The following is a 72,089-nucleotide window of genomic DNA, read 5'->3' as shown; positions in this document are numbered from 1 at the left end:
TTGGAGATGAAAAAATTCAGAATTCTAGTTACCCTGATCCTCCCACAGCACCAGTCAGGGTAAGTAGAGTAATAAGCTGAAAAATGAAGTCTCACCCAAACTTTTGCCAATAGATTCTCTTCATCAAATTAGGCTTTACGACTCTTTTCAGTAAAGAATCAGCTGAAGCTATTATTAGCCCTCAGAAGAGTAAGTATAATAGCCATTGCATTTACTTTCGCCTTCAGTAAATCTGATTTACTTCTCAGATTTTCTACCAAAACCAGATATAACTAATGTTTTGATTATTATATGAAGGTTCATAGATCTTTCTGCATTGTATATTTGAATGCTTATTTTTATAGCTTACATAAATTTAATGTGATTTTATATGCGGTGAAAAATTATCTCTGCCATACTCTCACTTTTCTTTTTAAAGAGAAAAAAATGTGTATCTATGGTAAAATCACCCAATATGAAAATTTAGCTCACAATATTGACAAAACTAGTTATCCTTACACTTTTAAAAAATATGAACATCTTTGAAAGATGCAAAATATTTCCTTGAACTTTGCCTCTCAAAACATTTCATTATTAATGACTGCAATAATTAAAATGTTTTGGAATCAGGGTTACTGCCCAGAGGGTACAGGAAAGAGTTTGTTATCATGTGAAGTTCTAGATGTCACTGGGTAGAGGATAATGGATTAGGAATACTGAAAAGAAAATCCTTTCCTTTGATTAAAAGTATCTAATGTAGCTATTTTGGTGTGTCTCTACAGTTCCTAGGAATGTCAAAGTTCTTAAAAATAAAATCCTTGTCATCTCTCCTTTCCAATGATAGTTACAATAAACCTTCAGGTTTTACTATAATAACTGGTTATAAAGTAAGAGACTATCCTGTCCTAACCTTATAACTAATTGAATCTCACTAGGAAATTGAAAAGCGCATGTAAGAATTAAAGATTTTAAAATTAAAAAAAAAATTAAAGCTAAAAAAAATAAATAAAAATAAAGTAGATCCACACCTGAAGTGGATTAGGAGTAGCAAAAAAAAGAAAAAAAAAGCAAAGCAAATTGCTTTCTATTCATTTTGATGAGATGTCCAAATCCTGGAATCACTAGTTTAAACTTAAAAAATATTTGAGTATGTTAGTCAAGCATTGGTGTGATAGCTGAGGAAGAACTATTGAACAACTACTATATCGAATCAAGAATTCAAAAGTTCTTAAACTCTGGTTTTAAAATATCATGCAAATAAGCATTGAAGAAATAGAAATTTCAGAGGGAAGAAAAATCTTAATCTGTGAAAGACAAGGATGAAAGCTTTAAATGTAGACTGAACAAATGAATATTCCATGGTGTAATTGCATGAGTTAAGACCTAAAAACACCAAAACCTGTATCAAATGCAAGCGTCAATAATCCTGAAAAACAGGCACATGATCCTTTGTGGTAATTTCAGAGTGGATACAATTACATAGTCACACAGTGAGTTGAAATAAAAAATGATAAATAGTTTATAGATGATAACTTGGTAAACATGTATAAAAGTTCCAAATTAATATCTGGATTATTATGAAATCATGCAATAAATGTCTATAAAAAGATGCCTTTTGCAGACATTTTATCAATTATAGAAAACAAAGATACATAAAAGTTTGCTGGAAACTGATTTAAAATTGTTGTGCGTTCACAAAGCTATTTCAATAAAGATTAAGATTTTTAAATAATAAGAATTTATCAAAAATAAAAACAGATTTAAAGACTATAGTTATACAAATACAGTGACTTGAAATTAAATAGATGTAAATTATGTACTTATCTTCTAGAGGTGTAAAAATATTATTTATTTTAAGGTGAATAGCTTGTGAAAATTGTGTATTAATCTATACAAATTTGACCTTCAGCTTAAGTGTCTCACTACCAGATTCAACCCGAAAGCAAAAAAGAAGGATACCACTATTCAACTACTTGACAGCTAAAACAATGAAGAGACGCAAGACAGCAAAAGAGACACAGATGTATAGAACAGTCTTTTGGACTCTGTGGGAGAGGACGAGGTTGGATGATTTGGGAGAATCCCATTGAAACATGTATAATATCATATATGAAATGAATCGCCAGTCCAGGTTCAATGCATGATACTGGATGCTTGGGGCTGGTGCACTGAGACGACCCAGAGGGATGGTACGGGGAGGGAGGAGGAAGGGGAGTTCAGGATGGGGAACACAGGATGGGGAACCTGTGGCAGATTCATGTTGATGTATGGCAAAACCAATACAATATTGTAAAGTAATTAACCTCCAATTAAAATAAATAAATTTATATTTAAATAAATAAATAAAAAGAATTTGGCCAGCATGGAAGGTAATAACATAAACAAAAAGGGTGATAATTTCATGGTATGCATAATTTTATTCACTACTAAAACTACTGTTTCAAATGTAAAAAAGAAAATATTCCTCTATTTTAAATACAAGGATATATAAAATTGAAAGAATCAAAATCAGTGACAAAACAGTTTCAAGATAAAATCCAAATAGGACAGAACATAGGTTTGAATGTATTATATAAGCAAATAAATAAGTATGTTTATACAACAATGTATCTTATCATTGACTATAAGTCTAGAATTGTGTTAGTTTGGGTAGTTAAGCAAGAAAAAAGGACAACAGTCCCTGATTAATTTAACAGACTTAATTTCTTTGAGGAAACATTAAGACAGAAGTAGCAATTACTTGTTATGGGAGCACAAATAAGGTCCAATTAATAGTTTTATGGGCAATAGTTTTAGAAGACTTTTCAGACAAGATGGGCACATTCAGGGGGTATAGTCATAGACTAGAAGACTTTTCAGTAGAAATTATACTGAAAGTGAAAGTCACAAATGAATAGTTGAGGCCAGGTTGTTTGGGAGACTGGGAAGTAGTATCAGTGTAGAAGGAAAGAGATATGAAGAGAGACTTTTTTCAAACATATAATCATTGTGAAGCACTTACTTGCAATACCTATCTCATGGTAAAAGTGAAAGTGAATTCGCTCAGTCATGTCTGACTCTTTGCGACCCGTGGACTGTAGCCCATCAAGCTCCTCCATCCATGGGATTCTCCAGGCAAGAATACTGGAGTGGGTTGCCATTTTCTTCTCCAGGGGATCTTCCCGACCCAGGGATCGAGCCCAGGTCTCCCACATTGCAGGCAGATGCTTTAACCTCTGCACCACCAAGGGTGTACACAGAGATATCTCATGGTAATTTCTTGCTAAATAGAATCTCTTCTCTTGATTATAAGGAATAAGGAATAGAAAGAAGATATGAGTTATCTCATATGTTACAGAGCAAAATCCCACATTGGATTTGTGAGTTTTATATCACATCAATCAATTATCTGTAGGAGTCCAGAAAATAACAGCTGATATTTATGAAGCACAGCCCATGCATCAGATTTTATTATAAATGTATTACTTCTTCTGGCCATTTTTAATATATATGGTAGAGATTATTATCATTCCCAACTGAAGGCCTGAGAATTCAAGACACTTCCCAAGTTCATAACAACAAAGGTTGGAAAGCCAGGTGTTGAATGATGAAAATCTCGCCTCAGATCTGCTCTTATCGCCAGACAGCTGCCACTACCATGAAGACTTATGGAGAAAATAAGACAGGTGCATGGAGAGTACATTTAGTATTAAATTTGATTTTGAGCTTAGTGACTGTGATAACAAGGTGTTAGAGCATTACCATACTTAACAGACTGAAGGCGTAAGAGAAATATGTGTGGTTTCTTCCCAGTTATATATCATTGGACCAAACACTTCTTCACATGTAGCAAATAAATTGTGCATTAAAATTTTCTCTAAATTGTGTATCCAGGGGACACTGATTGTAAATTGCACACTAGCAGAGAAACATAAGGAGAGTCAGAGCAGTCATCCAACAATGTGGAAGTTGCATGTTAAAACACAAAATAAAGCATAACCAGATCTTCTAGAAAAGACATGAAGCAAATGATTATATTTAAATATTCATCTTCAAATTAGAAAGGAACATTAGCTGTAAGAAAAACCATAAGTGTGTTAAATCACAACCATGGTAGATCAAATCTAATTACATGAGAAAATTCTGTCTTGTATATAGATTAAAAATGTGAAATCAAATATGAAAATGGGATTATAGAATAATTTTTAACAATAAAATAAACAATTGAGTAACCTAGCCACCAGAGTATTGGCAATATCAATTACAACTTTAGAGAAGAAACTGCCAATGAATTAATTTCTAGTAATCATTCTTTATTGCTGTCTGACTTTAATATTACTTTATTCAAATAAACATCAGATAAAATATTTTTAAATTTTATATGAATAGAATAGAATTCAGTTGTCAGTGATGAAAAATCACACAATCACAACCTTCATTGTGTTGACACTGATGGATGACCCTCAACTTCAAATTCTAATTATCGTGTTTCTATTTCTCACATACATGTTGAGTATAACTGGGAATCTGACCATCATTTTCCTCACTTCAGTGGATCCACACCTGGGCTCAGATGGTAAAGTATCTGCCTGCAATGCAGGAGACCTGCGTTTGATCCCTGGGTCAGGAAGAGCTCTTGGAGAAGGAAATGGCAACCCACTCCAGTACTCTTGCAAAGAAAACTCCATGGTTGGAGGAGCCTGGCAGGCTCCAGTCAACGGGGTTGCAAAGAGTCAGACATGACTGAGCGACTTCACTTTCACCTTAAAACACCCCTTTATTAGAAATTTCATTTACAACTGCTTGTATCCCTAGATATTTGTACAACATAGCAACAGGTGACAAGACAATTACATATACTATTTGTATTATTCAAACATTTTATACTGATGTCTTTGGAGTAACAGAGTTTCCTTCTGGCCACCATGTCCTATGACCATTATGCGGCCATCTGCAAAACCCTTCATTATGTGACCAACATGAACAGGAGAGTCTGCCAGAGGCTTGTCCTCTGCTGTTGGATGTCTGGCTTGTTGATCATACTACCACACTTGATCTGTTCCTAAATTTAAAATTCTGTGACTCATGTAATTGATTATTTTTTCTGTGATGCATCTCTTATCTTGAAGATTTAATTCTTAGACACATGGCTCATAGAGCAGTTGATTATTGTCTCTGCTGTGCTGACCTTCATTCTGACCCTTGTATGTGTTGTTCTATCCTGCATTTACATCATCAAAACCATTCTAAGACTCCTTTCTGCTCAGCAAAGCAAAAGAGCTTTTTTCAACCTGTTTTTCTCATATGATTGTGGTTTCCATCACCTATGGAACCTGTATCTTCATCTACATCAAACCTTCAGCAAAAGAATCAGTGGCTATTAACAAGGGTGTGACAGTGCTAATGACATCTATTGCTTCCATGTTGAACCCATTCATTTACACTCTGAGAAACAAAACAAGTGAAACAAGCCTTCAGCGATTCTTTCAAAAAACTTGCACTGGTGTCCAAGAAGTAAAAGAGTGTTATGTCCAGTAATAAAATATCAAATCAAGCATAAGCCATTAAGTCCCCAAATCTATCTATCTCTTTTTGATCTGATCTCTATTCAGGTCAGTTTTCTCAAACTTTTCTTACACCCAGAAAGAACACTATCTACTAATGAGTTCTCTCCTTTAATCCCTCTGCAAACAAGTCTTCCTAGGGGAAAAAACTCAATCAGAAGACATGACAATAATTATCTAATAAAAATAAGCTTGATTCTACTCTAATTCAGCAAACACAATTGAAGGGAAGAAAAACTTTAATGCAAATCAAATATGTAAATTATATTTTATTGGACTTTCAAAAACTTAAAGTGCTCTTCCTATCTTCCAATATAAATGTTGCTGAAATTTTTAACTGATTAAAATTTTTTGAGTGCTTATCTCTTGACAGTTCATCACCCAGACTTCTTTTAAATTGGTAATATTCCTAAACATGTTTACCTCACCAATCATCCTATAGTACTAAAAAAGTTTTAAATCACATTTAGCAGGGAGTAACATATTGAAAAGCAGAGACATTACTTTGCCAACAAAGGTCCATCTAGTCAAGGCTATGGTTTTTCCAGTAATCATGTACAGATGTGAGAGTTGGACTGTGAAGAAAGCTGAATGCCAAAGAATTGATGCTTTTGAACTGTGGTGTTGGAGAAGACTCTTGAGAGTGCCTTGGACTGCAAGGAGATCCAACCAGTCCATTCTGAAGGAGATCAGTCCTGGAATTTCTTTGGAAGGAATGATGCTAAAGCTGAAGCTCCAGCACTTTGGCCACCTCATGCAAAGAGTTGACTCATTGGACAAGACTCTGATGCTGGGAGGGATTGGGGGCAGGAGGAGAAGGGGACGACAGAGGATGAGATGGCTGGATGGCATCACTGACTCGATGGGCGTGTCTTAGTGAACTCCGGGAGTTGGTGATAAGCAGGGAGGCCTGTTGTGCTGCGATTCATGGGGTCGCAAAGAGTCGGACAAAACTGAGCGACTGAACTGAACTGAACATGATTCCATTGAAAAGTAAAGAAAATTAAAATCAATACATGTCCAAATAAGTACCATTTTAAATGGCAGCAGAATATGATATCTAGGATCCTGCAGTTTATTCAAAAATAAATGAACACACACAACGTAAATAATTAAAATTTTTTAAATTCACAGATTATACAGAGTAAATAGTATCTCAAATAAATGTAAAGAAAAACTCTTTTCTAAGTACATATGCAATTATTTTAAGTACAATGTCTAAATATTAATTGCAGTTGAGGAATTAAAGAATCTGTTACTATTTTCAAAATTGCTCAATTGCCAAAATAAAATATGACATTCAAACTCTAAATGTACACACATTAAACAATAATTTTTTGTGTATCATTGCAACAAAAATTTTTAAGAAAAATCAAGGAAACCGAACCAGCAATATACATGGAAGTCTAAGATAATTAAAAAGTAATCTGAATGAAAGTTAAAAAATAATAGTTAATTTTTTCATGTAATCAATAGCTTATAGATTAGAAGATGGCAAAATGTCAATTTTTCTCAGAGTTCATAAAACTACTATTTAACCTTTCATATTAAGTTTTCTGCAACCCTTCTAAGAAGAAGGCCTCGTGGCCATCCTTTGGACTTTCTCTTGTTATCTCTATGATTTTGCATTTGCTGTTGCTTCTGTAAAAAATGAATGTTCTTTCCCTCATCCTTCCGTTATACTTCTAGTTTTCATATAGGTCTCAATTTGTATTTCATTTCCACTTAAAGGGCATTTCTTCTCCTCCACCCCAATCAAAATCACACAAACATATAAACCAGGTCTGAAGAAATTATCTATTCAAACTGCTGCTTTGAACTAAGCTTTCTCTTCTGTAACAATGTCACTAAAACTTTTTTTTATAATGCATATTTAAAATCTGCCACAATGACAAAAACTGTATACAAAATGCATGTATATAAAAGCAGTAAACAAATTATACTGAAAACATTACCTTCAAATATATTAAATGAAAAAAATCTCACAATTCTTGAAAAAGAATTATTTATTAAGGAAAATCCCAAACTCTTACATGAAAAAAATAATTATAAAGAGTCAAATGGATGGGATTACAGATTAAAGTGACAGTCCAGGAAGATCCTGAGTTTCCTTCATCTCATGGACATATCAAAACTACAGCTGTTTCATATATGATATTATAGAAACATGTATAATATCATATATGAAATGAATTGCCAGTCCAGATTCAATGCATGATACTGGATGCTTGGGGCCGGTGCACTGAGATGACCCAGAGGGATGGTACAGGGAGGGAGGAGTGGGGGTGTTCAGGATGGGGAACACGTGTATGCCTGTGGCAGATTCATGTTGATGTATAGCGAAACCAATACAATATTGTAAAGTAATTAACCTCCAATTAAAATAAATAAATTTATATTAAAAAAACTACGGCTGTATACAGAACAATTGCCCCTGAGAATGACTAAGACTAGCAGAACAGGTTTTCTACAACAAAGAATATTTTTGAAAGGCCACATCAAGATTGGTGAGAAAGACAGAAATGCAGTCCAGTCAGATCCCACACCCATGACATGGGGACCCACAAGCAGGATGGATACCACAACTACTGTGGTACTCACTAAGGAGCAAGGGGTCTGAAGCTCCCCTTATCGAACTCCCCAGCTCTGGGGACCTGCACCAGGAAAAAGAACTTTGAAACTTCCAGCTTTGAAAACTAACAGGGTTTATGTTAGGGAGAGCCTGAGGGCTGTGGAAAACTGAGATTCCACTCTTGAAGGGTCTTGCACAAACTCACTCTAAGTCCTAGTGCAGAGACAGTGGCTTAACAAGAACTTGGGTGACAGGACAAAGAGATCAATTGACTAACTTTAGGGCAGGTACCTGATGAGCAGGGATCTGCAGGAAATTTCTCCAGTATGGAAGTGCTGGCAGACATCATTGCTTTACTCCTCACCACACAGCTAGCCCATCACTGGCAGGTGCCATTTCTGTCATTCTCCATCAGTCCAGCTAACATAAGCATACCTTTCTTCTGTAGCCAGTATGTTGACTAATTTTAATCATGAAGTGGTTTCAATTTGTCAAAAGCATTTTCCGCATCTAATGACATGGTCATGTTGTCTGTATCCTTCATTCTGCTTGTTGTCGTTGTTCGGTCTTTCAGTCATGTCAAATACTTTGTGATCCCATGGACTGCAGCAAGCTGGCTTCCCTGTCCTTCACCATCTCCTGAAGTTTGCTCAAACTCATGATAACTGAGTCAGTGATACCATCCAATCATCTCATCCTCTGTTGCCCCTTCTCCTCCTGCCTTCAATCTTGCCAGCATCAGCGTCTTTTCCAATGAATTGGCTCTTCACATCAGGTGGCCAAAGCACTGGAGCTTCAGGATCAGCATCAGTCCTTCCAAGGAATATTCAGGATTGATTTCCTTTAGGATTGACTGGTTTGACCTCCTTGCTGTCCAAGGGACTCACAGGAGTCTTCTCCAGCATCACAGTTCAAAAGTATCCAATCTTCACTGTTTGGCCTTCCTTATGGTCCAACTTTCACATCTGTACATGACTATGGGAAAAATCATAGCTTTGAATATATGGACATTTGTCAGCAATTGATCCCTCTGCTTTTTAATACACTGTCTAGGTTTCTCATACCTTTTCTTCCAAGAATCACGTGTCTTTTAACTTCATGGTTTCAGTCACCATCTGCAGTGACTTTGAAGCCCAAGAAAATAAAATCTGTCACTGTTTCCATTTTTCCCCATCTATTTTCCATAAGGTGATGGGACCAGATGCCATGATCTTAATTTTTTGAATGTTGAGTTTTTTCACTCTCCTCTTTCACCTTCATCAAAAGGCTCTTAAGTTCTTCTTCACTTTCTGCCATTGTGGTGGTATCACCTGCATATCTGAAGTTATTTATATTTCTCCCAGCAATCTTGATTTCAATTTGAGCTCCATCCAACCCTGCATTTCACATGATATACTCTGCATGTGCGGGCTTCCCTGGTGGCTCAGTGGTAAAGAATCCACCTACAATGCAGGAGCCGCAGGAAACATGGGTTCAGTCGTGGGTCAGAAAAATCCCCTGAAGGAAAGCATGGCAGCCCACTCCAGTATTTTTGCCTGGAGAATTTCATAGACAGAGAAGCCTGGTGGGCTACAGTCCATGGGGTTGCAAAGAGTCAGATACGATGCACGCACTCTGCATATAAGTTAAATAAGCAAGGTGACAATATAGAGCGTTGATGCACTTCTTTCCCAATTTGGAACCTGTCCTTTGTTCCACGTCCAGTTCTAAATGTTGCTTCTTGACCTGAATGCAGGTTTCTCAGGAGGCAGATAAGGTGCTCTGGTATTCTCATCTCTTAAAGAATTTTCTGGTTTGTTGTGATCCACACAGTAATTGGAGAAGGAAATGGCAACCCACTGCAGTACTCTTGCTTGGAGAATTCCATGGATGGAGGAGTCTGGTGGCCTACAGTCCATGAAGTCGCAAAGAGTCGGACACAACTGAGCAACTTCACTCTCTTTCCATAGTTCCTTTTGAAGAAGGAAATGGCAACCCACTCCAGTGTTCTTGCCTGGAGAATCCCATGGACAGAGGGGCCTGGTGGGTTACAGTCTATGGGATTGCAAAGAGTCAGACGCAACTAAGCAACTAACAAGCACACACACACACACAGAGTTCACGGCTTTAGCATAGTCGATGAAGAAGTATATAGCTTTTTTAATTCCTTTGCTTCCTCTGTGATCCAACTGATGTTGGCAATTTGATCTCTGGTTCCTCTGCCTTTTCTAAATCCACCTTGTAACATCTGGAAGTTCTCAATTCACATACTGTTGAAGCCTAGCTTGAAAGATTTGAGCATTACCTTGCTAGCATGTGAAATGTGTGCAATTGTGCACTAGTTTGAACATTCTTTGGCATTGCCCTTCTTTGGTATCAGAATGACCACTGACCTTTTCCAGTCCTGTGGCCACTGCTGAGTTTTCCAAATTTGCTGGCATTTTGAATTCAGCACTTTCACACCATCATCTTTTAGGATTGAAATAGCTCAACTTAAATTCTATCATCTCCATTAGCTTTGTCCATGGTAATTCTTCCTAAGGCCCACTTAACTTCCCACTCCAATATGTCTGGCTCTAGTTGGGTGATCACATCGTCGTGGTTATCTGGGTCTTTAAGACCTTTTTTGCACAGTTCTTCTGTATATGCTTGCCACCTCTTCTTAATATCTTCTGCTTCTGTTAAGTCCATACCATTTCTTTTATTGTGCTCATCTTTGCAAGAAATGTTCCCTTTGTATCTTCAGTTTTCTTGAAGAGATCTCTAGTCTTTCTCACTCTATTATTTTCCCCTCTTTCTTTGCACAGTTCACTGAAGAACGCTTTCCTATCTCTCCCTGATATTCTTTGGAACTGTGCATTCAGTTGGGTATATCTTTCCCTTTCACTCACTTCACTTTCTCCTCTTTTCTCAACTATTTGTAAGGCCTCCTCAGACAGCCACTCTGCCTTCTTGCATTCTTGCAGATGGTTTTGGTCGCCACCTTCTGAGCAATGTTATGAACCTTCATTCATAGTTCTTCAGGCATGCTGTCTACCAAATTTAATCCCTTCAATCTATTTGCCCCCTGCTTTTCTTACCAACACATGTACTTATATAAAGAGTCTCATAAACGGAAAATAGTTATTATGAATATCTTTTTTAAATTGTATGATTGGGTTTGTTTTCTGTTTAATTTGGCAATGTTTAATACATTTGCATTTTCTGTAAGTACTGCTAAAATCATGTTTAAATCTACCCTCTCACTTTCTGCTTTCTTATTTGACTCATATGCTCTCTCTCTTGTTTGTTCTCTCTCTCTCTCCATCCCTCTAGTATATAAGATTAAAGAAAGGTTACCATTTACAACCCACAGCTCAAGAAATTATTAGTGCATATACTACAGGTTTTTTTTTTTAAGTACACAGGTTTACTCCAAATTTACTCCCACAAATTTATGATGAAAATAAAGCATATCTTTATTTGAATTAAAAGAAAACTATCTTTATATGAACCCGTATAGCCCCATCTTAAGGATGCTCAAAGGGGAGATAAAAATAGTATTTTTAAAATATTCATATTTTTAGAATATTAAAGAGAGTTATCACTTGCTTTGAGTTTTCTAGTGTTTTCCAAATTTATCTTACTTAATGATTGAGACAAAAGTAGTAGCAAGTGAGATAAAGTTGTGATCTTTCATGTGCTAAGGAAGAAATGCAGAAAAAGCAAACTACTTCTTGACCTTCTGGTTTTTTACTGTTTTGTCTTCACCTGTGCTTGTTGCTATTGTTAGATCTTCGTGTCTCTAAGGACACTGCCCACCTATTGCATCTCTCAGGATTTTTACGCAGGTTCATTACAAAGGAGATTCATTAGTGATGTTTGAATCTGGGTCACCAAGGACCCAGTTGTTTATTATTTACTTGGAGATTTAGCAAATAAATCAAATATAAATCTTAATAGTGTAAAAGCCTTTTACCCTAACCAGAGAAGTCATAATATCAATGATTTCAGAGCAAGAGGGGAAAATGGTTGAACAATATTTTAGTTTCAGTCAAGACAAAGCCAGAAATATTTTCTAGGTGTAAAGGTGATAAAGTTCCTGGTTTGAAAATCTCTATGTATTGGAGATTAAAAGACTCAGAGTTTTAATTACTGTGACCCTCCCACAGCACCAGTCAGGTAAGTGAAGTCATAAGCTGAAAATGAAGTCTCTCACAAACTTTTTCTAATAGATTCACTTCATTAAATTAGGCTTTATGATTCTTTTTGTTAGAGAACTTGCTTAAGCTATTATTAACTCTCAGAGGAGTAAGAAGAGTGGCCATTTCTTTTACTTTCATGTTTAATAGATCTATTGGATGATTTTTCTCTGAGAAGCAGATTTCATGGGATTTACCCAAATTAGATGTAATTAATATTTGAATCATTACATGAAGATCCACAAGTAATCTGCATTATATATTTTTAAAACATATTCCACTGTATGTATTTATTTGTTGTTCTACGGGCTCTTTGTTGCCATGCATGGGCTTTTTCCAGTTGGGTGAGTGGGGGGCTACTCTCTAGCTGCCATGTGCAGGCTTCTTATTGTGGTGGTTTCGCTTGTTGCAGAGCATGGACTCTAGGGCACACAGACTTCAGTAGCTGCAACACGCAGGCTGAGCAGTTATGGCTCATGGACTCTAGAGCCCAGGCTCAGTAGTTGTGGTGTCTGGACTTAGTTGCTCCACAGCACGTGGAATCTTCCCAGACCATGGCCGGAACCTGTGTCCCCTTCATTAGCAGGTGGATTCTTTACCACTGGACCACCAAAGAAGTCCTGCATTGTGTTTTTTCAATGCTGGTTTTTATAGTTTACATAATGATGATGTGAATTTATATGTAGTGAGAAGTCATCTCTGCCACATTCTCACTTCCTTTTTTAAAGAGAAAAAAAGTGTGTGTATATATATATATATATTTCAAAATCATCCAATATGACAACTTACATAATAACATTGACAAAACTGTTTATCTAGGCACTTTTTAAAAATATGTAAGTCTTTGAAGGGTGCAAAATGTTTTCTTAAACTTTGCCTCTTAAAAACTGTCATTATTAATGACTGCAATAATTGAAGAATATTTTGGAATAAGGGCTACCACGAAGGATGAAGAAAAGAGCATGTTATCATGTAAAGGTTTAGATGTCACTGGATGGAGGAATAACAGATTAGGAAGACTGAAAAGAGTGTCCTTCCCTTTAATTAAAATTATTGATTGAATTTATTTTGGTGTGTCCTTAAAGTTAATTCCTAGGAATGTCAAAGTTCTTCAAAAAAATCATTGGCATCTCTCCTTTTCTATAATGGTTACAATAATTCTCTGGGTTTAACAGTAATAACCAGTCATACAGTAAGAGATAATCCTGCCTTAACTTTGGGAGACAGTGAGTATTTTAAGAGAACAAATGACAACCAATAATATATCTAATTGAATTTCACCAGGAAATTGAAAAGCAAATTGCTTTCTATTAATGTATATGAGACACTTCAGTCCTGAAGATAGTAGTTCAAAACCAAAAAATATTTGAAATATGTCAGTAAAACATCAGTATGAGACCTGAGGAAGAACTAGTGAACAACTCTTAAGCCTAATCAAGAACTAGACATTTCTTAAACTCTGATTTTAAAATATTAAGGAAATATGTATTAAAGAAACATAAATGGAAACTTTAAGGAGAAAAACCTTTACCTGTGAAAGACAAGGTTAGAAACCTTAAATGCAGACTGATCAAATGAATATTCCATGGTGTAAACTATGGGAGTTAAGACTCAGTAACACTATATCAAATACAAGTGTCAATAATCTTAAGAAAAAACACATGATACTTTGTAGTAATTTCAGTGTGGGTACAATTACACATTCACATAGTGATTTGAAGGAAAAGTGATAAAGTTTATAGATGATTCTTTGGTAAATGAGTACAAAATTTCTAAATAAATATCTTCTTTTACCTTGAGATTTTAATTTCAGAAATTATTGTGAAATCAAGCAATAACCTTTATAAAATATGCCTTTTGCAGGCATTTTATCAATTGTAGAAAACAAAATACATAATAATGTGTTTGAAACTGATTTAAAACAGTGGTGCATCTGTTTACAATAGCCAGGAAATGGAAGCTACCTAGATGTCCATCAGCAGATGAATGGATAAGAAAGCTGTGGTACATATACACAATGGAATATTACTCAGCTATTAAAAAGAATGCATTTGAATCAGTTCTAATGAGGTGGATGAAACTGGAGCCTATTATACAGAGCAAAGTAAGTCAGAAAGAAAAACACCAATACAGTATATTAACACATATATATGGAATTTAGAAAGATGGTAACGATAACCTTATATGCGAGACAGCAGAAAAGACACAGATGTAAAGAACAGACTTTTGGACTCTGTGGGAGAAGGCAAGGGTGGGATGATTTGACAGAATAGCATTGGAAGGTATATATTATCACATGTGAAATAGATCGCCAGTCCAGGTTTGATGCATGAGACAGGGTGCTCAGGGCTGGTGCACTGGGATGACCCTGAGGGATGGGATGGGGAGGGAGGTGGGAGGAAGAGTCAGGATGGGGAACACATGTACACCCATAGCTGATTCATGTGAATCTATGGCAAAAACCACCACAATATTGTAAAGTAATTAGCCTCCAATTAAAATAAATTTAAATAAATAAATAAAACAGTGGTGCATTCACAAAGCTATTTCAATATAGTTGAGATTTTTTAATATTAAAAATTTACCAAAAATAAAGAAAGATTTTAAAACTGGAGATATATAAATATAGTGGATTAAAATTAAATAAAAGTATATATTTTAAGATGAATAGCTTTTGAAAATTATGTATTCATATGCAAATTTCTTGGCTTTCTATTTGAGTATCTTACTGACAGATTCACCATGAAAGGAAGAATAGTCACCCAGAAGGATACAACTATTCATCTGCTTGACAGGTAAAACAAGATACAGTTAACAGTTTGGCCAGCATGGAAAGTAATAACATAAACAAAGAGGGTGATACTGTCATGGTAGGCATGACTTTATTCACTAGCAAAACTGCTGCTTCAAAAGTAAAAAAAAAAAAAAAAAAAAAAGCCCCCATGTTAAATACAAAGATATATAAATTTTAAATAATTTTTAATTTAAATTTATTTATTTTAATTACAGACTAATTACTTTACAATATTGTATTGGTTTTGCCATACATCACCATGAATCCGCCACGTGTGTACAAGTGTTCCCAATCCTGAACCCCTCTCCCACCTCCCTCCCCATACCATCCATCTGGGTCATCCCAGTGCACCAGCCCCAAGCATCCTGTATCCTGCATCGAACCTAAAAAATAAATAAAATAATTAAGATCAGCAATAAAGCGATATTAGGATAAAATCCAAACAAAACAGAAGATGGATTTGAATACATAGGCAAATGAATAAGTACATATTTATACAATGATATATCGTACTATTGACTAAGCTTAGGATTGTGTTAGCTTTGGTAGTTATCTCAGTTAAAAAAAAAAAAAGACACCAGTCCCTGATTTCAACAAACTTACTTTCTCAGAGGAAATGTTAAGACAGAAGTAAGAATTACTTATTATGGGAGCACAACTAAGGTCCAGTTAATATAGACAATATTTTTAGAAGACTTTTTAGTAGAAGTGATACTCTAAGTGAAAAGCACAAATGAATAGTTGAGGCCAGGTTGTTTGGGAGACTGGAAAGTAAAGATCAGTGTGGAAGGAGAGACATGAGGGGTGGGTTTTTTTCTTACAGATAATCATTGTGACGTGCTTACTTTCAATACCTATCCCAATTTCTCACTAAATAGAATCTCTACTTTTAATTATAAAGAACATGGAATAGAAAGACAGTATGAGTTACACAGAATAAAAGCCCCACAAGGATTTGTGGATTTTACAATCACATCAATTATCTGTAGACATCCAAAAAATAACAGTTGACAATTATGAAGCACAGACTATGCATCAGATTTTTTTATAACAGTATGGTTTCTTCCAATCATTTTAAATATATATGGTAAAGATTATCACTATTCCCATCTTATAGATTAGAAAACTGGAAGCCTGAGAGGTCCCAATGCTTGCCCAAGTTCATACTGGCATAGGCTGGAAACCCAGGGTTGAATGGTGAAGATCATTGCCTCAGAAGGTCTGCTTTTAATTGCCATGGTGCTGCCACTATCTCTAAGACTTATGGAGAAAGTCAAGACAGGTACATGGAGAGTACATTCAGCACTAAATTTTATTTTTATTTTAGCAATAGTGACACAAGGTGTTAGAGTATTTTCCATACTTAATGGACTGAAAGTGTAAGAAAAATATGTGGCTTTTTTCCAGTTGTGTATCATTGGGCCAAACTTTTCTTCACATGTAGCAAATAAATTGTGCATTAAAATTATCTCTAAGTTGTAAACTCTCTGGACACTGAGTGTAAATTGCATATCAACAGAGAGACATAAGAAGGGTCAAACAAGTTATCCAACAATGTGGAAGTTGCATGTTAAAACACAAAACAAAATAACATAAACACACATTTGGTCTTAGTGGCAAAATGAAAAATGGAAGTCACAGATAGATCAACAAAGCCTGTGCATAGAGCCTAGATTAGTAGTTAATATGTACATGTTATCATGACCAAATCTTTAAGAAAAGATTTGCAGCAAATAATTATATTTAAATATTTCCCTTTAAAATAGAGAAAAAATCTTAGTGGTAAGAAGAAATCATAAGTATATTCAGTCACAATACATTGTGGGTTCAATCTAATTATATGAGAAAATTCAGTCTGGGATACAGATTAAAAATGTGAGATCAAAGATAAAAATGGGGTAGTAGAACAATATTTTTAATATAAGCTTAAAATCTATCACAAAACTGCCAAAACAATAAAATATTAATAAAATAAACAATTGAGTAGCCAAGTCCACTAGAGCATTGGCAATATAAATTACCACTCTAAAGAAGAAACTGCAAGTGAATTAATATCTAGTAGCCATTCTATATTGCTATCTGGCTTTGATACCACTTTATTGATTAAAATATCAAAGAAAATATTTTTAAATTTTATATGAAATGAATAAAATTCAGTAGCCAGTGATGGAAAACCATACAATCACAACTTTTATCTTGGTGGGACTGACAGACGACCCTCAACTTCAGATTCCAATTTTTATGTTTCTGTTTCTCACATACATGTTGAGTATAACTGGGAATCTGACCATCATATTCCTCACTTTAGTGGATCCTCACCTTAAAACACCCATGTACTATTTCCTACAAAAGTTTGCTTTATTAGAAATTTCATTTACAACTGCTTGTATCCCTAGATATTTATACAACATAGCAACAGGTGACAGGACAATTACATACACTGTTTGTATTATTCAAGTGTTTTTTACTGATGTCTTTGGAGTAACAGAGTTTTTTCTCCTGGCTGCCATGTCCTATGACCGTTATGCGGCCATCTGCAAACCCCTGCATTATGTGACCCTCATGAACAGCAGAGTCTGCCAGAGCCTTGTGCTCTGCTGTTGGATATCTGGCTTGTTAATCATATTACCACCACTTATTCTGTTCCTAAATTTAAAATTCTGTGACTCAAATATAATTGATTATTTTTTCTGTGATGCCTCTCCTATCTTGAAGATTTCATGCTCAGACACATGGCTCATAGAACAGTTGGTTATTGTCTCTGCTGTGCTGACCTTCATTCTGACCCTTGTGTGTGTTGTTCTATCCTACATATACATCATCAAAACCATTCTAAGACTCCCCTCTGCCCAGCAAAGGAAAAGAGCTTTTTCTACCTGTTCTTCTCACATGATTGTGGTTTCCATCACCTATGGCAGCTGTATCTTCGTCTACGTCAAACCATCAGCAAAGGAATCAGTGGCTATTAACAAGGGTGTGACAGTGCTAATGACATCTATTGCTCCTATGTTGAACCCATTCATTTACACTCTGAGAAACAAACAAGTGAGACAAGCTTTCAGTGATTCTTTCAAAAAATTCATACTGGTGTCCAAGAAGCAAAAGACTGCTCAAGCCTAGAAATAAAATATAAAGTAATGCATAAACCATTAACTGCCAAACCATCTGTCTCTTTTTGATCTGATCTCTGTTCGGGTTAATGTTCTCAAACATTTCTTGTGCCCAAAATGAACACCCTCTACCACATGAGTTCACTCCTTTAATCTCCCTGAAAACAAAATCTTTTTCTTCCTAGAAAAGTCTTTTTTTTTTCCTAGAAAAGATCCTAATTAGAAGTAATAATAATTATCTAGTGAATATAGTGAAAGTGAAGTCGCTCAGTTTGTCTGACTCTTTGCTACCCTGTGTAGTATAGCCCACCAGGCTCCTCTGTCCATGGGATTTTCCAGGCAAGAATACTGGAGTGGGTTGCCATTTCCTCCTCCAGGGGATCTTCCCAACCCAGGGATCAAACCCAGGTCTCCCAGCATTGGCTGCATTGCAGGCAGATGCTTTAACCTCTGAGCCACCAGGGAAGCCTGATTTTACTCTAATCTACCAAACACAACTGAAAAAGAAAAAAATTTTAATGCAAATCAAACATGGAAATAAGTAACTTATTATATTTTCTTGGACTTGCAAAAAAAATTATTTAAAGTGCTCTTCCTTCCAATCTTCCAATGTAAATGTTGCTGAAATTTTTAATTGATTAAAATTTATTGAGTGCTTAGTTCATGACAGGTCACAATCCAGACATATTTTAAGCTGGTAATATTCTTAAGTGTATTTAGCTTGCTAATAATCCTATAGTACCAAAAAATTTTTAAACACATTTAATCAGCAAGAAGTAATGTGTTTCTATTGAAAAGTAAAGAAAACAAAAATAAATACATGTCTAAATAAATGCCATTTTAAACGGCAGCAAAATTTAACATCTATTATCCTGCAGTTTATCATAAATAAATGAACACATATAAACAGACACATATCAGTGCTGAAATTTTAAAATTTAAAGATTCCCAGATTATACATAATAAATAATATCTTACATAAATGTAAGGAAAAGCTCTTTTCTACATGTGTTGTGCTTAGTCGCTCAGTCATGTCCAACTCTTTGCAACCCCATGGACTGAAGCCCACCAGGCTCCTCTGTCCATGGGGATTTTCCAGGCAAAAATACTGGAGTGGGTTGCCATGCCCTCCTCCAGGGGATCTTCCCAACCCAGGGATCAAACCCAGGTCTCCCACATTGTGGGTAGATTCTTTGCCATCTGAGCCACCAGGGAAGTTTTTTTCTCAATGGGTATGAATTATTCTAAGTACAATGTCAAATTTTTAAATGTAGTTGATAAATTGAATGTTATTGCCAAAAATGTTCAACTTTCAAACTAAAATATAAATAATTTATGTAGCTAAACTCAAAATGTAACCAAATTAAGCAATAAATTTTGTATGTCATGGAAACAATATTTTTAAATCTAGAAACAAACCAACTATATATATGAATGTCTAAGATAACTGCAAAGGAAGTTTGAAAGAAAAGTCATAATTAGAGTAATAGTTAATGAAATAAATGACTTACAGTTTAGAAGACTGAAAAATGTTCATTTTTCTGAAAGAGTTCATAGGACTACTAAATAATTTTTCATATTGTTTTTTCTGCCATCTCTCTAAGATGCAGGCCCCATGAGCATCCTTTGGACTTTCTCTCAGTATCTCTAGGGTTTTGCATTTGCTGTTGTGTCCGTAAAAGAAAAAAAAAAAAAAAGAGTTCTTTGCCTCATTTTTCCATTGTGTGCATGGTCAGTCGTGTCCAACTCTTTGCAACCTCATGGACTGAAAGGCTTCTCTGTCCATGGAATTTTCCAGGCAAAAATACTGGAGTAGGTTGCCATTCTTTCATTACACTTCTATTTTTCATTTAGGTCTCAATTTATATTTTATTTCCACTTAAAGCTGTTACTTCTACCCACTGCCCACCACCACCACAGAAACATACAAACCACTCTGAAGAAAATATTTAACCTGCCTTTTAGACCTAAGCTTTCTCTTCTATAGCACTCATGTCACTAAAACCTTTTTTATATTGTGCATCTAAAATCTGACACTATCGCAAAAATTATATGCATAATTCATATATATTGAAAACATTACCTTCAAATATGTTAAATGAAAAAGCCTCCCAATCCCTTAAAAAAGAATTATTTCTTAAGGAAAAATGCCAGTCTCTTACATGAAAAAATAATTGTAAAAAAATCAAATGAATGGTTTCCAGATTATGATGGCAGACCAGGAAGATCCTGAGCTCCCTCTTCTCATGGACACATTAAAACCACAGCTACATATAAAACAATTGTCCCTGAGAATGACTTTAAGACTAGCAGAACAGATTTTCTACCGCTAAGGATGTGAAGGAAAGACCACATCAAGACTGGTGGGAGGGATAGAAACTCAATCTAGTAAGAAGAGCCCACACCCCTGGTGTGGTGACCAACAAGCAGGGTGGATACCACAAGGAACAAGGGATCTGAAGCTCCCCTTACTGAGCTCCCCAGCCCTGGGAACCTGCACCAGGAATATGAACTGTGCAACATCTGGTTTTGAAAACTAACAGGACTTATGCAAGCATGCTAAGTCACTTCAGTTGTATCCAACTCTTTGTGACCCAGTGGACCCCATATAGACCACCAGGCTCCTCTGTCCATGGGATTCTCTAGGCAAGAGTACTGGAGTGGGTTGCCATGCCCTTCTGCAGCGAAAGCCAGAGGGCTGTGAAAAACTGAGACTCCACTCTTGAAAGGTTCAGGCACAAGTTCACTCTAAGTCCCAATGCAGAGGTAGAAGCTTAAAAAACAGAGTCACAGGAGAAGGAGATTCATTGACTAATTTTAGTGCATGTGCCAGAGAGGCAAGGATCTGGTGGAAATTTCTCCAGGATAGAAGTTCTGGTAGGCACCATTGTTTTCCTCTTTGCCACCTAGCTAGCCCATCACTGGCAGGTGCCATTTCTGTCCTTCTCCATCAGTCTAGCTAACATAAGGGTACCTTCCTTCTGTAGCCAGTTTGTTGACTAATTTTAATCATGTGTTCATCACTCATTATAAGAGAAATGCAAATCAAATCCACAATGAGGTATCATCTCACACTGGCCAGAATGGCCATCATCAAAAGTCTGCCAACAATAAATGGCTGGAGAGGGGAGGAGAAAAGGGAACCTTCTTACACTGTTGGTTGGGAATGCAAACTGGTACAGCCACTATGGAGAACAGCGTGAAGATTCCTTAAAAATCTGGGAGTTCACTTTCTAACACCGCACACAAAAATAAACTCAAAGTGGATTAAAGATCTAAACTTAAGACCAGAAACTATAAAACTCCTAGAGGAGAACATAGGCAAAACACTCTCAGACATAAATCACAGCAGGATCCTCTATGATCCACCTCCCAGAATTCTGGGAATAAAAGCAAAAATAAACAAATGGGATCTAATTAAAATTAAAAGCTTCTGCACAACAAAGGAAACTATAAGCAAGGTGAAAAGACAGCCTTCTGAATGGGAGAAAATAATAGCAAATGAAGCAACTGACAAACAACTAATCTCAAAAATATACAAGCAACTTATGCAGCTCAATTCCAAAAAAATAAACGACCCAATCAAAAAATGGGCCAAAGAACTAAATAGACATTTCTCCAAAGAAGACATACGGATGGCTAACAAACACATGAAAAGATGCTCAACATCACTCATTATTAGAGAAATGCAAATCAAAACCACAATGAGGTACCACTTCACACCAGTCAGAATGGCTGCGATCCAAAAATCTGCAAGCAATAAATGCTGGAGAGGGTGTGGAGAAAAGGGAACCCTCCTACACTGTTGGTGGGAATGCAAACTAGTACAGCCACTATGGAGAACAGTGTGGAGATTCCTTAAAAAATTGCAAATAGAACTACCGTATTACCCAGCAATCCCACTTCTGGGCATACATACAGAGGAAACCAGAATTGAAAGAGACACATGTACCCCAATGTTCATCGCAGCACTGTTTATAATAGCCAGGACATGGAAACAACCTAGATGTCCATCAGCAGATGAATGGATAAGAAAGCTGTGGTACATATACACAATGGAGTATTACTCAGCCGTTAAAAAGAATTCATTTGAATCAGTTCTGATGAGATGGATGAAACTGGAGCCGATTATACAGAGTGAAGTAAGCCAGAAAGAAAAACACCAATACAGTATACTAACACATATATATGGAATTTAGAAAGATGGCAATGACGACCCTGTATGCAAGACAGGAAAAAAGACACAGATGTGTATAACGGACTTTTGGACTCAGAGGGAGAGGGAGAGGGTGGGATGATTTGGGAGAATGGCATTCTAACATGTATACTATCATGGATGCAGCATGCTTGGGGCTGGTGCGTGGGGATGACCCAGGGAGATGTTATGGGGAGGGAGGTGGGAGGGGGGTTCATGTTTGGGAACGCATGTAAGAATTAAAGATTTTAAAATTAAAAAAATAAAAAACTAAAAATAAATAAATAAAATAGAAAAGTTGCAAGGAAAAAAAAAAAAAGCTCAACATTCAGAAAATGAGGATCATGGCATCTGGTCCCATCACTTCATGGGAAATAGATGGGGAAAAAGTGGAAACAGTGTCAGACTTTTTTTGGGGGGGGGGCTCCAAAATCACTGCAGATGGTGACTGCAGCCATGAAATTAAAAGATGCTTACTCCTTGGAAGAAAAGTTGTGACCAACCTAGAGAGCATATTCAAGAGCAGAGACATTACTTTGCCGACTAAGGTCCATCTGGTCAAGGCTATGGTTTTTCCTGTGGTCATGTATGGATGTGAGAGTTGGACTGTGAAGAAGGCTGAGCACTGAGGAATTGATGCTTTTGAACTGTGGTGTTGGAGAAGACCCTTGAGGGTCCCTTGGACTGCAAGGAGATCCAACCAGTCCATTCTGAAGGAGATCAACCCTGGGATTTCTTTGGAAGGAATGATGCCAAAGCTGAAGCTCCAGTACTCTGGCCACCTCATGCGAAGAGTTGACTCATTGGAAAAGACTCTGATGCTGGGAGGGATTGGGGGCAAGAGGAGAAGGGGACGACAGAGGATGAGATGGCTGGATGGCATCACTGACTGGATGGACGTGAGTCTGAGTGAATTCTGGGATTTGGTGATGGACAGGGAGGCCTGGTGTGCTGCGATTCATGGGGTCGCAAAGAGTCGGACACGACTGAGCGACTGAAATGAACTGAACATGTATAATTACATGCCTTTTGAGTTCTCTTGCTTTCTTTTACAGTGCAATTACCTAGATTTTTCTTCAGAATTTGAATTGGCTTATAGGAGTATCTGAGAATAAGGAAAAATAGTTCACAGCATTCCAAGATGGTTGAGAAATGGATGAACATGGAGTGCATCTCTCTCCATGGATGCATCAGGAGTACATCCACAGATGGAACAATTCTCTCAGAACACTGGCTGAACACTACTGGAAGACCTTGGTCATTGGAAAGGACTATATGGATCCAAGCATAACTAAGTAGAATGAAATAACAAAAGGTAGAAGGAAAAGGAGGAAAAGAAGGACTGGGCCTGCACCCTGGGGTGGGGGAGCTGAACCAGGAGAGATTCCCATGTCTGAGAAAGGCCCCTCACTGTTGGGGAATTTGGCTGAGACAGAAGGGAAGCATTTGAGGCTGTCAGAGGAGGGTGAAGCAGCAGATCTGTGTCAGACTGGATAGAGTGAGAACCACACAGACATTGGTGCCACAACGCTATATACCCCAGACTGGAATCAATGTTCACCAGCTCTCACAGAGGCTGGGAGCTGGAACTGGAGCATTGCACCTGAATGTTCTTTGCAGCACCATTTCAACAACCTGGACATGGAAGGAATCTAAATATCCTTCAACATAGGAATGGATAATGAAGATGTGCTACATATATACAATGGAATATGATTCATCTATCTAAAGGAACAAAATAGTGCCATTAGTAGAATTATGTATAGACCTAGAGACTGTCATACAGAGTCATAAAGAGAAAAACAAATATCATATAATACCACTTACATGTGGAATCTAGAAATATCACACAGATGAACTTATTTACAAAGCAGAAATAGAGACACAGATGTAGAGAGCAACTGTATGGATACTATGGGGGGAAAGAGCGCTAGGATGAATTGGGAGATTGGGACTAGCATATATACATATTATGCATAAAACAGATAACTAATGAGAATCCACTATATAGCACAGAAAACTCTACTTAATACACTGTTGTGAGCTGATTGGAAAGAAAGTTCAAAAAAGGGAGGGGTTATATGTATAAGTAAAGCAGATTCATTTTGCTGTACAGTAGAAACTAACAGCATTGTAAAGCTACTACACTCCAATAAAACTCAATTTAGAAAAGAATAGTATAAAACTCCAAGCAGTTCTTAAGAATGATAACCTATCAATGTACTGTATTGTATTAATATATCAACATATTACTGGAATTCTTCATATAAGAAGATGAAGTTGGTCTCAGAAAACTATTTATTTTTTAATTAATTTATTTTTTATTAAAGGATAATTGCTTTACAGAATTTTTCTGTTTTCTGTCAAACCTCAACATGAATCAGCCATAGGTACACATATATCCCCTCCCTTTTGAACCTCCCTTCCACCTCCCTCCCCATCCTCCCCCTCTAGGTTAGAAAATTATATATATGAGATAGGAACCATTTAAGTATGAGACTAAATCAATGCAATTTAAGAAATAAAAGGACTCAAAATTTTAGCTTTTACTCTAACTAATAGAAATCCTAAATGGTATAACCTAGCAATAAAGAAAAAATGCATCAACCAAGAGAGGAAAATATCTGCAGGGTAACAGTAGTGGGGTGTAACAAAATAAGTAACAGTACTTAAATCTGATCTAATGTTGATAATAAAAGATAAATATTACCGTTCAGCATAAGACACTAGTCAAGAGTATCCTTGGAACTAGTACAAAATAAGAAAAAGAAAGACAAAAATCAGGCTGAGTTACTAGCATTATTAGGAAGTATGGTCTAGATATCAAATATTCCTGGGTATTACAAGATAAACACAACACCAAATATGAATGTTAGAATATTAAGGGAAAGCACAGAAAAGAAATGTTTTAATACTGCCCAAAAGTGAGTGTTATCACTCAGTTGTGTCTGACTCTTTGTGACCCCATGGACGGTAGCACACCAGGCTCCACGTCCATGGGATTCTCCAGGCAAGAATACGGGAGTGGGTTGCCATTCCCTTCTCCAGGGGATCTTCCGTGGAGACCCAGGGATTCCTGCGTTGCAGGCAGATTCTTTACCACCAGATTCTTTTCCATTTTTTACAGTTCACCAGGGAAGCTGAACTGTACCCTTAAAGGAGCTGAGATGGTAAATTTTATATATCTTTATCAAAGTTTTAAAAAACAAAATGAGATAGTATAAACAAAATATGTATTCAGAGTAACCACACATAATACAAAACCACAGGTAAATCCTCCTCAGAAGATGTCGAACAGAATGAGCAAGTTTGAAAGAAAACTATGAGAGTCAAAACTAAAATATTTAACTTTATTAGTAAACAAAAATAATTTGAAAAATATAAGAGCATCTCATTTCAAAACTACAGTGTGAGGAATATATAGAAAAAATGAATTAATCAGAAAAATATAAATTTTTCTGAACTCTAGCGAGATTCTATTTCAAAAAAAAATCCATAGACAATTAAAGATGAATAAAATAGCAGGAAAAATATGTGCAACATATGTAAGTAAGTTGTGAGTATATGCAGAAGGAATAACAATAATGCTCATTTCTAGGGAATATAGTAAATAGACAAAGATATTTGTAAAAACTGCATTTTGCATCACAGCTTATAGTTTACTTTGAAATAAACTATATAAATTCATTTCTAAAATTTTGCAAAATTATATAATATCATATCAGCACTAGGTAGTCACTTTTTAATGGAAGAAAATTTTTTAGGAATCATGAAGTTTCAATTGTTAGACTTGATTTCAAACTATAGTGGAATGCTCTAAAGGAAACATTACATAATTCCTAAAATGATTATTTTAATTTATAACTATTGAGATCAAGAGATTATTTAAATTTTTAAGTATAAAATATTTCAGAAAACAACTCACAAAGACAGTTTCACATTTTGAAATATACCAATTAATATGAATATATTTATATAGAAAATTTCTGGAAAATTGTAACCTAAGCGATTATGATTGGTTGTTATACTTAGGCCTAACTTTTCTACTTTTGCTAATTTAATTTTAAAATAAATGGCAATTTTAGATAACAACTAGAAAGTACTCTATAATTTAAAACAAATAGTAATTACTAGATTTTATAATATCAGGCTTAGATACATGTGTTATTGTATTAAGAGAAATACACAATGAAAGGAATGTACTTAATACCACTGAATTGTACCTTTTAAGTAGTTGAAATGGTAAATTTTATATATATTTATTAAAATTCATAAAAAAGAACATGGCAAAGCATAAACAAAGCCAAAAAATTTACTGAGGGTAATCACAAATGAAATAAAATTTGTGTATAGTTTATAATAACTAGCAATTACTTAAAGAAAGCAATTTCTTTCCTTCTAGTAGCTTTTGAGTTTTGTTTTTTCTCTTTTCTCTAGTTACTTGTGACATAAGGTTAGGTTTTTTATTTGAGATTTTTCTTGTTTCTTGAGGTGAGATTATTTTGCTATAAACTTCCCTCTTAGAACTGCTTTGGTTCCATCACATAGGTTTTAGACTATTGCATTTTCATTGTCACTTATCTAGGTATTTTTAATTTCCTCTTTGATGTCTTCAGTGATTCATTGGGTTATTTAGTATCATATTGTTTCAGTTCAGTTCAGTTCAGTTCAGTCGCTCAGTTGTGTCCAACTCTTTGTGACCCCATGAATTGCAGCACGCCAGGCCTCCCTGTCCATCACCAACTCCCGGAGTTTACCCAAACTCATGTGCATCGAGTCGGTGGTGCCATCCAACCATCTCATCCTCTGTTGTCCCCTTCTCCTCCTGCCCTCAATCTTTCCCAGTACCAGGGTTTTTTCATGAGTCAGCTCTTCACATCAGGTGGCCAAAGTATTGGAGTTTCAGCTTTAGCATCAGTCCTTCCAACGAACACCCAGGACTGATCTCTTTTAGGATGGACTGGTTGGATCTCCTTGCAGTCCAGGGGACTCTCAAGAGTCTTCCCTAACACCACAGTTCAAAAGTATCAATTCTTCAGAGCTCAGCTTTCTTTATAGTCCAACTCTCACATCCAGATGGCCTCCATGTGTTTGTGTTTTTTATAATTTTTTCTCATAATTTATTTCTAATCTCATAGCATTTTGGTCAGAAAAGATGCTTGATGTGATTTCAATCTTCTTAAATTTACCAAAGCTTGATTTGAGACTCAAGATGTGGTCTATCCTGGAGAATATTCCATGTGCACTTGAGAAGGAAATGTATTCTGCTACCTTTGGATAGAATGTTCTATAAATATCAATTAATTTTATCTGGTTTAATATGTCACTTAAGGCTTGTGTTTCCTTGTTAATTTTCTGTCTGGATGATCTCTCTATTAGTATAAGTGGGTTTTAAAGTCCCCACTATTATTGTGCTACTGTTGATTTCCCCTTTTATGGCTGTTAGCATTTTGCCTTATGTATTGAATTGTTCCTATGTTGGGTGCATAAATATTTATAATTGTTATGTTTTCTTCTTGCACTGATCCCTTGATCACTATGTAGTGTTCTTTCTTGTCCCTTATAACAGTCTTTATTTTAAAGTCTATTTTTTTCTGTTACGAGTATTGCTACTCCAACTTTCTTTTGATTTCCATTTGCAAGGAATATCTTTTTCTATCATTCACTTCAGTCTGCACGTGTCACTAGGTCTTCACTGGGTCTCTTGTAGACAGCATATATACAGTTCTTGCTTTTGTACCCATTCAGCCAGTCTATGTCTTTTGGTTGCAGTATTTAATTCATTTACATTTAAGGTAATTATCTATATGTATCTTCCTCTTGCCATTATCTTAATTATTTGGGTTTGGCTTTGTAGGCCTTTTTTCTTCCCTTCCTCTTTTGTTCTCTTCTCTTGTGTTTCTTCCCTAGGAAAGTTCCTTTAGCAATTTTTGTAAAATAGCTTTGGTGGTTCTGAGTTCTCTTAACTTTTGCTTGTCTGTAAAGCTTTTGATTTCGCTGTCAGATTTGAATGACAGCCTTGCTAGGCAGAGTATTCTTGGTTGTAGGTTTTTCTTCTCTTTCATCTCTTTAAATATATCTTGAACCTTCTTTCTGACTTGCAGAGTTTCTGCTGAAAAATCAGCTGACAACCTTATGGGGATTCCCTGGTATGTTATTTGTTTCTTTTCCCTTGTTGGTTTTTTTTTCCTTTGTATTTAATCTTTGTTAGTTTCATTAATATGTGTCTCGGTATGTTTCTCCTTGGGTTTATCCTATATGGGACTCTCTGCACTTCCTGGACTTGGGTGGGTCCTTTCCTTTCCTTTCCTTTCCACGTTAGAGAAGTTTTCAACTATGATCCCTTCAAATACCTTCTCAAGCACTTTCTCTTCTTCTCAAGCCCCTATAATTCAAATGTTGGTATGTTTCATGTTGTCCCAGAGGCCTCTGAGACTGTCCTCATTTCTTTTCATTCTTTTTTCTTTACTCTGTTGGGCTTCCCTGATAGCTCAGTTGGTAAAGAATCCGCCTGCAATGCAAGAGACCCTGGTTCATTCCTGAGTCAGGAAGGTCTGCTGGAGAACGGATAGGCTACCCATTCCAGTATTCTTGGGCTTCCCTGTGGCTCAGCTGGTAAAGAATCCACCTGCAATGCAGGAGACCTGAGTTCTATCCCCTGGAGAAGGGAAAGGTTACCCACTCCAGTATTATGGCCCGGAGAAATCCATGCACTATATAGTCCGTGGGGTCACAAAGAGTCAGACACAACTGAGCAACTTTCACTTTTCACTTTTTTTCACTTTTTACTCTGTTATGTGGCAGAGACGTCTACCATTTTGTCTTCCAGGTCACTAATGCATTCTTCTTCATTTTTTCTGTTAATGATTCCTTCTAGGGTATCTTTCATTTCAGTTATTGCCTTGTTTATCTCTGTTTATTTGTCCTTTAGTTCTTCTAGATCTTTGTTAAACTTCTCTTGTCTTTTTTCTATCCATGCCTCCATTCTGTTTCTGAGATCCTGGATCATCTTTACTGTCATTACTCTGAATTCTTTTTCAGATAGATTGCTTTTTCCTCTTCATTTAGTTGTTCTCATAGGTTTTTTACCTTTCTCCTTTATCTGCAACATATATCTTTGTCCTCTCATTTTGTCAGGCTTACTGTCTTTGTGGTCTCCTTTCCGTAGGCTGTAGGATCTTCAGTTCTCTTGCTTCTGGAGACTGCCCTCTGTGGGTAAGGTTGGTCTAGAGGTTTGTGCCATTAGCCCCTTGATAGGGAGTTTGGTTGGTGATCAGAGCCTGCCCTGGATATTGAGTAGGACCTCCCCTTTGCTCTGCAGATTTCATTGCCTGTCAGAAGCAGGTCTGCTTCCTAGTTTTTGGAGTAGAAGTTCCCAGATTTACTTCTCAGCTGTGATTCTGGTCTGTGGTGTGAGGTAGGTGGAATTGGAGCACTCATACTGGGAGTAAAAACACTGAGTTTTCTCGTTCAGAGCTATTTTCATGTGAATGTGTTCTGTTGCAGTCCTTTTTACCTATTGTATGGGCTCACAAAGTGTACTGTTGTTGGCAGTGGTCCTGCCTTTACTGTGGATACTCCAGGAACTGGCCTCATAACTCTCAGGCATTGTTTTCACCCAGCCACCAGTACAGGTCCACTGATGTCAGATCCCAGCATTGCAGTAGTCATGTGCCTAGACCCACTGTGCGAGATATGGAGTCAGCTCGAACTCTATCTGCTGCTGCTACTGCTAAGTCGCTTCAGTTGTGTCCAACTCTGTGTGACCTCATAGACGGCAGCCCACCAGACTCCCCCATCCCTGGGACTCTCCAGGCAAGAACACGGGAGTGGGGCCATTTCCTTCTCCAATGCATGAAAGTGAAAAGGGAAAGTGAAGTCGTTCAGTCGTGTCCGACTCGTAGTGGCCCCATAGACTGCAGTCCACCAGGCTCCTCCACCCATGGGACTCTCCAGGCAAGAGTACTGGAGTGGGTTCCCATTGTCTTCTCCATAAACTCTATCTAGTCCATCCCTAATCTCATGTGTACATACCCACAGACCAAACAGCTACTAAAGCCAGACCCATTTCCGCTACAAGAGCACTTGCTGTCTTTTTGGATGTTTCACAGGTGCTGAATTTATAAATCTATCTGTGGAGGTGTAAGTTGGCAGTTCATGCAGCCACAGGGAGAGATTTTGGTTCTTCTTCATCAGTCACATAGCCCCTGGGGCTCAGCTCTGGTTTCAGACCCTGCTTTGGGCAAATTTCCTACTGGGAGGGAGTTATCTATGCCCTCTCAGAACATGCGGTGGGTCCTGGTACCCACTCTCAAATTTCCTGGTAATGAGAGGTTTCTGCCCACTCTCTGGATAGTGGGGCAACTCCTGGCCCCTGCTGACAGATTTCTTAGTGGGGGGAGGGGGAGATATCCACACCCTTCCAGGACAATGGGACAAGTTCCAGCACCCCCTAGTGAATTTCCTAGTAGGGAGAGCTATCCACACTTTCCTGGGACAGTCCAGTGGGTTCCAACACCCATTGATGGATTTTCCAGTTGTGGAAGCTATCTGAACCATCCCAGAACAGTAAGAATCGGTCGTGGGTCCTACTGGCAGAATTCTCAGTAGTTGAATCTGTCCACACCCTTCCAGGTCAGCAGGGGGGTCCTGGGGCCCCCTTGCAGAATTGCTAGTGACCAGATCTGTCTGCACCTTTCCAGGTCAGAGAGGGTAAGTCCTCTAACCCACCAGCCATTCCAGGTGGGCAGGGGCAAGTCCTGAGGCCCAGTGATGGAACTGTAATTATCAGGAACTGTCCAGTCCTCCCTGGACAGTATGGGTGGGTCCTGGGCCCTGCTGGTGGAATTCCCATTGGCTGGATTCATCCTTGCCTCTCCAAGTCAGTGGGGGTGACTCCTGTGGCACACCAGAGGAATTTCCAATGGAGGAAACTGTCTATATTTCCATTTTTCTTAATCTTGATTTTCACTTGGTGATGAAAAGCTTATTAACCATAAGGAAAATTTTTTTCTCTATAATTTCATCAAGTTTTTCTTTCCACCTCTTCTCCTTTCTCTGTATAACACACTGTATAGATATTAAAATTTATGGATCCATCTTTAAAGGATCAACTCTTATTATTTATTAACTATTCCTTGTTTCTCTACTTTCTTTCCTTGCATTCAGAAAAGTTACTTGCTGCAGGGGATTGGATCCAGTGGCAGAATAAAAGGATGCAGCAATCATCTTCTCTCATGAATACATCACACATACATGTGGAGAAATCCTCACTGAAAACTGGAGACAGGAGGAAAGATTCCTGGACAAACAAGGCTGTAAGAAAGAACCACAAGGAATCAGTAGGAAGAGAAAATAAATGACCATTGGGTTGAGATCTGGGCCTCTGGGAGAGAACTGAGGGGAGATTACATGGGTGGCGATCCTCCTTGGCAAGTGAGTGGTTTGAACCACATGTTGGGCTCCCTATCCCTGGGGTCTGACAAGGGAAGACAAGCCCCTTGCCTAGTAGGAGGGCCCGTGAGACAAATAGGAAGGCTGTGGGAAGACTGGACTCAGCTTGGGAGAAGTGCACAGCGCTTGCTTGGTACCAAGGCAGAGCAGAGAGAACCCACCAGAACCTGGCAGGTTTCTCACCTCCAGAACCCTTTACATCACAGTGCAGCTCCACGGGAAAGTGCGGGCTGCCACTACCAAGGGACCAGCTCCCTTGACACTAGAGGTGGCCCAGACATGAAGTGGCATCTGAGCAGAGAAGGGGCAGTCATGACTGGCACTTAAATAGGCCTTCCTGATCTCTCATGGTGACCAGTCCACCACAACCCACAGCCCAACATCAGACACATAGGTATTTGAAAGAAAAACCTACAAAATATTAAGAGAAATTAAATGAACAGGTATATTGTTGAAAGACAATAGTCTATTGTGTTGATGGATGGCAAAACCAATATAATATTGTAAAGTAATTAACCTCCAATTAAAATAAATAAATTTATATTAAAAAAGAAAGAAAGACAATACTCTAAAATATAAATTGTTTTCAAGTTGATCCATTGATTTAAAACAAGCTCCATCAAAATCCTAGCAAATCATTTTTCTATGAATTGACTTTCTGGTTCTAAAATTTATATGGAAATAGAGAGGACCCAGATTAAAAATAAATAAATAAATAAAAACACTCGATAAAAATAACAAAATTATACTGGCAATAGTAGAGAAAACTAGATCAATAAAAAAACAGGAAGTGCAGACAGAGACTCATGTCAATGTGCCCCTGACTCCATTTCTCCAAGCCTGTCTGTCTATAAATCCCTGCTTCCCTAGGTCTCTCCTTTCCTACCTCAGTCCCTATTTCCCTCTGCTCAGTAAAAACTCCAGTATTGCTGCTTTTGAGGGCCTGCCCTCCTCTCTCAATAACTGACCCACATTCATAAAAGACCTGAAGACATTTCCACACTGGATGTGTTGGCTATGATTCTATGAGGGTGGATGGGATTTTTACTGTTTATCTTGGATGGGGAGACGCCTCCAAGCCAGCACAGGCCGTGACATGTGACTCTAGCTCAGACATCTCAGTTCTCAACTCCTGACTTTATGAAAAGCTGGCACTGCTGAGCACTGTGGAAGAGTGGGAGCAATCTCTGGACTTTTGGTCAGTGGTGTACACTGAGCATCATACACACAAACCCTGCATTCTCGATAAGCAGAATGACACCTTTGGGTTTAGCAAGGTACCTGCATGTTTAGAGTGTGATTACTCAGCATATGACTACTAATTTAAGGGGCTTCCCAAGTGGCACTAGTGGTAAAGAGCCCACCTACCAATGCAGGATATGCAAGAGACATAGGATCAATCCTTGGATGTGGAAGATCCCCTAGAGAAGGCCATGGCAACCCACTCCACTATTCTTGCATGGAGAAACCCATGGACTTGAAGAGCCTGGTGGGCTACAGTCCATAGGGAGGTGATAGTACTTTCAATTTAAAATGTTTATTCTGGGCTTCCCCAATAGCTCAGTTGGTAAAGAAGCCACCTGCATGCAGGAGACGCCAGTTCGATTCCTGGGTCAGGAAGTCCGCTGGAGAAGGGATAGGCTACCTGTTGCAGTATTCTCCAATATTCTAGCCTAGAGAATTGCATGGACTATATATATATATATATATAGTCCATGGGGTCACAAAGAGTCAGACATGACTGAGTAACTTTCACGTTACTTCACTTCACCTTTAAATAGGACCAGTGGATGAACTATATGATCAGTAGAATGAAATAAGCAAATATTAATTCTCCTAGCTGCTAAAATAAGACATATTAGAAACTAATATTCTAGGAAGGATTTTCTTGAGTAGATTATATGAGTGTGTCCAGTAACAAAAAACGTCATTGATCCCCAGCATTTAGACCGTGTAAAACAAACATGATGAGAATCAGATTGTCAAATTACCATCTGACTTTTTTCCAGCAACTGAGGACCATTATGATTGCATTTCTTATCTCTGTGGACACTGCCCCCACAAGATCTGGGTAATCTTTTTCTTTTTGCTAAAGTTAATTTTACTGTAGATTCATTAGTAGTTTAACTAGGTCACCAAGGACATTTCTGCTTGTTCCCTTAATGGCTCCCTGTGCACTTACGTAAATAAAACCAGTAAAGCACATGCTATTTCTATTCATGAATGCTTATACAGTAACTCATTTCTTTGCACAGAGACCTCAGACCATCTTCACTTTTATAGCCAGGGAGAGTTGCTAGCAATTATTTGCCATTGTTTGTCCATTCTTTCAGTCACAGACTTCAGAGAAGTTTTAATAGCATTTTAATCAGAGATAAGAACTCTCATCAGAATTCATTTTCCACGTGGTGATGGTAAAAGCAAAGGTCCTGGTCTCTAGGTCACTGCATATCGCCTTGCATTTGCAGACACTCTTACCTGGAATAAAATGTGGGGCTCAAGGGGATGTCAAAGTTAACTCAAAATTATAGCCATTAGCATCTAGTGTTTCTCAGACTCAAAAAGAAGTTTTGTATTAAATTTCCTGAAAAGTTATGGGGAACTACCAGAAAGTAAGTATGAAATGTTTGTCGTTTATGTACCTAAAAGTTTGAAAATGGAAGCATGGAAGTTTTTGTAAATGCAGTCCCTGGATAAAGGCAGTGAGATCTTTCTGATGGAATAACCTGAGTCCAAGAAGTATCTTCACGTTCACAGAGGATTTGAAAAGCAATCTGAGCTCCTGCTTTCTTCTGTATAACATGGTAAGGAACCTGAACACAACTCTTAAGCATTTTTCTGGGAAGTGATTAGAATTAAGGTAAGAAGGGTAAGAGCAAATGGAGACACATTAGTAATACTGGACTCTGATGTGTTTCTAGGAAATCTTCCTTTCTTTCATATACTATTCTATGAGTTCTAGAGGAATGCTGCTGTTGCTGCTAAGTTGCTTCAGTCATATACAACTCTTTACAACACCATGGACTATTCCTTACCAGACTCCTCTGTCCATGGGATTCTCCAGGCAAGAATACTAGAGTGGGTTGCCATGCCTTTCTCTAGGGGATCTTCCCCATCCAATGATCGAACCCGTGTCTCTTGAATATCCTGCATTGGTAGGTGGGCTCTTTACCACTAGTGCCACCTGGGAAGCCTTCTAGAGGAATGTAGAAGATAAATATGTGTGTATCTTATTGTGAAGGACAAAAGCAATGTTATTTTTACAGAGAAAAATGAAAAATATCAATTTTCTATAAGTGAAACAGTCATAGCCTAAAAGTCCAGTATTAAATGTAATTTATGTTAATGATTTTCCTCTTCAAGCAATGATTCAAACAATGATGTGAAGTTATCTAAAAATCTCACTCTGCCATTTCCTCTGAACTGTGAACACTAAATTATACATTTTCACAATACGTAATATGGTATTAACTGGGAGTCAGTATGTTGACCAGCATGTTGGCCCTGGGTTATGCAAGCAGAAGGAGCTGAGGAGATGAACATTAGCAGTATGAGTGGGAAGACACGTGACTCTCAGAAAAGCATCATGTCTTAGCCTTAGAGAGACATCTGATGGGCTCACATTATTCAAAGGTTTCCAACACTCTGGCAAACCCTTTATCCCGTGACAGTAGGTGAGCTGACTTTTCCTGTGAAAGTGTCTAAAAACCCCATCACGCTGTGGCAATCCTCCTCAATAGAAAAGACATAATGCCTTCTCTAAACTCAGAGGGAAATATCCCTTAAGATATTTTCTGAGTAATATCTTAAAACATCACATGAAAAAACATTCATGTTACCAAAAAATTGGTGTCTTATGGGGAGATTTCTTCTATTCATTTACTAAAGTAAACCAGATGCCCTGGAAATACTGTTTGCAACCAAGACATTCGAAAAGCTGATATTTTAATTAATGTGTTATTATTAGAATTGACACTAAAAATCCTAAAATTACAATTTCCTAGAAACAATTAAGCTTTGGATCTGATGTGAACTGGCCCAAATTCTAGCTCTGACACTTCTTAAAAGTTCATTATGACTCTCCTCACTGAGCGTGGTGGGTGAACAGATAGGAAATGTGAGAAATGAAAAGTGCACAAGGGCTTCCTGGTAGGAAGCTCACTTAATAGCCAGGTTTTATTTATTCTCTGTGTCATGTTTAGTCTTTGTTAATATTAATGCCTGATGATACCTGTTCTTTGGGGGAATAGCCACAGAGTCTATCCTTGGGCCAGACTGCTAAGAACAAAGAGATGTCCTGAAGCCATGAGAGTAGCAGAAATGATAAGAAACATTTCAAGCATGAGGTGTGTCCTCAGAGAAAGAAATCATGGCAAAGAAGGCAGTTCTTTCCCTACGATATATTCTCACTCTTGTGCATCTTGGAGGATATAGCCTCAGAAGGATTTGGGGAGCTGAAATATCTGTGCATAAACTATAGAACCCCAATAAGAATCTTGGAAGCCTAAGGTCAGGATTCTGTTTCCCCAGAAAACCATCAGAACATCCCACTGGTCAGTGATCTGTAAAGGCTTAGGATGGGTGGAACGTTAGATAACAGATGGAATTCCTGTTGAAACAGGAATTCAGGAGAAAAAAAAAAGCATGCTGTTAAAACTGGTACACAAGAGAGACACACATTATCTATTAGGAAAGGGACTCAAAGAAGAAATTCTGGAGGGGGATGGGACTTAGGAAATTTCATGGTAACTCTCATACTGTTCTTCAATTCAGTCAGTTCAGTAGCTCAGTCATGTCCAACTCTTCGTGATCCCATGGACTGCAGCACACCAGGCTTCCCTGTCCCTCACCAACTCCTGGAGATTGCTCAAACACATGCCCATCAAGTCAGTGATGCCATCCAATCATCTCATCCTCTGTCATCCCCTTCTCCTCCTGCCTTCAATCGTTCCCAGCATCAGGGTCTTTTCCAATGAGTCAGTTCTTCGCATCAGGTGACCAACACACTGGAGCTTCAGCTTCAGCATCAAGACTGTTCCTAAGTCACTCAAATAGTAAAAACAAGATTAAGAAATTATTTGAAAGGGATAATTTTTGCAAAGCATTGAAAATAGTACTACTAAAGCACTGGTGGCTTTTTAATTACCATAAGGTAAAAAAAATTACTTGTTGATATGTTGTACTAACAATTAGGAAAATAAAATTTTTATGCATCTGTTTCTATTACTCAACATTTGTGGGTCTCCTATTCTATACTGAGGATTAGGGATACCACAGTGGCTGCCAAAATTTCAGAGGACTGTGACACAGACATTAAAATTGATCCTGTAACCAGAATGGAAATAAAATTTCAGATGAATGCTTTTCATGAACATTCTGAAGACGAATTTAATGTAGAGTCCAGGGAAATGAAGCATGATTCAATCACTTTTCTACGTCATGATTATTGATGATCAAGTAAAAGCTTTAAAATGTGCATCTGCTGCCTGATTCAGAGAAGGCAATGGCAACCCACTCCAGTACTCTTGCCTGGAAAATCCCACGGATGGAGGAGCCTGGTGGACTGCAGTCCATGGGGTCGCTAAGAGTCGGACACGACTGAGCGACTTGACTTTGACTTTTCACTTTCATGCATTGGAGAAAGAAATGGCAACCCACTCCAGTGTTCTTGCCTGGAGAATCCCAGGGATGGGGGAGTCTGGTGGGCTGCCGTCTATGGGGTCGCACAGAGTCAGAGACAACTGAAGTGACTTAGCAGCAGCAGCAGCTGCTGCCTGATTCACTACTTTATTCTACATAGCTTGTTGAAATTTATTTTTATATTCTATTCCTCAGATTAAACACTTATCCATTAATACAGACTTCTTATGTATCTGAAGATAGTGATGAAAAATCACTCTGAAATAACAACATTCATCCTACTAGGATTAACAGACGACCCAAGACTACAGGTTTTTCTTTCAGTGTTTCTGTTTCTCACCTACACTTCCACTGTTGCTGGAAATCTAGTCATTATCCTCCTCACTCTGGTGAGCTCTCACCTTAAAACACCCATGTACTTTTTCCTTCGGAACTTCTCCATCTTAGAAATAATCTTTACGACTGTCTGTGTTCCTCGATTCCTGTACAGCATGACAACTGGAGACAAAAGAGTGAGCTATAATGCTTGTGCCATCCAGCTATTTTTTGTCATCCTCATCGGGGCAACAGAATTTTTTCTTCTAACTGCCATGTCCTATGACCGCTACTTGGCCATCTGCAAGCCCCTGCACTACACCACCATCATGAGTGAAGAGGTCTGCACCATTCTGGTCCTTTGCTCTTGGCTGATTGGGTTAATTGTCATACTCCCACCACTTAGCCTGGGAGTTCAGCTAGATTTCTGTAACTCCAATCTCATTGACCATTTTGGCTGTGATGCATCTCCTCTTCTAAAGATTGTGTGCTCAGACACTCAATTTATAGAGCAACTTGTTTTAATCATGGCAGTGCTGACCCTCATACTCACACTAGTCTGTGTAATTGTGTCTTACACATACATCATCAAGACTATTTTAAGACTCCCTTTGGCTCAGCAAAGAAAAAAGGCTTTCTCTACTTGTTCCTCCCATATGATTGTAGTTTCCATCACTTATGGGAGTTGCATCTTTATCTATATCAAACCAGCAAAGGAAGGTGTGGCCATTAATAAGGTGGTGTCCCTTCTCAACACTTCCATTATTCCTTTGATAAACCCTTTCATTTATACTCTACGGAATAAGCAAGTCAAACAAGCCTTCAGGGACTCTATTAAAAAAATGGCATTTCTTTCCAAAAATTAGGTGACTAAAAATATTTTATAAAGTAAAAATACATATACATATGGATTTCAATATTTTACTATGTGTTCTAATTCAGATCTACAGAGCAGAACTAAAGGTACAGTCTGATTAATCACTGAAATTTCTTTTCTATTTCTCTGAGAACCATGGCCTGAAAAAAGTGTTATGTCCTTAATCCAAGTAGGCCTTCATTCCTCATGGCTCACTTTCATAAATAAGAATGAATATAGATTTCCAGAATCTATACAACCCCTCACCATCCTGATAGCTGAACCACAGAAAGACAGTAACAAAAATATGAGGTGGATTTTTTTCTATTCATTCCTCCAGTTTTACAGCTCTTTGGGGGCAAAATTATTTATCTTAGGATTCCCTCCTGATCTAGCATCCACTATCAAGAAGAATAAGTTGGCCTTCCCTGGTGGCTCAAGTGGTAAAGAATCTGCCTGCCAATGCAGGAGAGGCAGGTTAGATCCCTGGTCTGGGAAGAACCCACATGTCGTGGAGCAACTAAGCCTGTGTGCCACAACTATTGAGCCTGTGCTCTAGAGCCCAGGAGCCACAACTACTGAGCCTACAAACTGCAACTACTGAAGCCTGTGCCCTAGAGCCTGTGCTCTGCAACACAGGAAGTCAAGGCAATGAGAAGCCTGTGCACAACAAAGAATAGCCCCCACTTGTTAGCGAAAAGCCTCCACAGCAACAAAGACCCAGCACAGCAAAAAATAAATAAATAAAAGAATAGGTAGATGTAATTTTTCTAATCTTGTTTTTCATAATGCACCCCACCTTGCTACAGACTAAAATGGAACTATTTCATTATACTTGCTGTTAAACTGTTTTGATGTTTTAATTTTTTTATTTTTGGCATTACTGCCCTTTGTTTTATTTTTTCCAGTTTCATTTAAATATAATTAGCAAATAGCATTGTATTAGCTTAAGTTATACAACATTATGATTTGATATACATATATATTGAGAAATGGTTACCACAATAAGTTTAGATCTTATCTACCATCTCACATTATTACAGTTTCTATGTGATGAGACCACTTTGAGATGTTGTTTCTCAGTGCACCAGCCCCAAGCATCCTGTATCCTGCATCGAACTTAGACTGGCAATTCGTTTCTTATATGATATTATACATGTTTCAATGCCATTCTTCCAAATCATCCCACCCTCTCTCTCCAATACAATATTGTAAAGTAAAATAATAATAAAAGAAAAGAAAAGACGTTGTTTCTTGGCAACTTTTACATAAACTACCGAGTATTTTTAACTCAAGTCACCATACTGTACATTACGTCCTCAGGACATATTTATCTTATGACCAGAATTTTGAGCCCTTGACACCCTTTATGCATTTCCCTCAGCCTTGGCCAACCACCAATCTGTTCTCTGTTCCTATGCATTTGATCTTTTTAGATTCCACACACAGGTGATATCACACAGTATTTGTCTTCCTTCCTCTGTTTTACTTATTTTACCTAGCATAATGCTCTCAAGGTCCATCCATGTTGTCGAAATGGCAGAATTTCCTTCTTTTTATGACTGAATGATATTCCTTTCTATATATACCACCTCTTCTTTATCCATTCATAGACCATCTATGGATACTTAGGTTGTTTACATGTTTTGGCTATTTTAAATAATGCCACAATAAACTTGGAAGTGCAAATATCCCAAAGAAATATGTAATTCCATTTCCTTCAATTACATAACCAAAAGAGGGACTATTGGATCATAATATACTTCTATTGTATATTATAAAGCTATTTTTATATTTAATATATATATGATAGTACTAAACAGAGTGCCAAGGTTCCCTTTTTCCACATACTTACCAATACTTATCTTTTTATTATTATTTTATTGTTATTGTTATTATAGCCATTCTAACAGGTGTGAGGTGATATTTCATTGAAGTTTTTTTTTGATTTGCATTTCCCTGATGATTAGTGATATTAAGCACCTTTTCATGTACCCTGCTGGCTATTTTATATCTTCTTAGGAAAAATGTATATTCAAGTTCTCTGCCCATTTTTTGCTTAAGTTGTTGAGATATCTTTACTACTAAGTTGTACAAGATCCTTGTATATTTAGGATAAGAACCCCTTTTCAGATATATGGCTTGCAAACATTTTCTCCCATTCCACAGGTTGTGTTTTCACTTTGTTTATTCTTTCCTTTTCAGTACAGAAGCTTTTTAGTTTGATTTAGCTTCTCATTTAATTTTGCTTTTGTTGCTTGAGCTTTTGGTTTTATACTCAAAAAAAATCATATCAAGGAGCTTTCCTTCTATACTTTAAGAGTTTACACATTCAGGTCTTAATATATGTCTTAAATTAATTTGGATTTGATTTTTGTTTATGGTGTAAGATAAGGGTCTAGTTTCACTCTTCTGCATGCAGATATACAGTTTATCCCATCATTTATTGAAGAGTCTATTCTTTCCCCATTGTGGGTAACCACTTATTTTAGTCCTGCAGACAGTACAGTCACCTAAACAACACCAAAGGTCTCTTCAGATCAAACATTTCCACTCTTCTGACCACTATGATAATGAGACTTATTTTATCTGTTAGGTTTAAGTGGTGCCACCTGATGCCTACTCTACAGGCTTCCATCATTCCATCAAATTCAGAGAGCTCTTTTTGATAGCAATATTTCCCATTGTCATCCCTTGCCTTCAAAGAATATTCACTACAGAGTACTTCAGGAAGCCAAGTCTTCTCATCAACAATGTATTTCACAGAGGCTGATGAATAGAATGTACCCTAGAACTTCCAGGGCTATCCTTATACAGTAGGCAAGGAAGTCTTACATAATAAATCTACTTTAGTATACCAATCTCCCTAAGTCTTTGGATGCATCCTCAACAACATAAAGAAGAAGTTCTGGAATTTCAACTTCATCCAGTGTAGAGAGTCGATGGGAACTTGAGAGGATAAAACTGTTTCTAATGATTTAAATATTACCAGAATAAACTTTAAAAATCTTCATAAAGATACAGATACATCCAGGCTTCCAGAAGGTAAAATCCATAATGCCTGACATAATCGAAATTCCCAGACATTCAAAGAAGCAGGAAATACAGCATATAATGAGAACAGTGAATAAAAATAGACCCCCAAAATTGCACAGATAATATAATTAAAAGAGAATATAGCTAAAATAGCAATATAACTATACCCAGTAGGTTGAAGATTATAGAAAAAGAATATTTTAAGTAAAAAAAATTTATTTAAAATATTCAAATCAAACTTACAGAGGTTAAAACTGCACCATCGAGAAAAATAAGCACTGAGTAGTTTTAACATCAATTAAATATTATAGAAGAAAAATTTTGTTAACTGGAAGAAGCAGCAATAAAAGTTCTCTACACAAAACATGCAAAGAAATAGATCCTTAAACAAAATTAACAGAGCACCAGGAAACCGTAAGATAAATTCAAGAGGCCTTATACATTATATAGTTAGAGTCTCCTAAAAATAGAAAGGACTGAAAAAGTTTTTGAAGAAATGAGCAGGTGACGTCAGCAAAATTGTGGAGTGAAAAATAACTCTATCTCTCCCCTTCTATCTACAACCAGTAAAACATCTGCAATGCAACCCAAGAATATTCTATCCAGCAAAGTTATCATTCAGATATGAAGAAAAATAAAGACTTTTCTAGACAAATAAAAGCTTAGGCGATTCATCAACACTAGACCTACCTTATGCATGCCTGCTAAGTCACTTCAATCGTGTCTTACTCTGTGCAACACTATGGACTGTGTAGCTCACCAGGCTCCCCTGCCCATGGGATTCTCCAGGAAAGAATCCTGGAGTGGTTTGCCATGCCCTTCTCCAGCAGATCTTTCATACTCAGGGATGGAACCCACGACTCTTACATCTCCTGCACTGGCAGATGGGTTCTTTACCACTAGCACCAACTGGGAAGCCCAGACCTGCCTTATAAGAAATCATAAAGGGAGAAGGTTCATAGCAATACAGGCATACCTCAAGAAACAAGAAAAAAGCCAAATAAATAACCTAACTCTACACCTAAAGCAACTAGAAAATGAAGAAATGAACCCCAGGGTTAGTAGAAGGAAAGAAATCTTTAAAATTAGGGCAGAAATAAATGTAAAAGAAACAAAAGAGACCATAGCAAAAATCAACAGGCCAAAAGCTGGTTCTCTGAGAGGATACATACAACTGACAAACCACTACCAAGAAACAAAGGGAGAAAAATCAAATCAATAAAATTAGAAATGAAAATGAAGAGATCACAACAGACAACATAGAAATACAAGGATCATAAGAAACTACTATCAGCAATTATATGCCAATAAAATGGACAACGTGAAAGAAGTGGACAAATTCTTAGAAAAGTACAACTTTCCAAAACTGAACCAGGAAGAAATAGAAAATCTTAACAGACCCATCACAAGCACAGACATTGAAACTGTAATCAGAAATCTTCCAGCAAACAAAAGCCCAGGTCCAGACGGCTTCACAGCTGAATTCTACCAAAAATTTCGAGAAGAGCTAACACCTATCCTCCTCAAACTCTTCCAGAAAATTGCAGAGGAAGGCAAACTACCAAACTCATTCTATGAGGCCACCATCACCCTAATACCAAAACCTGACAAAGATACTACAAAAAAAGAAAACTACAGGCCAATATCACTGATGAACATAGATGCAAAAATCCTTAACAAAATTCTAGCAATCAGAATCCAACAACACATTAAAAAGATCATACACCATGACCAAGTGGGCTTTATCCCAGGGATGCAAGGATTCTTCAATATCCGCAAATCAATCAATGTAATTCACCACATTAACAAATTGAAACATAAAAACCATATGATTATCTCAATAGATGCAGAGAAGGCCTTTGACAAAATTCAACATCCATTTATGATAAAAACTCTCCAGAAAGCAGGAATAGAAGGAACATACCTCAACATAATAAAAGCTATCTATGACAAACCCACAGCAAACATTATCCTCAATGGTGAAAAATTAAAAGCATTTCCCCTAAAGTCAGGAATAAGACAAGGGTGCCCACTTTCACCACTTCTATTCAACATAGTTCTGGAAGTTTCCGCCACAGCAATCAGAGCAGAAAAAGAAATAAAAGGAATCCACATTGGAAAAGAAGAAGTAAAACTCTCACTGTTTGCAGATGACATGATCCTCTACATAGAAAACCCTAAAGACTCCACCAGAAAATTACTAGAGCTAATCAATGAATATAGTAAAGTTGCAGGATATAAAATCAACACACAGAAATCCCTTGCATTCCTATACACTAATAATGAGAAAGTAGAAAAAGAAATTAAGGAAACAATTCCATTCACCATTGCAATGAAAAGAATAAAATACTTAGGAATATATCTACCTAAAGAAACTAAAGACCTATACATAGAAAACTATAAAACACTGGTGAAAGAAATCAAAGAGGACACTAATAGATGGAGAAATATACCATGTTCATGGATCGGAAGAATCAATATAGTGAAAATGAATATACTACCCAAAGCAATTTACAAATTCAATGCAATCCCTATTAAGCTACCAGCCATATTTTTCACAAAACTAGAACAAATAATTTCAAGATTTGTATGGAAATACAAAAAAACCTAGAATAACCAAAGCAATCTTGAGAAAGAAGAATGGAACTGGAGGAATCAACTTGCCTGACTTCAGGCTCTACTACAATGCCACAGTCATCAAGACAGTATGGTACTGGCACAAAGACAGACATATAGATCAATGGAACAAAATAGAAAGCCCAGAGATAAATCCACACACCTATGGACACCTTATCTTTGACAAAGGAGGCAAGAATATACAATGGAGTAAAGACAATCTCTTTAACAAGTGATGCTGGGAAAACTGGTCAACCACTTGTAAAGGAATGAAACTAGATCACTTTCTAACACCATACACAAAAATAAACTCAAAATGGATTAAAGATCTAAATGTAAGACCAGAAACTATAAAACTCCTAGAGGAGAATATAGGCAAAACACTCTCCGACATACATCACAGCAGGATCCTCTATGACCCATCTCCCAGAATTCTGGAAATAAAAGCAAAAATAAACAAATGGGAACCAATTAAAATTAAAAGCTTCTGCACAACAAAGGAAAATATAAGCAAAGTGAAAAGACAGCCTACTGAATGGGAGAAAATAATAGCAAATGAAGCAACTGACAAACAACTAATCTCAAAAATATACAAGCAACTTCTGCAGCTCAATTCCAAAAAAATAAACAACCCAATCAAATAATGGGCATAAGAACTAAATAGACATTTCTCCAAAGAAGACATACGGATGGCTAACAAACACATGAAAAGATGCTCAACATCACTTATTATTAGAGAAATGCAACTCAAAACCACAATGAGGTACCACTTCACACCAGTCAGAATGGCTGCGATCCAAAAATCTGCAAGCAAGAAATGCTGGAGAAGGTGTGGAGAAAAGGGAACCCTCTTATACTGTTGGTGGGAATGCAAACTAGTACAGCCACTTTGGAGAACAGTGTGGAGATTCCTTTAAAAATTGCAAATAGAACTACCTTATGACTCAGCAATCCCACTGCTGGGCATACACACCGAGGAAACCAGAATTGAAAGAGACACATGTACCCCAATGTTCATCGCAGCACTGTTTATAATAGCCAGGACATGGAAACAACCTAGATGTCCATCAGCAGATGAATGGATAAGAAAGCTGTGGTACATATACACAATGGAGTATTACTCAGCCATTAAAAAGAACACATTTGAGTCAGTTCTAATGAGGTGGATGAAAACTGGAGCCGATTATACAGAGTGAAGTAATCCAGAAAGAAAAACACCAATACACTATACTAACGCATATATATATGGAATTTAGAAAGATGATAACAATAACCCTGTATGCGAGACAGCAAAAGAGACACAGATGTATAAAACAGCCTTATGGACTCTGTGGGAGAGGGCGAGGGTGGGATGATTTGGGAGAATGGCATTGAAACACGTATAATATCATACGTGAAATGAATCACCAGTCCAGATTTGATGCATGATACAGGATAATCTGGGCTTGTGCACTGGGATGACCCAGAGGTATGGTACAGGGAGGGAGGTGGGAGCGAGGTTCAGGATGGGGAACACATGTACACCTGTGGCATACATGTACACATGTATGGCAAAACCAATACAATATTGTAAAGTAATTAGCCTCCAATTAAAATAAATAGACGTATTTTTTTAAAAAAAGAAATGATACAGAGATTGGCATTGAAACATGTATAATATCATATATGAAATGAATAGGCAGTCCAGGTTTGATGCATGATATTGTATGCTTGGGGCTGGTGCACTGAGACGACCCAGAGGGGTGGTACTGGGAGGGAGGAGGGAGGGGGGTTCAGGATGGGGAACATGTGTATACCCGTGGCAGATTCATGTTGATGTATGGCAAAACCAATACAATATTGTAAAGTAATTAACCTCCAATTAAAGTAGATAAATTTATATTTTAAAAAATGATAAAAAGAAACAAAAAGGCAAAAGCACACAAAACTTTCAGTAAGGTGATAAATAGAAAGACAGAATCAGAAAATTGAAACTCTTTATCAGAATAGATTTTTAACCGCTTTGTTATAGCATAAGGGAAATTAGAAAAAATAGCTATAGCTACTTCAATTTGGTAACAAACTCACCATATAAAAAGGGATAATTTAAGCCATCAAAACGCAAAAAGGGAAGAAGAAAGGGTGGAATCCATATAGGTTAAATAATGATAAGATGCTATCAGCAGAGAAATGAGCTATTTTATCTCTGAGACTTTTTATACAAACCCCATAGTAACAATAAAACATAAATCTAGAGCAGAGATGCAAAACATAAAAAAGAGAAACATCATAGAAAAACTACCAAGCCGAAATGGCAGACAGAAGCACAAGGGAAAAGAAATAAATGGAGACATAGAGCAACCAGAAAATAAAAGACAAAATTGGCAGCACCAAGTACTCATCTATCAATGATCATCCTAAAGGAAAATGGATTGAATTCACCAATCAAAAGACGTGGGGTGACTGGATGGATTAAAAAACGAGACCCAACTACATGCTGCCTAGAGACACAGTTCACCTTTAAAAACAAACACAAGGCTCAAAGTGAAAGGATGGAGAATGAATGGTCCAGGCAAATGACAGCCAAAAGAAAGTTGTCAAGCCATACTCATATCAGACAAAAATTGACTTTAAGCCAAAAAAGTAACAAGAGACAAAAATGGGCAGTATCTAATGATCACTGGGACAATTAATCAGGAAGACCATCTCTGCCATAGTCCACCAGGATGTTTTTCAAAAATGTACCATAAATACAGAGAGAGAGATTTCTTTCTCCCCAGCTCATTCTGCCAAGGAACATTTTCAATCACTCTCTCCCAATAGTAGGAAAAGTATGATGTGTCATACCTATTCAGTGTGAGAAAACTCCATGGAGCAGTAGTGAGTGGCCTGCGGAGAGGAAATACCTGCCCCAGTAAAGGCACCAAGAACACTCCTCTGCTGCATCATCTGACATGAGCATCAAGAATGAAAATGTCCAGAAATGACAGCAGAGATAGTCAAACAGACAGCTTTGCACAAGGTCACTGGACAGTAATTTGTTGTTCATTGTTCAGTCATGTCCAGCTCTTTGCAACCCTATGGACTGCAGCACACCAGGCTTTCCTGTCCTTCACTGTCTCCCAGAGTTTGCTCAAACTCATATCCATTGGGTCAATGACACTACCCAATTATCTCATCCTCTGTCGCCCCATTCTCCTCCTGCCCTCAACATTTCCCAGTATCTGGATAATAATAAGCTAAAGCAAAACAAACAAAAAAAATATCCTGGACAATATTGTAAAGTTAAAAAAAAAAAAGACATATCCTGGAAAGAGGCAATTTTTTGTCCAAGAGTTAGAATGAAAAACTTTCCGTTGCTTCAAATACCAATCGTTTCATTGCCTACCAGAAAAATCATAAGTAGAAGAAGAAAAAATGAAATACAGGTCAAGTAGCCCTAGAATATCAAGTTTGACATTTAAATGCTAGTGAGTCTTCAATATCAGAACCAGCAACTAGGGTAGCATGGAGGAAGAAGCAAGATCTTTGTACTCAGATAAACTTTTGTTCTAAACTTGCATCACTGCTATAGGGCATCCTGATTATTCATTTCTCTTCTCCTTAATTTCCTCATCTGTAAAAAGAGGGTAAGAATGTTTTTTTTTCTTCACTTTATCTGAGATTTATGTCAAAGATATATAGATATATATATATATATAAAAGTTCTAAATCGATTTTTAGATTCTAGGAATAATCTTAAGATTCAGCAAAGAAATCAAAACAGAATTCAGATGACATCAGACCACACTCAGTGTCTCTCAGGACACTGTCCCCATTGCTATGTGTGTTTTTGCACTGTTCATTAAGCTTCCACCAATTCATTAGTACTTTGGAAACTAGGTCACCAAGGACTATTTTGTTGTTCACTCAAATGTTCCCTGTGCACTGGTAGCACACTAAACATATAAAAGAAATGTTCTATTACAGAATTTGCAGAGAAGATTGCCTCCCCACCCAGAAAGATCAAATATGCCCTAACAAAACTCAAGAGAAGTCTTCCTTTTCTCTGCACTATCTCTTTTCCCTTTGAACTAACAGAAGAACTTGGAACTCTAGGATTAGATGTCATTTTAGAGTTGACAAGGGAAAAGGAGACTGAGACAGGGATCTTTGTATCAAGAGCCATGAAAATCTAGGAAAGTTCTGTTGATTGTCAGATTCGCCTGTGAGAGGATTTGTGTGTGTGTGTGTGTGTGTGTCCATCCATGCAGGTCTGTATGGAGAGTGAGACTGGGAACTGAGGCAGGTGAAATGTGAGATTAGGAAAAGAAGTGAATAAAAGCTCCTCACGAACTCAGTGCTCCTCAGACTGTGGTTTCCTCAAAGGCTGCTGCTTATAAAAATTGTCAGAAAATTGTCAGTGTTTAATTTGTCATGAAAGTCTTTTTTTCCATATTCCCTAACTATATGAAAAGGGTGAGTTCAGTCAACTTTTAAATGTGGGGTTTTAGTTCATTATAATTATGCAAAAGGTAATCAACACTCATTTCTAGTATGTTGTGACTGTGGCATGAAAATTCTAACTTCATGTTCCTTCAGAATAACAACATACTATCTCTCCAGTAAACCATTTTCCTCATGAGCTAAGGGAGGGATTTCTGTTTCAAAAACATGTCTGTGAACCCTGAGCCGTGCACCTCGATAACTCACCTAAGGTAAGTGATAATGCTGACAATTTTAGTAGAAAGAAAAGAACCTAAAGAAACTGAATGAGAATAGAAGAATATGAATAGTTACATAGTATAACTGAGGGCTAAGGAACAAACTTGGAGCAGTTATCATCCCAAATATAACATGCATTTTCACTTTTATCTGTGTTACCACATCACTGAGTATGCACCACAGTGAAATGTTATCTCCCACTGGTAGCCTCAAAACTCCTAGAGGGAAGAGATCCAGTTAATGGTTGAATCGCCAGTCTCTGATATTGTGCTCTTTATGTAATAGATGCTTATTATTTCTTTGCATGAGTAAGTATAGATTATCTGAATAAACTTTGGACTTTATTTAATAATAATGTATCAGTACCAGTTCATTGGGCTTCCCTGGTAGCTCGGTTGGTAAAGAATCTGCCTGCAAAGTAGGAGACCCGGGTTTGATCGTTGGGTTGGGAAGATACCCTGGAGAAGGGAATGGTTACCCACTCTAGCATTCTTGCCTGAAGAATTCCATGGACAGAGGAGCCTGGTGGGTTGCAATTCATGGGGTCGCAAAGAGCTGGATATGACTGAGTGACTATTACTTTTATTATAGTAACTTTATTCATTATAGTTCTGAACTGCAAATAACCCAAAAGTCCACCATGACTGAGCAAATTGAAAGGGAATATATATGCCAAACATACAGAGGATTCTCAAAAACATCGTGAGTGAAAACCAGATTTAAAAGATGGTCCCAATCATACAAAATTATTGAAAACTAATTTATACTGACAAAAAGCAAATTAATGATTATTTGGGGGGCCCAGAGTAAAGGAATGGATTAAATTGCAAAGGGAAACAAGGGAGATTTTTTATGATGGAAATGCAATGTATCTTGCATTGCATCTTGAGGTATCTTGGTTGTGGTGGTGATTTCACAGATATATACATTTTTTTCCAAACTCACTGAACTGCAAATCTTTTAATGATTGCAGTTTATTATACATAAAAGAAAGAAAGAAAGAGCACTAAGTCGTGTCCAACTCTTGTGACCCTATGCACTGTAGCCTGCCAGGCTCCTCTGTCCTTGGGATTTTCCAAGCAAGTATATTGGAGTGGGTTGTCATTTCCTTCTCCAAGTATACCTTAATAAAACTGAAAAAAAATTGAATTAACAATCCCAAATCCTAAATACCAGCAAATCTTATGGAGCATTTCTCATATAGTTAATACTACTTACCCACCAACTCAGATGTATGTTCTTTGAGTTGTTCTTTCAAAAGAATGATGCAATAAGAACTAGCACTTTTAAATGAACGTGATGCTGTTAAAATTTGGCATAATAAATAAGATGATCAACATAAAATATCAATTAAATATTTGTCCAAGCCCATGGACATTGAACACCAAGAATGAACCATAAAGTAAACTAACAGACTCTGAGTGACTGTGACGTGTCAAGTTCATCAGTTATAACAAATGTACAGCTCTGGTGGGGTTGTTGATAATGGAGGGGGGGAAGCTGTGCATATGTGGAGGCAAGAGGTATATGGGACATCTCTGTACCTTCCCCTCAACTTTGCTGTGAACACAAAATTCCCCTAAAGACATGTTTTGATTTAAAACACTCTACTAATAGATTTTTCTTGGTTTTGAAAATGGAGCATTTTGGTGTAGGGTGGAGAAGCAAAGAAAGAAGAGGATGGGCAAAAAAACTTCAAAAATGACATCCTGGTCCTCCAGGATGAGGGCAAATATTGCCACAAGGCAATATTGACCTTGAGAGCTTGTTTGGAGGTTCTAGCAGGGGAGCGCAGCTACTCGTATACCCTTGACCGAAGACCGGTCCTCCTCTATCGGCGATGGTCGTCCTCTTCGACCGAGCGCGCAGCTGCGGGAGGGACGCACATGGAGCGGTGAGGGAGGAGGGGGACACCCGCCTAGCCAGCCAGATCAGCCGAATCAACCCTGGCGATCAATGGGGTGACAGATGTCGCAACCAGATCGCCCTCACATCCAACAAGGCAATATTGTTAAGAAGCTGAATGTCAGATTTATGGCTTTTTAACTTAATATCTATTTAAATATACTTTCTTTTTCTAATGTTTATTTGTTTGTTTATTAATTTATCTGGCTGCCCTGGTCTTAGTTTCAGCATGTGGGCTCTTCATTGTGGCATGTGGGATGCTGGCATCCCTAACCAGGGATCAAACCCAGGACCCCTGCATGCACAGAGTCTTAACCACTGGACCACCAGAAGGAAAGAAAGTGAAGTCGTTCAGTCATGTCCGACTCTTTGCCACCCCATGGACTGTAGCCCACTAGGTTCCCCAGTCCATGGGATTTTCCAGGCATGAATACTGGAGTGGGTTGCCATTTCCTTCTCCAGGGGATCTTCCTGACCCAGGGATCGAACCCGGGTCTCCCTAATTGTAGGCAGGCACTTTACCATTTGAGCTACATCCTAAATATACTTCCTATTTGGAGAATTAGAGGTGTAAGATTCATAATAGGTATTTCTTATAAATGTCTCAGTAGGATGTCAAAGTCACTGTTAACAAACTGATTATTAAGTAAAAGAAAAAAAGTGCATGTTAACTAGCTTGCTGGGATATTTCATTCATCTTCTAATACTAGGTTTTTATGACATTTGTTTCTTCATGTGGATTCACTCTTGACTTGGCAGGAGGCAGTGATGAGAAATCATACAGCAATAACAACATTCATCCTCCTGGGACTGACAGATGACCCAAAACTACAAGTTCTGCTTTTTGTATTTTTGTTTCTCACCTACATGTTGAGTGTGGCTGGGAACCTCATCATCATCACCCTCACACTTTTGGATTCCCATCTTAAAACGCCCATGTATTATTTCCTCCGAAATTTCTCTTTCTTAGAAGTCTCATTCACCACAGTCTGTATTCCCAGATTCTTGTATTCTATGGCAACTGGAGATAATACTGTTACCTACAATGCTTGTGCCACCCAATTATTTTTTATTGTCCTCTTTGCAGCAACTGAATTTTTTCTCCTTGCAGCCATGTCTTATGACCGCTACATGGCCATTTGTAAACCCCTGCACTACACCACTATCATGAACAACAGAGTCTGCACTGCCCTCGTTCTCTGCTGTTGGTTGGCTGGCCTGTTGATCATCCTTCCACCTCTTGGCATGGGCCTCCAGCTGGAATTCTGTGATTCGAATGTGATTGATCATTTTGGCTGTGATACATCTCCTATTTTACAGATAACTTGCTCAGACACAGTGTTAATAGAGAGAATTGCTTTGAGTTTTGCTGTGCTGACACTCATTTTTACCTTACTGTGTGTGGTCCTCTCCTATACATACATCATCAAGACCATTCTAAGATTCCCTTCTGCCCAACAAAGGCAAAAGGCTTTTTCCACGTGTTCTTCCCACATTATTGTGGTTTCCATTACCTATGGCAGCTGCATCTTCATCTACATCAAGCCTTCAGCAAAGGAAGGAGTGGCCATCAACAAAGTGGTGTCTGTGCTCACAACTTCAGTTGCCCCTTTGCTTAATCCATTCATCTACACACTTCGAAACAAACAAGTGAAAGAGGCCTTTAAAGACACAGTAAAACAAGTTGTATTTCTCACAAAGAAGTAAGAGGCTATTAGTGTTTTTGAGACCAAGGTAAAATAAATTTAAATCTTAATAACTCAAAAGTAACAATTGTGAATTTGCCAAATAAATGGTTTCTTTATATTCTGTAGATTCATCAAGCTAATCCTACCCCAGGAAGATTTTTCTGTTATCATACAAAAGTGAAAATAAAGCTTTTTCTTCTTTCCTTCAAGCTTATTTCATTCAGTATGGTTTCTTCAATTAATTCATGTTCCAGAAACCAGATTCCCCAAAATAACCCATGTCATAAAAAGAAATTTAAATAAATAAAATTATATTTCTGATCATATGACTATCTCATGACACAGAATATAAATGCCCAGAGAGCATTTCTCACTCATTGGGAAGACTTCAGTATCTAAAACTCACTGGGAAGATACTTGCAGTATCTAGTGTTCAACTGTACAAGAGTCATTAGTCATTAAAGATTCTTTACCAAAGCTTTAAAAATGATCTTAAAAATAGTAAAGCTCTCTTTCTCATTTTAAAATGTTTATTTTTCAAGAATGAGTAAATGGTATTAATAGAGCAAATTCAAAATCAGTGAAGATAATTATATTCTTTCTTTTAAATCAATTTACATACAAAAATATTTCTGCTGGCCTTTCTGAAAATTATTTGGCTATGCTACATCCTGAAATATATGATTACAGAAGGGAAAGAAAAAGACTTCCAAATGCTGAAGACTTCTACTGACACTACCATCAATGGTGCTTAGACATAGACCCAAGAAGAACAAGCCCTGAATTTAGGAATAAAATAAGTAAATCTTAGTTAATTAAGTTCTCCAGTATCCAAACTTTTATTATCTCTTTTTTAAATATAAATTTATTTATTTTAATTGGAGGTTAATTACTTTACAATATTATTGGTTTTGCCATATAGCAACATGAATCTGCCACAGGTATACACGTGTTCCCCATCCTGAATCCCCCACCCTCTTCCCTCCCCGTACCATCCGTCTGGGTTGTCTCAGTGCACCAGCCCCAAGCATCCAGTATCATGTATCGAACCTGGACTGGTGATTCGTTTCATATATGATATTATACATGTTTTGATTTAAGCAGAAAGTTAGAAATTAGAAGGGTTGATCAAAACATCGAAAAGTTCATGATTTGGGAAGGACATTCTAAGGAGTGTTTTGTTGCTTATCCTAGACTGCTGAAGATAAAATCCAGGTATAGTGTGAAAAAAATGATAGACTTACAGAAGATAGAAATGGTAAAACAGGTAACAGTTACACAAGGACCTTGGACCAAATGATTAAAATTCTTTCTATTAAATGGTAAGGACAGTCTTTGTAGTTCTGCACTTGTGAAAATAAAATTTTATGCTTTCACACTATTATCTATGTTTATTAACCATCATCTCGTTGTTCAAATGTACTTTTTATTTCGATAATATTTTTAACTGTTCTTTACATGATAATGGCCATAGCATGAGTGCAAGCTTCTTCTATACTTCAAAAATATTCAAAACGACCCAATCAAAAAATGGGCAAAAGAACTAAATAGACATTTCTCCAAAGAAGACATACGGATGGCTAACAAACACACGAAAAGATGCTCAACATCACTCATTATTAGAGAAATGCAAGTCAAACCACAATGAGGTACCACTTCACACCAGTCAGAATGGCTGCGATCCAAAAATCTGCAAGCAATAAATGCTGGAGAGGGTGTGGAGAAAAGGGAACCCTCCTACACTGTTGGTGGGAATGCAAACTAGTACAGCCACTATGGAGAACAGTGTGGAGAGTCCTTTAAAAATTGCAAATAGAACTGCCTTATGACCCAGCAATCCCATTGCTGGGCATACACACCGAGGAAACCAGAATTGAAAGAGACACATGTACCCCAATGTTCATCGCAGCACTGTTTATAATAGCCAGGACGTGGAAGCAACCTAGATGTCCATCAGCAGATGAATGGATAAGAAAGCTGTGGTACATATACACAATGGAGTATTACTCAGCCATTAAAAAGAATACATTTGAATCAGTTCTGATGAGATGGATGAAACTGGAGCCGATTATACAGAGTGAAGTAAGCCAGAAAGAAAAACACCAATGCAGTATACTAACACATATATATGGAATTTAGAAAGATGGCCATGATGACCCTGTATGAAAAACAACAAAAAAGACACAGATGTGTATAATGGACTTTTGGACTCAGAGGGAGAGGGAGAGGGTGGGATGATTTGGGAGAATAGCATTGAAACATGTTTGCTATCATGTAAGAATTGAATCGCCAGTCTATGTCCGACGCAGGATACAGCAAGCTTGGAGCTGGTGCATGGGGATGACCCAGAGAGATGTTATGGGGAGGGAGGTGGGAGGGGGGTTCATGTTTGGGAACGCATGTACACCCATGGTGAATTCAAGTCAATGTATGGCAAAACCAATACAGTATTGTAAAGTAAAAAATAATAAGAATAAAATAAAATATTAGATGAAAAAAAAATAAAGTCAAATTACAAAAAAAAAGAAACTATATTTTTTGAATAAAATCTTTATTAAGATATAAAAAAATATATTCAGGGAAAATAGGACTCTATTCTCCAAGACCTTTCTTCTTTTTCCATTGAAAATTTCTAAAACACCAAGAGTCCATACTGATACAAATAAATGATGGAATAAATTAACAAAGGAGGGAGAAATATTGTGCGGAAGTATCCCAAATAATTTATATAGATACTCCTCTTATACAGGAGAAACTGACAAACACTACATCAGTCAGATGATCCAGATCGACATCATAAATAATGTTGATGGTATGTATCCTTGACAGCATGTGAAAAAAAATGCCACTTTACCTCTGTGGTCTTCTTCCCAATATTGTCAGACTTCCAATAGTGGGGCATCTTATATTAATAAAATATCTAACCAGCAATCCTCAAAGCTGCCAAAGTCTTCAAATATAAGAAAGTCTGAGAAACTGTCACAGGCGAGAGGAGCCTAAGGAGATCTGACGACTAAATGTAACATAGTGTCCTAGATGAAGTCATGGAATAGGAAGGAAAAAACAAAAAACAAAAAAACCTGTGTAAGCTAAGGAAATATGAATAAACTGTGGGCTTTATTTAATAATAATGTATCAGGACTAGTTCATTAGGCTTCCCTGATAGTTCAGTCGGTAAACAATCCTCCTGCAAAGTAGGAGACCTGGGTTTGATCCCTGGGTTGGGAAGATCCCCTGGAGAAGGGAATGGTTACCCACTCTAGCAGTCTTGCCTGAAGAATTCCAAGAACAGTGGAGTCTGGCAGGCTGCAGTTCATGGGGTCGCAAAGAGCTGGACACCACTGAGTAACTATTACTTTTCTTATAATAACTTTATTCATTATAGTCCTAAACTTCTTCCCTGTGGTTCAGCTGGTAAAAAAAAAAAAAAATCCACCTGCAATGCAGGAGAGCTGGGTTCGATCCCTGAGTTGGGAAGATCCCCTGGAGAAGAGATAGGCTACCCGCTCTAGTATTCTTGGGCTTCTCTTGTAGCTCAGCTGAGAAAGAATCCACCTGCAATGTGGGAGACCTGGGTTCAATCCCTGGGTTGGGAAGATCACATGAAAAAAAGAAAGGCTACCCACTTCAGTATTCTAGCCTGGAGAATTCCATGGACAGTATGGGGAATCACAAAGAGCTGGAAATGACTTAGAGACTTTCACTTTCACTATTTCACTAGTTCATTAATGGTAACAAATGCATCATCCTAATGTAAGATTTTAAAAGGATAATTTGGGTATATGGTATACAGGAATCACCCTTACTATCCACTCTGTGGGAGCTCAGTCGTGTCTGACTCTTGGCAACCCTATGGACTGTAGCCCTCCATGCTCCTCTCTCCCTGGGATTCTCCAGGAAAGAATACTGGAGTTGGTTGCCACATCCTTCTCCAGGAGATCTTCCCAACCCAGAGATCAAACCCGTGTTTCTTACATCTCCTGCATTGGCAGGTGGGTTCTTTACCACTAGTGCCACCTGGGAAGCCCACTACCTTCTCCATTTTTCTGTAAATCTAAAATGTTCTTTTAAAAGAAAAGTTCTTTTAAAAATTTATTTAAAAATGAATATAAATCCTCAAGTTAAATAGCAACTATTTCTCCATGCTGAGAAAAATCCATGGTTACTTAAGTAATGGATTTGAATGAAGACATAAAGATTTGTTTTGCCGGCCACTCAATGCAAGGATGCGTCCCAACGACATTGTTCTCTCTCATTCTTCTCCTTAGTCTCCTGATGACCTGTGTTTGTTGCTCTCATTGCAACTTTCTTACCAATCTCTCTGGGATGACTTCTCTTAAACATCTACTTAACTTTGTTCTTGGAGATGGCAACAAAATGTCTTTATTAGTCCCTCAGGATGAGGATCCCCAAGGAATGTACTGTTTCTCAACACAATTGATCCCAATGTTGCTGTTCTGAAGAGAGAAAAAATATGTTACTTTGGATGTTTGCTGCTGCTGCTGCTGCTGCTGCTGCTGCTGCTGCTGCTGCTGCTGCTGCTAAGTGGCTCCAGTCGTGTCCGACTCTGTGCGACCCCATAGATGGCAGCCCACCATGCTCCCCCGACCCTGAGATTCTCCAGGCAAGAACACTGGAGTGGGTTGCTATTTCCTCCAATGTGTGAAAGTGAAGTTGCTCAGTCACGTCCGACCCTCAGCGGCCCCATGGACTACAGCCTTCCAGGCTCCTCCATCCATGGGATTTTCCAGGCAAGAGTACTGGAGTGGGGTGCCATTGCAAAGCCTCTAAAAAGTTAATGATATTTCCAGTATTCTGGAAGGTGGATCATAGAGGATCCTGCTGTGATTTATGTCGGAGAGTGTTTTGCCTATGTTCTCCTCTAGGAGTTTTATAGTTTCTGGTCTTATGTTTACATCTTAATCCATTTTGAGTTTATTTTTGTGTATGGTGTTAGAAAGTGATCTAGTTTCATTCCTTTACAAGTGGTTGACCAGTTTTCCCAGCATCACTTGTTAAAGAGATTGTCTTTACTCCATTGTATATTCTTGCCTCCTTTGTCAAAGATAAGGTGTCCATATGTGTGTGGATTTATCTCTGGGCTTTCTATTTTGTTCCATTGATCTATATGTCTGTCTTTGTGCCAGTACCATACTGTCTTGATGACTGTGGCTTTGTAGTAGAGCCTGAAGTCAGGCAGGTTGATTCCTCCAGTTCCATTCTTCTTTCTCAAGATTGCTTTGGCTATTCGAGGTTTTTTGTATTTCCATACAAATTGTGAAATTATTTGTTCTAGTTCTGTGAAAAATACCGTTGGTAGCTTGATACGGATTGCATTGAATCTGTAGATTGCTTTGGGTAGTATACTCATTTTCATTATATTGATTCTTCCGATCCATGAACATGGTATATTTCTCCATCTATTAGTGTCCTCTTTGATTTCTTTCACCAGTGTTTTATAGTTTTCTATGTATAGGTCTTTAGTTTCTTTAGGCAGGTATATTCCTAAGTATTTTATTCTTTTCATTGCAATGGTGAATGGAATTGTTTCCTTAATTTCTTTTTCTACTTTCTCATTATTAGTGCATAGGAATGCAAGGGATTTCTGTGTGTTGATTTTATATCCTGCAGCTTTACTATATTCATTGATGAGCTCTAGTAATTTTCTGGTGGAGTCTTTAGGGTTTTCTATGTAGAGGATCATGTCATCTGCAAACAGTGAGAGTTTTACTTCTTCTTTTCCAATTTGGACTCCTTTTATTTCTTTTTCTGCTCTGATTGCTGTGGCCAAAACTTCCAGAACTATGTTGAATAGTAGTGGTGAAAGTGGGCACCCTTGTCTTGTTCCTGACTTTAGGGGAAATGCTTTCAATTTTTCACCATTGAGGATAATGTTTGCTGTGGGTTTGTCATATATAGCTTTTATTATGTTGAGGTATGTTCCTTCTATTCCTGCATTCTAGAAAGTTAATGGGATCTAATTAAAATTAAAAGCTTCTGCACAACAAAGGAAACTATAAGCAAGGTGAAAAGACAGCCTTCTGAATGCGAGAAAATAATAGCAAATCAAGCAACTGACAAACAACTAATCTCAAAAATATACAAGCAACTTATGCAGCTCAATTCCAGAAAAATAAACGACCCAATCAAAAAATGGGCCAAAGCACTAAACAGACATTTCTCCAAAGAAGACATACAGATGGCTAACAAACACATGAAAAGATGCTCAACATCACTCATTATCAGAGAAATGCAAATCAAAACCACAATGAGGTACCATTTCACACCAGTCAGAATGGCTGCGATCCAAAAGTCTACAAGCAATAAGTGCTGGAGAGAGTGTGGAGAAAAGGGAACCTTTGCCGGGGTCCAGCCCCGGTGGATCCAGGGAATTCGAAGGGTGGACTGCGTTGGCGTGGAAAGACTTGTTTGTTTATTAATGTAAGATTAGATTAAGAAACTATAGTGTAGTAAGAAGATTAAGTGGAGGAAGAGGGCTGAATAGCTTGGTTTACGCGGAAGGCCAATAAAATTCCAGACAAGGAATTTGCACCATCTACGTTGGGCCACCGGCGCCCGCTTGAATATCTAAGGGTGCCTCGCCTTAAGCTCCCTTTCGTGCGGGTCTTAACAGCCAGAGCAAGTAAGTAGACCTGGCGAGCCTCCGTGCCCCAGGTGGAGATTCAGCTTGAAGTTAAAGTAAAGAGCAGAGAGAAGGAAAGGGAGAGAAGAAGAAAGAGAGAGAAAGACATGGGGGGAGCCAGAGTCCCAAGAAACCAGGCCGAGAGACTAGTTCGAGAAACTGGTCCCCGGCCCCTGGCCCCTTCCTTTATTGTTCAGAAGGCCTTTTATACTTTTGATAAAACATGGAGATCAATGGATAACACAAAATTATGTAGCGTTCGCAACCCAGATTCTTTCCGTATATCATTTTGTATACAAAAGGTCTCAGGTGATTTACATTATCTTTTGGCCAAGAGGCTTGTTAACACTTTTTGGCTCTCTTCCTTAATGAATGTTAATTTTGTTTCCCCTGAAGTGTTTTTCTTTAATCTGCATCTCCTTAAAGCATTAAAGTTACATCTCTATAGAACAAAGGTGCAGTGGGATATAACAAAGAAGGTACTTAACTCAAAGATCTAATGTTGCTAATACCAGGTCTACTACTTGTTTTTCTACATACCAACTATATCTAAAAATAAAGGATATGAAAATTTGGCAGCAAGCATTGACCCCAAAAATGAAACTTTTAATCAGTCCTATTCTAAAGATTTTGACTCCTCGGAAGCTCCTAGATTCCTAGGATGTTTTAAGCTTCCTGTGCCTCCTGCGGTCAGGAGGCCTCAAACAATCACACTCCAGAGTCCTGCAGCAGGCTAGAAAGCCATCGGAGGGGTTGTTGGATTGAAACACTCTTTCAAATGCAGAAGACTAAAGCCCTGAATTGACTTTTTCCAGAAAATGTCAGAAGAGTGGAAAAGCAGAGCACAAAAGCCGGCAGATTTTTGTTGGGGTACATGCTTAGGAATTTCCAGAGGGGTCCCTGAAGTCTGAGCACGCCTTGCGTATGTCAGCTTCCTTCCTCATGACCTCGTCACGGGCGGGATTCCTCACATTGGCTCCCGGCAAACCTTCTTACACTGTTGGTGGGAATGCAAACTAGTACAGCCACTATGGAGAACAGTGTGGAGATTCCTTAAAAAATTGCAAATAGAACTGCCTTATGACCCAGCAATCCCACTCCTGGGCATACACACGGAGGAAACCAGAATTGAAAGAGACATGTGTACCCCAATGCTCATCACAGCATTGTTTATAATAGCCAGGACATGGAAACAACCTAGATGTCCATCAGCAGATGAATGGATAAGAAAGCTGTGGTACATATACACAATGGAGTATTACTCAGCCATTAAAAAGAATACATTTGAATCAGTTCTAATGAGGTGGATGAAACTGGAGCTGATTATACAGAGTGAAGTAAGCCAGAAAGAAAAACACCAATACAGTATACTAACACATATATATGGAATTTAGAAAGATGGTAATGATAACCCTCTATGCGAGATAGCAAAAGAGACACAGATGTATAGAACAGACTTTTAGACTCTGTGGGAGAGGGAGAGGGAGGGATGATTTGGGAGAATGGCACTGAAAAGTGTATACTATCATGTAAGAAACGAATCACCAGTCTATGTTCGATACAGGATACAGGATGCTTGGGGCTGGTGCACGGGGATGATCCAGAGAGATGATATGGAGTGGGAGGAAGGTTCAGGACTGGGAACTCATGTACACCCGTGGCTGATTCATGCCAATGTATGGCAAAACCAATATAGTATTGTAAAGCAAAATAATGTAAAAATAAAATTTTTTTTTTAAAAGTTAATGATAGTGCAATGGTAAAGAACACAATGCAGGAGACACAAGAGATGCAGCTTTGATTCCTGGGATGGGAAGCTCCCCTGGAGCAAGAAATGGCAACCCACTCCAGTATTTTTGCATGGGAAATCCCATGGACAGAGGGGCCTGGCGGGCTACAGTCCATGGGATCACAAGACTCAGACATGACTGAGCAACTGAGCATGCATGTCTGGATCTACAGTCTGTGTATATGATGGAAGCACAATACTACTTTCTATTCTGGCAGGACCAATAAGGGGATAGAACCCACCTTAGACTCAGAAAAGATTAGAAAAGTGGAAAAGTAAGCAGAGAATATTTCTTTAAGAAAACTGGATCAACAAATATATGAGTCTATCTTTTAAAACTCTTTGGGTTAATCTTTCTACCTGGGCAAAATGTTTCAGGCAAATATAAAAATTAGAAATAATTAATGATCTTTGCTGGCATTAATACTAGATGAAAGCAAAGTATAAGTTTCTTATAGAGTTTCAGTCTGGATGACTGGAATTATACTGCCCTTGACATAAATAGGCAATTAACATGAAGAATCAGCATTGTGCTTTTTGATCATTTCTCCAAATTGGTCTTTCCACCTTCTTTCAAGATTCTTACTTCTTAAATCTACATTCCTACTTTTTCCAGAATAATCTTCCATAAATGAATTTGAGCTTTTCACATTCCTTAAAAAAATTCTTCAGTGCCTCCTTGAGGACAGATTTTAGTCAAATCTTCTTAAGATAGCACTCTAGGACTTCATCCAGTGTAAAAATTCTTTCTCACTGTCCTTTTCTAATATTTCAGGCCTTCTGTTCAGTCACATGAGATCATGCAGCAAGTTTCTGCAATGCAGTTTCTTCAGTCTAGAAGATCCATCCACTTTTGAAAAATAATTGCTTCTAACATAAAATTGTAAATCAACTATACCTCAATAAAAAGAATTTTAATAAATAAAAAATAACAGCTTTATTGATACATAATTCACAAACCATAAAATTCATCCTTTTTTATTGAATGAAAGATTCTTTAAATTGAATAGTGCTTTACAATTTTCAAAAATTCCACACATATGCTTTCATTTAATCCCATAATAACCTTTCTTTTCCCTTTCCCTCTCCTTACTGGTAACCACTAGTTTGTACTCTAGATCTCAGAAGTAGAAAACAAACATATGGCTCTACCAGGGTGAAAAAAGAGTAGGGCTAAATTGGGAGATTGTGATTGACATATATACCTTACTATATACATAAAATAGATAACTAATAAGGACCTACTGTATAACACAGGAAACTCTACTCAAAATTCTATAATGACCTATATGGGAAAAGAATCTAAAAAAGAGTGGATATATGTATGTATATAACTGAGTCACTTTGCTGTACAGCAGAAACTAACACAACATTGTAAATCAACTATGAAAGTGTTAGTCGCTCAGTCGTATCTGACTCTTTGCAACCCCAGGGACTATAGCCCACCAGGCTCCTCCATCCATGGGCTTTCCCAGGCAAGAATACTAGAGTGGGTTGCATTTCTTTCTCCAGGAGACCTTCCCAACTCAGGGATCAAACACAGAGTCTCCTGTGTCTCCTGCACTGACAGGTGGATTCTTTCCCTTCTGAGTCACCAGGGAAACCACAAATAAATCAGTCTGGCTTCCCTCAGGGAATTCTGAGCAGCTTCTCTCCTAAATTCATCTGAACTATCTCTAGGCCATGTGGAGTGAATCAAGTCTTTTGACTTTTCATCTGATTCTTTTTGTTTTGCAGATGACCTGTTGTTGCATCTTCCTTTCTCCAAAGACTCACCTCCCACTGATGTATGATGAAAACTTCTATTTCAAAGAATTTCTTCAAGTTCAATACCCTTTAGATTAATTAGTGACTTTTGAACCTGGGCTCCCAATGGAACCTTGAGTTTGTTTAGTCTGTTTTTCCCTCCACATCTGTGGTGGACTCAGCAGATATAACTAATCCTGTTCTTGTAAATTTTAGGAGGAAACCTGTCTCCCTGTTTGAAAAGGCCAAAGTCTCAATTTCTCAAACTGGAGAGAGTTCCAATCAGTTTCCACAGTCTTTCCATCTTCTCAGTTAACCATAATTCAGTTCGGTTCAGTTCAGTCACTTGGTCGTGTCTGACTCTGCAACCCCTTGAACGATAGCACGCCAGGCCTCCCTGTCCATCACCAACTCCTGGAGTTCACCCAAACTCATGTCCAATAAGTCGGCGATGCCATCCAACCTTCTCATCCTCTGTTGTACCCTTTTCCTCCTGCCCTCAATCTTTCCGAGCATCAGGATCTTTTCAGAATACATGAACATTTTTTGCTACTGATAGAGTGGAACCATAAAACTGAAATTTTTTTCTTTAAAATTTCTTAAAAGGAGAGGTGACCAGAGGGTTGTTGTGGGGAGGGAGGTGGGAGGGGGGTTCATGTTTGGGATCACATGTACACCCGTGGTGGATTCATGTCAATGTATGGCAAAACCAATACAGTATTATAAAGTAAAATAAAGTAAAAATAAAAAGTTTAAAAAATAAATAAAAATAAAAAACTTCAAAAAAGGAGAGGTGACTGGAAATTAATAGGCATTGGTTACTAAGGAGAACATTCTCACATAATTTTTGTGAAATACTAATGTGAGGTGCACAGAAATAATGTGGTGAAATCTACACTTATTTGCCTTCAGTCATCCATTCTTGTCTAGCTTTGGGTCACACGAAGGACTTTTGTGATTAAAGTGCACTCAGAAGCCATGAAGGACCATCAAAGAGGTGAGTATAATCAAGCTGATATTTTTATCAGCATAATGAGTTTAGCAGAAGACTGTAATTTGGAACAAGCTGCTATAGCAAAAATTATAGTCAAGTCTAACAAGCAAATAAGAGAAACGTTACTTTGTAGAGAAAAGAGTGGAAGTTGGGAGGGGTTGTTTCAAATGAAATTCCTTGGAAGGAAAGTGAGAGTTTATTTTTTTTTATTTTATTGAAGTATAGTTGATTTACAATGTTGTGTTAATTTCTTCTGTACAGCAAAGTGACTCCATTATACACATATATATTCTTTTACATATTCTTTTCCATTGTGATTTGTCAAATGATATTGAATATAGTTCTCTGTGCTGTAGAGTTGGTCCATTTGTTTATCTGTTTATCCATAGGTCCATTGTTTATCTACCCTATAATTAATAGTTTGCCTCTGCTAATCCCAAATTCCCATTCCTTCCCTCCCTTACCCACTGCCCTTCAGCAACCACAAGTCTGTTCTTAGTAAGGGAAGGAGTTCAATAAGTAAATAAGTATAGTGCAGTAGTTTCCATTGGCTGGGCTTGTTCCTGGGCAAGGAGAATTCTTCCTGTCAGGGTCTGTGATTGATGTCAAGTTGTAGTGCATGAAGGTTCTTACTTCTGGCCTTCTGCCTCCATTTTAAATGAAGTTTCCTCACCTTATTTCACAACATCCTGTTTCCTTCATCCTGTATCATTGCTCTCCTCTGTTGACATATTTGTTTTTGAATAATTAAACTTTACAACTGTGAAGTATAATAAAATTTGTTCTGTAAGTTTTTATTTTGACAGATATTCACCACTCGAAACTAATAGATTCAAATTTAGGTACTAAATAATGTTGATAATATTCCAGGAGAAGAATCAACAGATAGTTCTGAGATATTGCCTTGTCCTATGACATGTGACATGATTTTGCACAAGATCTTTTTTTAATATAAATTTATTTATTTTAATTGGAGGTTAATTACCTTACAATACTGTATTGGTTTTGCCATACATCAACATGAATCCGCCACAGGTATACACGAGTTCCCCATCCTGAACCCCCCTCCCTCCTCCCTCCCCATACCATCCCTCTGGGTCGTCTCAGCGCACCAACCCCAAGCATCCAGTATCATACAAGATCTTTGAATAGTGTTCATGAAAGGGAGAAGGGATAAGAACAGAGACAGATGATTTATAGAGGATACAGTCAATAGGAAAAGTTCCAAGAAAGCCCTTTCCTCTCAATCTGAGGACAATGTCTCCCTCATGGTTCTCCACTACACAATCTAAATCTCCAAACTAAGAATATAATCTTCTTTAATGAGCTTTATATTTTATAACACATTTGTCCCCATGTATGTAAACACATTAAGCTGTTGGTCAATGAATACATTAAGTTAGGACATTTCTATGCTATTGCACAGGAGTTTATTAATTTATTTCCCAGATGAAATTGAGATATGGAAAAAGTAGCTACTGACAGGGAAAAATAAGGAAATTTTCAGGGACCAGACAAAAGTCCAGGGCAAGGTATCATATGAGGGCACCTGAAGCCAGAATCAAAAATAAGAGATAGAATCAAGTAGATAAGATGGAAAGACAGTTGGAGGTCAGAGATTTGACCTTGCAGATGAAGTCTCCTATGATCAGTCCCTGAGTTACTGTATTACCTAGAATGGCAGCATCTAGCAGATAACAAAAGCCATTCCACTTCCCTATAATGCTATCTGAAAATTAGATGCATCTGAAAACTCTGCAACTGGACACAGACCATTCCCTCACCGTGGTGGGCAAAGCCATGTTTCCTTAGACTCAAGGGAAACCCACCTCAAGGCTCTTTGTGGGAAATATTTTCCAACAACCAAGTGAAAACCATTCTTGCAAAAAACTAGTTGGTGTTCACTGGGAGGATCCTGTTCTAAAAGGGAAAAATCAAGAGCCCTGGAGATAGAGTACAGATGGGAAACATTTGAATAGCTACAGTGTGATTAATCATAGTTTTTAAAGAGCAATTGTCTGCCTACTACTGGTCCTAATTCAGATACAATTAGTTAACTGACATTTACTTTGGTCAAATAGGCAGAGGTGGCATCATATAAAAGATTGATTCTCTACTCAAAAAAACAGGGGAAATGAGAACATGGAGAAGTCAGTTATCCATGTCCTCCCATCTGTCCAATAATGAAAAGCTATACACAGGCAATGGCACCCCACTCCACTACTCTTGCCTGGAAACTCCCATGGACGGAGGAGCCTGGTAGGCTGCAGTCCATGGGGTCGTGAAGAGTCAGACACAACTGAGCGACTTCACTTTCACTTTTCACTTTCATGCATTGGAGAAGGAAATGGCAGCCCACTCCAGCGTTCTTGCCTGGAGAATCCCAGGGATGGGGGAGCCTGTTGGGTTGCCGTCTATGGGGTCACACAGAATCGGACACGACTGAAGTGACTTAGCAGCAGCAGCAGCAGCATACAGAGGTAAAGTGGAAGGAAGTTTCGATGGCAGTATTCTTAAATGTTTAAGAACTGAATCTCTGGAATCAAATTATTTGTCTTCATATTCCCACTTTACCATACCCTTGATGGATGGTAATCTAGATGGATAACTTAGGTTCCCTAATACATATGAGGGGCTTCGTTCAAGGCTCACTAGTAAAGAATCCACCTGCTAACGCAAGAGACACAGGTTCAATCCCTGGGATGGGAAGATCCCTTGGGGAAAGAAATGGTAACCCACTCCAATATTGTTGCCTGGGAAATTCCATGGACAGAGGAGCCTGGCAGACTACACTTCATGGTGTCACAAAGAGTTGGATACAACTTAGCAACTAAACAATACTTACTCCTCATCTTCAAAGTGTGAATTACAATGCTACAGACTGCAAAGAGTTGCTACATTCAGTTCAGTTCAGTTGCTCAGTCGTGTCCGACTCTGCAACCCCATGAACCACAGCACACCAGGCCTCCCTGTCCATCACCAACTCCCAGAATCTATCCAAACCCATGTCCATTGAGTCGGTGATGTCATCCAACCATCTTATCCTCTGTCGTCCCCTTATCCTCCTGCCCTCAATCTTTCCCAGCATCAGGGTCTTTTCAAATGAGTCAGCTTTTCCCATCAGGTGGCCAAAGTATTGGAGTTTCAGCTTCAACATCAGTCCTACCAAAGAACACCCAGGATTGATCTCCTTTAAGATGGACTGGTTGGATCTCCTTGCAGTCCAAGGGACTCTCAAGAGTCTCCAACACCACAGTTCAAAAGCATCAGCTTTCTGTTTTTATTATTTATTTTTATTTTTACATTATTTTACTTTACAATACTGTATTGGTTTTGGCACACATTGACATGAATCTGCCACGGGTGTACATGAGCTCCCAAACATGAACCCCCCCTCCCACCTCCACCCCACATCATCTCTCCGGATCATCCCCACGTACCAGCCCCAAGCATCCTGCATCCTGCATCGAACATAGACTGGCAATTCATTTCTTACATGGTAGTATACATGTTTCAATGCCATTCTCCCAAATCATCCCACCCTCTCCTTCTCCCTCAGAGCCCAAAAGTCCGCTCTACACATCTGTGTCTCTTTTGCTGTCTTGCATACAGGGTCATCATTACCATCTTTCTAAATTCCATATATATGTGTTAGTATACGGCATTGGTGTTTTTCTTTCTAGCTTACTTCACTCTGTATAATCGGCTCCAGTTTCATCCATCTCGTTAGAACTGATTCAAATGTATTCTTTTTAATGGCTGAGTAATACTCCATTGTGTATATGTACCACAGCTTTCTTATCCATTCATCTGCTGATGGACATCTAGGTTGTTTCTACATCCTAGCTATTATAAACAGTGCTGCAATGAACATTGGGGTACACGTGTCTCTTTCAATTCTGGTTTCCTCAGTGTGTATGCCCAGTAGTGGGATTGTAAAGACAATCTCTTTAACAAGTGGTGCTGGGAAAACTGGTTAACCACTTGTAAAAGAATGAAAGTAGATCACTTTCTAACACCGTACACAAAAATAAACTCAAAATGGATTAAAGATCTAAATGTAAGACCAGAAACTATAAAACTCCGCACTCTCTGACATAAATCACAGCAGGATCCTCTATGATCCACCTCCCAGAATATTGGAAATAAAAGCAAAAATAAACAAATGGGACCTAATTAAAATTAAAAGCTTCTGCACAACAAAGGAAAATATAAGCAAGGTGAAAAGACAGCCTTCTGAATGGGAGAAAATAATAGCAAGTGAAGCAACTGACAAACAACTAATCTCAAAAATATACAAGCAACTCCTGTAGCTCAATTCCAGAAAAATAAAAGACCCAATCAAAAAATGGGCCAAAGAACTAAATAGACATTTCTCCAAAGATATATGAATGGCTAACAAACACATGAAAAGATGCTCAACATCACTCATTATTAGAGAAATGCAAATCAAGACCACAATGAGGTACCACTTCACACCAGTCAGAATGGCTGCGATCCAAAAGTCTGCAAGCAATAAATGCTGGAGAGGGTGTGGAGAAAAGGGAACTCTCTTACACTGTTGGTGGGAATGCAAACTAGTACAGCCACTATGGAGAACAGTGTGGAGATTCCTTAAAAAATTGCAAATAGAACTGTCTTATGAACCAGCTTTCTTTATAGTCCAACTCTCACATCTATATATGACTACTGGAAAATCCATAGCCTTGACAAGACAGACCTTTGTTGGAAAAGTAATGTCTCTGCTTTTTAATATGCTGTCTAGGTTGGTCATAACTTTCCTTCCAAAGAGTGAGTGTCTTTTAATTTCATGGCTGTAATCACCATCTGCAGTGATATTGGAGCCCAGAAAATAAAGTCAGCCACTGTTTCCCCATCTATTTGCCATGAAGTGATGGGACCAGGTGCCATGATCTTAGTTTTCTGAATGTTGAGCTTTAAGCCAACTTTTTCACTCTCCTCTTTCACTTTCATCAAGAGGCTTCTTAGTTCCTCTTCACTTTCTGCCATAAGGATGGTGTCATCTGCATATCTGAGGTTATTGATATTTCTCCCGGCAATCTTGATTCCAGCTTGTGCTTCCTCCAACCCAGCTTTTCTCATGATGTACTCTGCACATAAGTTAAATAAGCAGGGTGACAAGATACAGCCTTGATGTACTCCTTTTCCTATTTGGAACCAGTCTGTTGTTCCATGTCCAGTTCTAACTGTTGCTTCCTGATCTGCATACAGGTTTCTCAAAATGCAGGTCAAGTGGTCTGGTATATTAAGATAAATGTGATGTGTAATGTAATTTGTTTAACACTACATCTGGCACCTAGTTTAAGAAATGTTAGCTGTTAGCCTAATAAAATTTGAAAGTTAATTTGAAGGAAGAAAAATGGACTTCCTTATCCAGAAGCATCTTTCCAATGATTAAAATTTATTATCAGAAATGTGCTTCCCAATTAAAACAAAATATCTCTAGAATCAATAGTTCAAAATATTTTGAGTTTTTAAAAACTTAATGAAGCTTTGAAAAATTAATATTGAACCATTTTCTGACTCTACAACAAGAAAGCTATTAGAAAGAAGCTTTCTGAATAAGAAGACACCCTCACTAAGTGGTTAACCTTTCACATAATAAGTAATTCACTTATTAAGTTTTCCAGAGAATTTTAGAGACCAAGAAACAGAAATAGGTGAACTAGCAATTGTTGGAAGCTAGAGAACACTTTAGAGTTAAAAAATCTGAATATCACAAAACAGATTCCTAAAACTTTTTCCCCTACACTTTTATAAGAAAGAAAATATATAATTAAGATTCAGGAGACAAATTTATTTTCTTGCCAATTATGAGACAGTTATACATATACTTCCAACAATTTGTTCTCAATGTCAAAATTAGGGGACTGAACAAAACGGTTGACAGTATCAGCTGCATTTAAAATTATATCAATCTGTTCATAATTTATAAATAAAAATATTATATAAAGGGGACTGGTATTCATTAATTTTGAGTGCTTTTTTTAATAAACAAAGAGATAAAAGGAAATAAAAAAGAGTGGAAGAGAGAGCTAAGTTTGCAGCACAGTCTGAATGAGGTATTCTGATTTGGCAGAAGGTTTTGAAAAGTCAGAGTACCAGGACAAGTCCAGAAGATAACTTAAAGTTATGTGCATTTGTGTGAGTTCAAAAAGAGGTGAATGGATTAAGAAATATGGTCAGCATGTTATGCCACAAACTGCAAACAGTAAATGACAAACCTAAGTACTTCTTTCTCTCTTGGAAAGAAGAGATCATACTGTGTGCTACATATACAAAGAGCTCTATTAATAATTAGACTTTCCAAGGAAGCACTACTTGTGAGATTCCAGAAGTCCTCAAAATAAAATTGGATAGAAAAGTTTATGGAAGTCTGGGAAATAAGGAGGATAGAACTATGATCACAGTGAAGGAAAGAATGGAAAGGGTACCAAACTTCACTTAACCAAAGAGGGAAAGTAGACTTCCCTGGTGGTCCAGTGGTTGAGAATTTGCGTTCTAATGCAGGGAACGCAGGTTCAACTCCTGGTAAGGGAACAAAGAGCCCATATGTCATTGTTGTTTAGTTGCTAAGTCATGTCTGACTCTTTTGCAACTTGCCAGGATCCTCTGTCCATCAGGCTTCCCAGGCAAGAAGACTGTACTGGAGTGAGTTGCCATTTCCTTCTCCAGGGGATCTTCCCAATTCAGGGATCAAACCCAGGTCTCCTGCATTGGCAGGTGGATTCTTTACCACTGACCCACCAGAGACGCCCAAGATCCCACATGCCACAGGGCAACTAAGCCTGCGTGCCACAACTAGAGAGGCTGAGAGCCACCAACTAGTGAGCCTGTGTATTCCAAAGTCCATGTTCTGCAAGAAGAGATGCCTGCAGGCTGCAACGAAGACACAGCACAGCCAAAAACAAACAAAGTCAAAGAGAGAAAGCACTTAGCACACACAACTCCTTTTTAAGGGAAAAAGAAGAGTAAAAACACTCAGGCCTTATTTAGTATTAACAATGTCCCTAAAACTATGCTAAGAACCTTGGGTTTGCTGCTAAATCACTTCAGTCATGTCCAACTCTGTGCGACCCCATAGATGGCAGCCCACTAGGCTCCCCCATCCCTGGGATTCTCCAGGCAAGAACACTGGAGTGGGTTGCCATTTCCTTCTCCAATGCATGAAGGTGAAAAGTGAAAGTGAAGTCGCTCAGTCGTGTCGACTCTTAGCAACCCCATGGACTGCAGCCTACCAGGCTCCTCCGCCCATGGGATTTTCCAGGCAACAGTACTGGAGTGGGGTGCCATTGCCTTCTCCGAAGAACCTTGGGTTTAATCTTAATTCTCACCATAATTCAATGAGGCACATGATATTAATATTTGCACTTTTTGGGTGATGAAATAAAGAAAGCAGAGGGCGGCAGATCCATTATTTGGCTCATTACCCAGATCATTACCCTAATCTGACTGATTCCAATACCTCAGTCCTTCACCATCACCATTTACAAAATGACCCAGGTAACTGAACTCTGCCTATTCAGGAATTACCTTTCCTGAAGTCTCAACCAATCTCCTAGAGAAGAATTGGGAATGGGGGTAGTATCAAGGGCTGGAACAGAATTCAGTCCTATAGCAGCTCACTTCCACAAAACATTTCTGCACATTAATCTATAATAATGTAAAAACTTTTGTCTGACTTACTCTTGAGCCAAGGCAAAGACACCTGGTGTCAGTTGAGGAGAGGGGCTTCCCAGGTGGCTCCATGGTAAAGAATCCGCCTGCCAATGCAGGAGCCATGGGAGAGGTTCAGTCCCTGGGTTGGGGATCCAGTCCCCAACCAGTCCCTGAGTTGGGGGATCCCTTGGGGGAGGAAATGGCAACCCACTCCAGTATTCTTGCCTGACAAATCCCATGGACAGAGGGACCTGGTGGGCTACAATCCATGGGGTCACAAAGAGCCGGACAAACTTAATGACTGAGCGAGCATGCATCCACGTCAGTTGAGGGGACTCAGGTAAAAGAGATCTTTTTACCCTTGATGCCAAAAATAGCTTCAATAAGTTTCGAGACTGGGAGGTAAGTAAGATTATATGGAAATAGATGAATGATGTTTCAATTAAAGGGAAATCAGCCAACTTATTTCCATGTATGAAATGCTTGGTCCTTCTTATTGACTTGAAAAATGTTTATTTAACTCTTCCTGAGTGCCAGGCATGTTGCAAAGCTATCCACTGAGAATAGTGAGCAAAACAAACATGATCTGTGTTCTTGTGGGTCTTGCAGTGGGGTAAGAGAACAAAGATGAAGAAGTTTAAAAGAAAATACATAATTGTGAATAGCAATGGTGTGCCATAAGATAAACAGTG

General features: G+C 38.0%; 3 protein-coding genes and 1 pseudogene across 3 annotated transcripts; all 4 read left to right on the top strand.

The window, feature by feature from the left end:
* On the top strand, positions 4,369-5,476 carry LOC102181843 (annotated as a pseudogene).
* On the top strand, positions 17,215-18,168 carry LOC102173720 (olfactory receptor 6C2-like). The gene has a single exon (XM_005680441.2). It carries the CDS (start codon positions 17,215-17,217, stop codon positions 18,166-18,168), a length of 954 nt encoding a protein of 317 aa, XP_005680498.2.
* Positions 37,692-38,797, top strand: LOC102172605 (olfactory receptor 6C2-like). The gene has a single exon (XM_005680439.3). The coding sequence runs from the start codon at positions 37,692-37,694 to the stop codon at positions 38,625-38,627; it is 936 nt and encodes a 311-aa protein (XP_005680496.2). The 3' UTR covers positions 38,628-38,797.
* Positions 51,626-52,564, top strand: LOC102181272 (olfactory receptor 6C2-like). The gene has a single exon (XM_005680404.2). The coding sequence runs from the start codon at positions 51,626-51,628 to the stop codon at positions 52,562-52,564; it is 939 nt and encodes a 312-aa protein (XP_005680461.2).

The sequence above is a fragment of the Capra hircus genome, chromosome 5 (genome assembly GCF_001704415.2).
Source record: "Capra hircus breed San Clemente chromosome 5, ASM170441v1, whole genome shotgun sequence".
NCBI classification, from domain to species: Eukaryota; Metazoa; Chordata; class Mammalia; order Artiodactyla; family Bovidae; genus Capra; species Capra hircus.
Note: the sequence above shows the minus strand (reverse complement) of the source record. Positions and strands in the feature narration are given on the sequence as shown.

What these genes read in the sequence shown, in the direction of transcription:
- LOC102173720 (XM_005680441.2), top strand. Translation starts at nt 17,215, where the DNA reads ATGGAAAACCATACAATCACAACTTTTATCTTGGTGGGACTGACAGAC.
- LOC102181272 (XM_005680404.2), top strand. Translation starts at nt 51,626, where the DNA reads ATGAGAAATCATACAGCAATAACAACATTCATCCTCCTGGGACTGACA.
- LOC102172605 (XM_005680439.3), top strand. Translation starts at nt 37,692, where the DNA reads ATGAAAAATCACTCTGAAATAACAACATTCATCCTACTAGGATTAACA.